Source organism: Salmo salar, chromosome ssa09, assembly GCF_905237065.1.
Source record: "Salmo salar chromosome ssa09, Ssal_v3.1, whole genome shotgun sequence".
NCBI classification, from domain to species: Eukaryota; Metazoa; Chordata; class Actinopteri; order Salmoniformes; family Salmonidae; genus Salmo; species Salmo salar.
The window spans coordinates 115,462,913-115,523,860 of NC_059450.1; the positions used below are offsets into that span (position 1 = coordinate 115,462,913).

Below are 60,948 nucleotides of genomic sequence, written 5' to 3' on the forward strand. Positions count from 1 at the left end.
TCTTCTTCCACTAATTGGTCTTTTGACCAATCAGATCAGCTCTTTTGCCAATAATTACACTTGTTTCTTCAAACTAATTAAACTAATTAATGATTGGCAGCGTGTTAAAATACTGATATTTAGATACTATTATTAAATTAATGGGTTTGGCTTGTTTGATAAGCAGAAATGTACCATGAAAAACATTATACCTTTGGGGCCACAACACAAAGTGAAATACTTGCAATAAAATCAAATAAAATTGTACTTGTCACATGCGCCGAATACAACAGGTGTAGACCTTACAGTGAAATGCTCACTTACAAGTCCTTAACCAACAATGCAGTTAATAAAACATTAAAAAAATAAGAAATAACATATAATTAAGTAGCAACAACAGTAGCGAGGCTATATACAGAGTCAATGTGCGGGGGCAGCAGTTAGTCAAGGTAATTAAGGTAATATGTTCATGTAGGTAGAGGTAAAGTGATTATGCATTGGTAATAAACAGAGAGTAGCAGCAGCGTAAAAAATGGGGGGTGGGGTGGGGACAATGCAAATAGTCCGAGCAGTCATTTAATCAACTGTTCAGGAGTCTTATGGCTTGGGGGTAGAAGCTGTTAAGAAGCCTTTTTGACCTAGAGTTGGCGCTCTGGTACCGCTTGTCGTGCGGTAGCAGAGAGAACTGTCTATGGACTAGGGTGGCTGGAGTCCTTGGCAATTTTTTGGGCCTTCCTCTGACACCGCCTAGTATAGAGGTCCTGTATGGCAGGAAGCTTGGCCCCAGTGATGTGCTGGGCTGTACGCACTACCCTCAGTAGTGCCTTGTGGTCGGAGTCCGAGCAGTTGCCATACCAGGCAGGATCCACACGATGGTGCAGCTGTAGAACCTTTTGAGGATCTGAAGACGCATGCCAAATCTTTTCAGTCTCCTGAGGGGGAATAGGCGTTGTCGTGCCCTCTTCACGACTGACTTGGTGTGTTTGGACCATGATAGTTTGTTGGTGATGTGGACACCAAGGAACTTGAAGCTCTCAACCTGCTCCACTACAGCCCCGATGATGAGAATGGGGGTGTGCTCGGTCCTCCTTTTTCTGTAGTCCACAATCATCTCCTTTGTCTTGATTGCATCATAGAGATTGCATCATCTGTGGATCTGTTGGGGCGGTATGCAAATTGGAGTGGGTCTAGGGTTTCTGGGTGTTAATGTGAGCCATGACCAGCCTTTCAAAGCACTCAAAGTGCTATGGGTCGGTAGCCATTTAGCCAGGTTACCTTGGTGTTCTTGGGCACAGGGACTATAGTGGTCTGCTTGAAACATGTTGGTATTACAGCCTCGTCAGGGATAGGTTGAAAATGTCAGTGAAGACACTTGCCAGTTGGTCAGCACTTGCTCGGAGTACACGTCTTGGTAATCCGTCTGGCCCTGCGGCCTTGTGAATGTTGACCTGTTTAAAAGGTCTTACTCACATCGGCTACGGAGAGCGTGATCACAGTTGTCCGGAACAGCTGATGCTCTGATGGTAGGCCTTTTGCTTGCCTCAAAGTTATTTTCTCGTCTGGTAGGCTCGTGTCACTGGGCAGCTCACGGCTGTGCTTCCCTCTGTAGTCCGTAATAGTTTGCAAGCCTTGCCACATCCGACTAGCGTCGGAGCTGGTGTAGTACGATTCAAACTTAGTCCTGTATTGACACTTTGCCTGTTTGATGGTTCATCGGAGGGCATAGTGGGATTTCTTATAAGCGTCCGGGTTAGAGTCCTGCTCCTTGAAAGCAGCCGTTCTACCCTTTAGCTCAGTGCGGATGTTGCCAGTAATCCATGGCCGTACGTCCATACAGTCACTGTGGGGAAGATGTCATCGATGCACTTATTGATGAAGCCAGTGACTGATGTGGTGTAGTCCTCAATGCCATCGGAAAAATCCCGGAACATATTCCAGTCTGTGCTAGCAAAACAGTCCTGAAGCGTAGCATCCGCATCATCTGACCACTTCCTTATTGAGCGAGTCACTGGTACTTCCTGCTTTCGTTTTTTCTTGTGAGCAGGAATTAGGAGGATAGAGTTATGGTCAGATTTGCCAAATGAAGGGCGAGGGAGAGCATTGTAGGCGTCTCTGTGTGTGGAGTAAAGGTGGTCTAGAGTTTTTTTCTCCTCTGGTTGCACATTTAACATGCTGGTAGAAATGAGGTAAAACGGATTTAAGTTTCCCTGCATTAAAGTCCCAGGCCACTAGTAGCGCCGCCTCTGGGTGAGCATTTTCCTGTTTGGTTATGGCCCTATACAGCTTGATGAGTGCCGTCTTAGTGCCAGCATCGGTTTGTGGTAGAAATAGACAGCTACGAAAGATAACTCTTGGTAAATAGTGTGGTCTACAGCTTATCATGAGATACTCTACCTGAGGCGAGCAAAATCTTGAGACTTCCTTACTATTAGATTTTGTGCACCAGCTGTTATTTACAAATAGATACAGACCGCCACCCCTTGTCTTACCGGAGGCAGCTGTTCTATCTTGCTGATGGACCGAACCCCCGCCAGCTGTAGGTTATCCATGTCGTCGTTCAGACATGACTCGATGAAACATAAGATATTACAGTTTTTAATGACCCGTTGGTAGGATATCCTTGATCGGAGCTCATCCATTTTGTTCTCCAATGATTGCATGTTGGCTAATAGAACTGATGGTAGAGGGGGTTTACTCACTCGCCTAAGAATTCTCAGAAGGCACTCCGACCTCTGCCCCCTTTTTCTCTGTCTTTTCTTCAAGCAAATGACAGGGATTTGGGCCCATTCCGGAGAAAGCAGTATATCCTTCGCGTCGGACTCATTAAATATAATTGTTTTTGTCTAGTTCAAGGTGAGTAATCGCTGTTTTGATGTCCAGAAGTTATTTTCGGTCATAAGAGACAGTAGCAGCAACATTATGTACAAAATAAGTAAAAAATGTGCGAAAAAAGGAACAAAATAGCACAGTTGGTTAGGAGCACATAAAACGTCAGCCATCCCCTCCGGCGCCCCTCTGTGGCTGGTCAACTCACACCAAACACAGTAAAAAACGTCTATCCCTCGATCAGTTTAACACTTCTGCACCGGCTTTTAAATTTGCCTTTGAATTGCATCATCGTCATAATCATCGATTATTGGTTATTTCAACTGGGAACGAGGTCAAAACATATCAGTGATCTTCAGGTCGGCAAGATGGAGCTCTAGGAAGATGCCTGAGTTTCCGACTTGGATGATCGTTTAAAATTATTTTTCCCCAGTCGGAGCTCATCTCGTCGTCGTCGTCCATTCCCAATTCCAAGTTGTTTTGAACGCGGCATATATTCTGGGATCAGATCACACACTGGAGAAGTGTCATTCCCTAGAGCAGGGTTTCCCAACTAATCATCAAGCTTTGATTTGAATCAGCTGTGTAGTGCTAGGGCAAAAACCAAAACGTGCACCTGGGGGGCCCAGGACCGAGTTTGGGAAACCCTGTTCTAGGCGAGAATGGGCAATCATCAAACATTCGCCAGGCCCAGACATGTTGCAAGTGTTATTTTAAACTCACTCCTCTGGCTGCTGACGCTGTTTGGGTTTGGTTGGCCTAAAATTATTTATTTCTAGCTTTTTCTCTACATAAGAGTTAGAAGGGATGCATATTGCAAAAAGGAAGTGTGTGTACACACACACACACACACACCATGTTAAGTTCCAAACTGGTTTGATTTTAGGCACAAATACGTCACTCAAGGCAGTAATGTACAATGGATGAACCAGAAACATGTGTGACCTTCCCACCAATCATTGTGGTTCATTCAGTGATTTACTGTATGTTCCACCACATTATCCAGCTACATACCTCAGGATACGTCATACAATGTTTGTTTCTCAACTGTAACATGTTGAATCAAGTGTTTGTTACTCATGACAACAAACAGTACACTGTCTGTGTTTATACACTCTGAAAAAGATCTGATATGATTGGTCAAAAGACCAATTGGTGAAAAAAATATCAGAATTGGGCTGCCTGTGTAAATACAGTCATAGCCTTTAAAATGTGTTTGCATTGTATTCCAAATATTTAGCACCCTCTGAAGTTGACACTGTCGTCAGAACAAATTATTACTATACAATTGATTATTTTAAGACCTTTCAAAAACATTTTGATACAGCCTTTTAGAAAACAGTTTCTTTGACTTCTCCCTGGTCCACATTACCATTTGTGCGAAACAGAAGCGATGGCGAAATAGTTCCCATTGCTGCCTAGTTATCCTCCCTTAGCCCCTCTCACTCTGCCCAATGCCCCAGACCACAGGCCCTAGGAGGAGTAGCTGCCAGACTCGAACAGTTTGATGACTATGGCCTCCTCTGGCTGGAGCATCAGGGTTTCCAGGGAGGTGGTGCCAAGGCGGTCCATCCCTGGGCTGGTCACAAACACCCCGGCAGTGGGAAGGCTGGGAGCCCAGGCTGGGACCAGGGCTTGGGCCCCAGGTTGAGCAGCACCACAAAGTGGACACAGCCCAAGGACCGCAGGAAAGCTAGCACAGGGGTCGACGGGGGGGACAGGGTGGAGTTGGAGTTGGAGGAGTAGGGGGGAGGGAGGTGGTGTTGAAGGGAAGGTCATTCTGAGAGACTTTCTGTGGTATAAACATAAACCACTTGCCAGAGGTCGTAGAACCACGGAGCTCAGATGTGATAATACTGTAGGTATGTGAAGACCAACAAGCTTGATATAATTGTAGACTAAAATAGCCCGTTTGGACTACAAACCCCAACAGAGTCGTTCAGTCCATTGGTCTTATCTGCCTCATGTTCCCAGCTCATTCCTGCACATTCTTCACCACAGAAAGAAAACAATTCACTGGTGTTGCACTGTACTAAAGCATGAGCACATCAGATGCAGTTAGTCTGTATTGCATCCCTAGGACTCAGGTCTCTTACCAGTGAATGGGTTACTTCTTCTCCGTACTTGACAACAGATGATCCAGGTAGTGTCATCATCTGAATCAGGAGTATTCTGTGCAACACAGGTGATGCTTCACCTCCTACCTGGCATCACCTGGCATCACACACACCCTACTTTCCTTACATGGTTGAACTGCATGTACAGTTTGCAAATGCAAAGCTATTTGGTGCTTTGACAGTGGTTAAAAGGAAGGACTTTAGTTATGATGGTTAGAAGAGTAGAGCAAGGAAGACCCATTTAATTATTATTGTGTTTTGCAACTTTTCCTGAGACTGTCTTGTGTAGGCTTATTGGCCTTTAACCAGCGTTTTCTATGGATTAGGCCTATGGTCATTTGTGATGAATAAGTAATTAGTGGGAGGGGTTATTAATCCTACACTGGGAAAGTGGCATCAACACTTCCATACTTCCGTATCCTGTCCCATTCCGCGAGATTCCTTAAAAACATGAGACTTCGATAAAGCTACAACCGGTGACTTCTGTGACTTTATCGTAGCAGGTTAGGAGAATTTACACAGCAGCATAGCCTCGGGATATATGGGTGCTGCAGCACTCCCTGAATTTTTACAAAAGTAGTACACTGGGCCTTTACAAGTCCTGTATTATCTGACCGATATAGCTGGCTGTAGGGCAGGAAAACAAGTTCAGCACCCCACCCCATAACTACCTCCCAGTGTCTATGTGCAGCAGGTTGGACTATTAATGTACAAGATTAGGATAATTAGGTTAACATTAGTGCTCTGTTTGGGCCACTTAAGGACATTGAGACTTGTCCCGAAGCTTAGGGTCGTTGTCCTGTTGGAAGGTGAACCTTCACCCCCAGTCTGAGGTCCTGAGCACTCTGGAGCAGGTTTTCATCAAGGATCACTCTGTACTTTGCTCCGTTCATCTTTCCCTCGATGCTGACTAGTCTCCCAGTCCCTGTCGCTGAAAAACAACCCCACAGCATGATGCTGCCACCATCATACTTCAACTTAGGGATCATGCCAGGTTTCCTCCAGACGTGAGGCTTGGCATTCCGGCCAATGAGTTCAATCTTGTTTCTCATGGTCTGAGAGTCCTTTTGGTGCCTTTTGGCAAACTCCAAGCGGGCTGTCATGTGCTTTTTACTGAGGAGTGGTTTCCGTCTGGCCACTCTACCATAAAGGCCTGATTGGTTGAGTGCTGCAGAGATGGTTGTCCTTCTGGAAGGTTCTCCCATCTCCACAGAGAAACTCTGGAGCTCTGTCAGGGTGACCATTGGGTTCTTGGTCACCTTCCTGCCCAAGGCCCTTCTCCCCCGATTGCTCAGTTTGGCCGGGCGGCCACCTCTAGGAAGAGTCTTGGTGGTTCCAAACTTCTTCCATTTAAGAATGATGGAGGCCACTGTGTTCTTGGGGACCTTCAATGCTGCAGACATTTTTTGGTACCCTTCCCCAGATCTGTGCCTCGACACAATCCTGTCTCTGAGCTCTACGGACATTTCCTTCCACCTTATGGCTTGTTTTTTTGCTCTGACATGCACTGTCAACTGTGGGACCTTATATAGACAGGTGTGTGCCTTTCCAAATCATGTCCAATCAATTGCATTAACCACAGGTGGACTCCGATCAAGTTGTAGAACCATCTCAAGTATGATCAATGGAAACAGGATGCACCTCAGTTCAATTTCAAGTCTCATGTCAAAGGGTCTGAATACTTATGTAAATAAGATATTTCAGTTTTGTATTGTTAATACATTCTGCAAAAATGGCTAAAACATACGTGTAGATTGATGAGGGGAAAAAAATATTTAATACATGTTTTAATTAGGCTGTAACGTAACAAAATGTGGACAAAGATAACAGTCTGAATACTTTCCAAATACACACACACTACATGACCAAAAGTATGTGGACAACTGCTCGTCGAACATCTCATTCCAAAATCATGAGCATTAATATGGAGTTGGTCCCCATTTGCTGCAATAACAGACTCCACTCTACTGGGAAGGCTTTCAACAAGATGTTGGAACATTGCTGCGGGGACTTGCTTCCATTTAGCCACAAGAGCATTACTGAGGTCGGGCACTGATGTTGGGCGATTAGGCCTGCGAGCAGGCCTAATTGTTCCAATTCATCCCAAAGGTGTTTGATGTGGTTGAGGTCAGGGCTCTGTGCAGGCCAGTCAAGTTCTTCCACAACGATCTCAAACCATTTCTGTATGGACCTCGCTTTGTGCACGGGGGCATTGTCATGCTGAAACAGGAAAGGGCCTTCCCCAAACTGTTGCCACAAAGTTGGAAGCACAGAATCTTCTAGAATGGCATTGTATGCTGTAGCGTTAAGATGTCCCTTCACTGGAACTAAGGGGCCTAGCCTGAACCATGAAAAAACAGCCCCAGACCATTATTCCTCCTCCACCAAACTTTACAGTTGGCACTATGCATTGGGGCAGGTAGCGTTCTCCTGGCATCCGCCAAACCCAGATTCGTCTGTCGGACTGCCAGATGGTGAAGCATGATTAATCACTACAGAGAACGCGTTTCCACTGCTCCAGAGTCCAATGGCGACGAGCTTTACACCACTCCAGCCCATGCTTGGCATTGCGCATGGTGATCTTACACTGTACCCAAATCGGCCACGTGCGTGCACCATCGTGCGCAAATAGATTTTGTCCCCCCACACCAAACGCGTTCACGACACGCAGGTTGAAATATCAAAACAAACTCTGAACCAATTATAGGTCGAAGAAATTATAGGTCGAAAGCATTAAACATTCATGGCAATTTAGCTTGCTAGCTTACAGTTGCTAGCTAATTTGTCCTATTTAGTTAGCTTGCTGTTGCTAGCTAATTTGTCCTGAGATATAAATGTTGAGGTATTTTACCTGAAATGCACAAGGTCCTCTACTCCGACAATTAATCCAATTAATACGGTCAACCATATCGTTTCTAGTCATCTCTCCTCCTTCCAGGGTTTCTCTTCTTTGGACTTTATATGGCGATTCGCATCTAACTTTCATAGTTACCATGACGACCGACCAAACTCAGTTCATCTTTCAATCACCACGCGAGCAGTGTGGGTGCAATAATTGAATAACATGTATGTTTACATTTATTTTGCGACGCGAGCGGTGTGGTCAGCATGCTAGGCTTGTGTGCGGCTGCTCGGCCATGGAAACCCACTTCATAGAGCTGCCGACAAACAGCTCTTGTGCTGATGTTGCTTCGAGGCTGTACTCAGTAGTGATCTTGTCTTGTAGCTGAAAATCCCAAACGGGCTCGGGAGGCGAAGGTCCTCAGAAACATGACCCACCAAACCGTGATTCTTAACACCCGCCCGCTTAACCCAGAAGCCAGCTGCACCAATGTATCGGAGGAAACACTGTTCAACTGACGACCGAGGTCAGCCTGCGAGCGCCCGGCCCGCCACAAGGAGTCGCTAGAGCGCGACGAGCCAACTAAAGCCCCCCGGCCAAACCCTTCACTAACCCGGACGACGCTGGGCCTATTGTGCGCTGCCCTATGGAACTCCCAATCACGGCCGGTTGTGATACAGCCCGGGATCGAACATGGGTCTGTAGTGACGCCTCTAGCACTGCGATGCAGTGCCTTAGACCATTACGTCACTCGGGAGGCCCGGCCAGACAATGTTTACACGCCATGCGCTTCAACACTCAGTGGTCCCGCTCTGTGAGCTTGTGTGGCCTACCACTTCGCGGTTGCGCCGTTGTTTCTCCTAGACGTTTCCACTTCACAATAACAGAACTTACAGTTGACTGAAGCAGCTCTAGCAGGGCAGAAATCTGACGAACTGATTTGTTGGAAAGGTGGCATCCTATGACGGTGCCACGTTTAAGGTCACTGAGCTCTTCAGTAAGGCCATTCTACTGCCAATGTTTGTCTATGGAGATTGCAAGGCTGTGTGCTCGAATGTATAAACCTGTGGGTGTGGCTGAAATAGCCGAATACACTAATTTGAAGGGGTGTCCACATACTTTGTATGTATAGTGTATATCTAAGTAGGCCTTATCATGGATTAATTTACTTAATTTAATTAAGTTTGCTTTGTCATTTTTTGTGCGTTTTGTGCTTAAAGACAATAACAATATATTACTTAAGGTGCCAATTTCCCTGCGCATGCACAATTTACATTGTAAAGACAGTCTATATAGTGCAGCTACTGTATTCTTGACCCCAATTTAACTCACTGTCATACCACCTGGCACCTCGTTCTGGGCGTCCATGAACAGTGAGGGCTGTAGGCTGTAGAACAGCGCCCTCTGCCACCACAGTAGCCACAGTGCGACCGTCCGGGGGCTCTAAACTTTGATGGCGATAGAGGCGCCCAGCAAGGCCAGCTAACCCAACCAGAAGACCAGCACTAGGCGGGAGTGTATTTTCCTCCACCCCAAGCCCGCCGCTTCGAGCTCCATCTGCTCCTTGGACATGGGCTGCCCTTTCGGCGTCTCTGGTTAGGGGTCCGTGATCAGCAGCGGGACCGTCGCAGAGCAACCCAGACTGCCTGACATCCCAGGGCCCACTGCCACGCTGCCGTAGCCCTGGTCACCATCCATTTTCAATGGAATTCTGACTTAGGCTCCTGAAGTTTCAATGATGAAAAGGATGACAAGATTCCATAATTGAATATTATTTACATAAAACGAAAATATCAATTAATAGTTGATAGGCCTACAACTAAACTACAATTCATTACACTTTCAAACATGTAACGACTTCAATGGAGGTGTTACCAACGTGCGCCATCTACAAATTTGGGTGAAATAGGCTACACACTTTTCAATATTTGTGAATACTTTTTTGATAAAATCTTGCTTTCATTTCACTTAACAGCCCCGTGTAGCTATAACACACCCCCAGGGAACTCGCCAACCAGACAGGTGAAAACTGTTACCATTAGGATACCGTCGGGACGGAGGACAGGAATGCCCTGACCGTGACCAGTCGACGAGTGAATGATACTCTTGCCTGTCAAAGTGCAACATTCATACCATGCGATTTAAAATCGTCCAATTAGCCCATTTACCTTTCAGAATTCTGACTCCATCCGTTAGCTAGATAACCCACGTTTAATTTAACCAATATTGATCAGATGAAACAAATGAAGAAGACCTAGGCTGCTGTCAATACTCATTACTGGAAAAGCAATATTCTGGCCTGACACCAGTGGCGATTTTAGTATGTAAATCTTCGTGGGGTAAAAAAAAATAAGTGGGATGCATGCCAGCAAAGCAACAACACAACACTAAACAATACATTAATTGCACTATAACAGTGACAAACGGTGCCCACAAACTGTTAGGGCCTGCAACCGAGGTAAAGCCAGTTTCAAGATGGATATTCAACGGATATTCCCGCTTTCAAACCACTTGAGCCACAGACTCCAAATAAGTGTCATGATGTTGGAAAAATTGTGCACAACATTGCACAGGCCTTATTTATACGATTTGGACATTAATTCGCTTTCCAAAGCTAATAAATGTGGAAATGTGAACAGCATTTTGTATTCCTAGTTGAATTAGTTAGGGAGCGTAAACAAAGTGCAAAGTTTTTTTTACATTCGAATGTCAATCGCTCCTTGGTCATGTGACCTACTTGACTCAAACAAGGTTCAAAATGTCCACTGACTACCCTTCTATATTGCACACCCTTTGGTTTGTTCATTTTCATCTCACACGTTTTACATGAATTTTTCAAACTTTCTCATTTCAATAGCTCCTTGGTCATGTGACCTACTAGACTCAAACAAACTTCAGAAGGTCCACGGACTAGCATTATATATTGCACACTCTTGTTTGTGTACTGTAAAATCACGCAGTGTAACATACATTTTTCATAGTTTTACATTTCAATAGCTCCTTGGTTATGTCAATTACACACCTAAGAAGCGTGCAGTGGATATACACCCATATCGCATAACCTCTAGTCATGTATCTTCTATATTGTTGTTCATTAATATTAGTTTGACAATTATGGGGTTCAGTCCAGTGTTGTGTTAACCCTTTTCTTTAATATTTATCTATAATAATTGGTGGTTTTAAGTAATTATTTTCCCTGGGTTTTTTTCCCCCACAGTATTTAACAGCAGTACACAATAGGAGAGAGAGACAGATAATATCTCCTTTCATCGTTAATATCAACCATAAAGAAAAAGGGCAAAGTACGAGAGTCATGTTATTCATTGTCCAAAGCAGGGATGGAGAGTGAACTAGTGAGGTAGGCTGCAGTGGGTTTGCTGGTCAAAACATATACTGAACATTTAACCACAGTAATAGTGGCCAGAAAATCTATGAATAAAAATGTAATATTGACAAATTAAAGAGAAATTGTAGACCTTTAATCTTTTCCAACATGTCAGACACTTTACTTAAAATAAGTATGAAACATTTCACAGTGTTAACTTTCTCTTTATCCCTGGTTGATGTACATTTCAGAGCCTCTTCAGTGTGGATAGGGTATAGCAGACATTTTCAACAACAAAGACTGCACTTCCAGTTTGTGTTCTTCACTCTGTTGAACTCTTTTATCTTCCTTCCTAGGCACAGCACATGGAACCACCATTGGCATGCAAAACATTCAATCTGAAACAAAAGAAAGCGTAACATGTTATAAATAATATTAAATATCAATGCAGTATGACGAATTAGCCATCCATAAAAATAAAGAATTTACATTCACTTTGAATTAAATACCAGACATTTTTATTATATTCTCAGCCATTTCTTTTCGCAGTTGCTCCATGTGTTTTTGTGAATGTTCTATATCCATTTGGGAGTGGATGTTGGGGAAGTTCTGTGCAACTTCCTTGGCCATCTACACCAAAACATTAAATAGAATTTTTGACCTAATTGTCACATAACAGCTAACCATTCATTATTGAAAATATAACTATCAAACCTGCATTACAAAGACCCCGCACCTGAAGGTGTCCTGCTGCATGGTGTGAGTTAATTCCCCCCCTTTCCACTTTATGTCCACCCAGTCGTCTTTTCCATGGCAGGATCTTCTCATTTTGAAGTATTCTCTTTTTTATGTAAACATAATGGAATTCTGATTAGTTATAGGCAAATTAATACACAGGCCAAAACTATCAGGGCACAAGGTGAGACCCAGATGCAGACACAGGAGGCAGATGGTTGGAGTCTTTGATATTTATTAACAATCCAAAAGTGGTAGGCAAGAGAATGGTCGTGGACAGGCAAAAGGTCAAAACCAGTCCAGAGTCCAGGAGGTACAGAGTGGCAGGCAGGCTCGAGGTCAGGGCAGGCAGAATGGTCAGGCAGGCGGGAATGGAGTCCAGAAAACAGGCAAGGGTTAAAACTGGGAGTACTAGCAAAAAAAGAAATAGAAAGCAGGAGCATGGGAAAACACGCTGGTTGACTTGAAAAACATACAAGACAAACTGGCACAGAGAGACAAGAAAAACAGGGATAAATACACTGGGGAAAATAAGTGACACCTGGCGGGTTGGAGACAAAACACAAGAAACAGGTGAAACAGATCAGGGCGTGACAAAAACTGGATGCTGATTTCCTTATCACTGTAATCTAGTAGAGGTCATTTCCTTTATGCCCCATTCTACACACAGCCTAAATTATAGGCACTGAACCATTTACAGGACAATAATAAAAGTAGCATATAGGATCCAACCCTATCACAGAGTGAATAAATGTAGAGCGTTCGTAGACTTTAAGAAAAAAAGATTAAGTGACAGTTTCATCAGTACGTGCTTAAAGAAAGTCATATCACACAGATCACAGATGACAGATGACAGTGTCCACCAAGTCTATGACAATAGAGAATGAATTGTAAGCACCAAAGTGTGTTAAAGTGTGTTTGTCAAAATAATATCTGAAAATGTCAGTTGTTGAACAATACTTGTATTTGCAATAGCAATTTATGATATATGCAGTTGAGGAATATTCCATGTATCAACACTACATGTAGGACGGACATAAGACATTCCCACATACAGTGTACACATACATAGAGGCATTTTTCAGCTATGATTTTACCACTCAGAATCCAGAATGGATATGACAATGGGGCCAGCACAGGACGTAATATCCCTTACAACAATCTACTTTTTGATCTTCTTGACTTCTTATCTGGTAAACTGCTACTGTGTGTTAAGAAAAGAGCCCCAATTAGGGGTTAGTGTACTCCAGTAAAATAGGGCTGGTTTAGATTAAAAACTATTGCCCTGTGTCCCCGTTCATAGGGGCATGAGAGACGAGTCAGTGGTAGAATTGAGTTGGCACTTTATTGGCCCAAACACCCACAGACCCAGGTTGAGGTTACTCATGGACAGTAATTAGTATTTTTTTTGTTTGTTGCATTGATGCATTGTGTCTTCTAACTGTCCAAGAATAGGAAATATTTCTTCCCATAAATACAAAGGAGGATGGCTCTCCTCATACCTCTGGCACTTTAGTCAGACTGCCAGACTTTGCCAGACTTTGTAAAAACGTTATGATGGGGCCGGTAATGGAGTTCCCATTGACTAAGCACCACGGAGACCAATCAGGAGAGAATACATACAGGTCAAGGGTGCCAATTTAAAGTCAAGGGGTGCGTCTGTACCTTTTGGTTTACTCTCTCTTTAGAGAGAACCCCTGTGGTTCAAGTCAAGAGCTACCCTTCCCCTTTCAGTTTGCTCTGCGCATGTCTGAAAGTGACAGAGTCAGCAGCCAAGAGAGTTTTTCCACAGTATGTCATAAAAAATTATTACACTTATGAATGTATGTAACATGCTAATTTGTATTAGATCCAGTACAATGGAATAACTATAGTCCACTGACTATATAAGGGTAGTCAGTGGACATTCTGAACCTTGTTTGAAGTCAGTAGGTCACATGACCAAGGAGCTACTGAAGTTTTAAATTCTGAAAAATTAATGTAAAAATGTGTGAGATGAAAATGGACAAACTAAAGGGTGTGCAATGTGTAGGCCCACTGAGTGTACATTATGAACCTTGTTTGAAGTCAGTAGGACACATGACCAAGGAGTTACTGCTACTCTCTGTTCATCATATATGCATAGTCACTTTAACCATATCTACATGTACATACTACCTCAATCAGCCCGACTAACCGGTGTCTGTATATAGCCTTGCTACTCTTATTTTCAAATGTCTTTTTACTGTTGTTTTATTTCTTTACTTACCTACACACACGCACATACCTTTTTTTTTCTCGCACTATTACCAGCCTGTGATTAGTAGTTGTTAGAGCCTGTAAGTAAGCATTTCACTGTAAGGTCTACACCTGTTGTATTCGGCGCACGTGACAAATAAACTTTGATTTGAATTTGGAAAATGTAAATAAATCATTTAAAATAGTGTGAGATGTAAATCGACAAAATAAAGTGTGTGCAACGTGTGTCTATCAGGTTAGCTACAACCAGTTTTGAAAGTTTTAGGAGTAATGTTTAAAGAGCTATTGAAATGTTAAAATTTTGATTTGTCACTGTGTTGACAGTCCCTAACTGCTGTTGGTGGACATAAGGAAAACTACAGGCGAATATCTGTCGAATATTCAATCTTGAAACTGTCTTTACCTCGGTGGGCCTACAGCAGTCCCAACACCTTACCACTGCTACAGTTCATTCAGCCTCATTTACTGCCTTTAAAAAAAACATAGCTGATATGGCAGACTTGCTTCAACAAATGTGGTTTCTACTGACAATTGAGATGTACAAACTATGGCATAAGGGGACGACAAGCGGATAAGAGGAAATCCATAATTTCGATTAAGACATTAATGAGCGAGAGACGATAGACTTAGTCAATATAACTATTTGTTCACTTTTGAAATGTACAGCGACAGAATTCAGAACATAGGCCGTTCTTACATATAAGCGGACAATGAAAGCTCTTACAATATTCAATGATTACATTTCTCTAAAACAGGTTATAGGCAAACAAGCACACACCGGTCATGAACGATGTGTTTACAATACTGCATTTGTGAAAATAGACCAAATTATTAGGATGAGGCACATGGGCTACCAACAGCTTTCTTTACAACATACACTTAGTAGTACTTTAGCTACAGTATACATCTCTCTGGCATCCTATATAATTTATGAAGCAGCATAAGACATTGTTGGACTCACTATGTGATGTGCTTGAACAGGAAAGTGGCACGGCGGTCCTTCGTGGGCAAATTTTAGCATCAAAGAGAAAGATGCCGGATTTACTGTTACGTTTTGAACAGTCATTCAACTCGTATTTTTCCAGTCATGGCTCGTTTTTTCCCGAGTTCTCAGTTGTCTTAAACTTACAGTTAGCCACTGATTCCTTCCCAAACCACTCATTGTTGAATTTGCTATTTCCAACTTGTTGTGTAATGTTTATGTCCAATTGCCAAAGAGCACCGAGACGTTTTATATCTAATTTCACTTCATATGACAACGATTGAAAAGGATTTCATTGTCGACTTTATTTTTAAAGTATGATGTTGACATGATCAGTCCAATCAAAGCCACTGTAGCTAGAACTAGATTTGATGTCATTCTATCTGTGACCAATGACCTTGAGCCTTCTTGGATGGGCACCTCTAATATAAATATATGGCAGAACCCAAAGGGGCAACATTTTTCGAGCTCTAACGTTAGAATTGGGGATGACGTTCTGTCCCATGAGTGACAGAAAACTGAGCCAATCATGACAGAAAACTGAGCCAATCATGACAGAAAACTGAGCCAATCAGGCGCAACGCTCTGTATTTTCTGCTGGCTAGCCCCACCACCACAGAAAGCACTGATCTAGGCTGAAACACCTGCATTATGGAGCTGCCTCACTCAAGAAAGCATAAAAGAGACCATGTTTGTATGCGGCTTTATTAACTCAATGACTTTATTTTCTTTCTTTTTTTACACTGTTTGCAAACTGATATGTGACACGTGTTAATACCAAAATGACCTGCCCTGAATGACGGGTTGCCACTGCCTGACACATACAAAACGCAATTTCCCTATATCAGTGAAATATATATATATTTTTTGAATTAATAAGATGAATAGATTTAAAAATATGAATGCCCTACCCTCCCTTGCCGCTCTCACATTTGTCACACCCACACATACATGTGCAAACAATTTACTAAAAGTCATATGTTTTTCTCACGGCATAAAATGCTGAATTTTGATCGTCATAGAAAAGGCTTGACTATTTTTAAGACTAAGCTACATTGCTTCATTTCTTGCTACCAAAAGGAATAAACTACTACAAAACATTGTAACAACCAACACCATACTGTGTGACATCCAACCATGCGTGTGTGTGTTTGATGGCTAATAACTCCATGTTGGAATAAGATGATTAAATAGTCCCAAATTCAACCCAATACCTTGATCTTTCTATTACTGTTGATATACTGGTGCTGAGAAATATACATCAGCTCCCTACTTGTTGGTTTCGATCACGTGTCCAACTCTTTCCATAGAGGCCCGGTGGTCAGTGGGTTTTTGCTCCTCCCTTGTATTTGATCGATGAATTAAGGTCACTGATTAGTAAGGAAATCCCATCACCTGGTTGTCTAGGTCTTAATTGAAAGGAAAAAAAACCAAAAACATCATACATTAGGCTCTCCATGAAATGAGTTTGACACCCCTGGTTTAGATACAAAAGACAGTTGTGGAACGATATCAATGGTTGGTTATGGAACTGTGTTGTCTTCTTCTCCCATGGTCCTTAGTCTAACCCTGTAGTGCCTTATCTATCTGTCTGAAGGCTGTAGTTGGATGGTAATCAAACATTTTAGGAGTAAGAGCTCACTCCGCTACATCAAAATCAACAAGACAAAATTGTTCACAGAATGTAATTTTATTTCATTCATTTATTGCCCCAATTGACATACAATTGTGAAAGATCTCATAGTAATCTGTTGTGCTGTCAAATCGTCTTGGATCCTATTTCCTCCTGATTTCATAGAATTCAAACAGATATGCTGCAGCAGTGTTGGATCTATAGTCTAGCTCTTCTTGACATCTGTCATGGAATACAGTTGTTCATCCGTTTGGTATGATCCAAAGGAGGAATAAATTAACCATACAACTACAGAGAGCTTTGTAAGGCAGCGCAATGACATGTATTGAAACGAAAACATGCAAACAGCAAAACGATTTACCTATAGCTATACTACTTTACGCATCACACTGGTCTAAATCATGTCTAACTGTGAGCATCTGCACTTTAAACTGCAAAACGTTACATTTTATGAGGTACAGTACGTGTGGCAATAATCCCACACCCCATGTTGTTGTTATCCTCTCTCTCTCTCACACACACACACACACACACACACACACACACACACACACACACACACATCTATTCATGTCACCTATGTTCCCTCACAGGAACACATCCATATCGGAGCCTTCGCTGGTCTGCGATGGTTGAAGGGGTGTTTCGTCAACTTGATTTACAGCTGTAGTATGGAGTTTCACACCACTTAAACATATCAATTAGCTTTTAAATGAAATCACATGATCAGCCTTATTCACAAGCTTCTAGTCTTCAAGAAAAGTAACCAGATCTACTCAGGCACTGTAAAGTGTTAAGTTAGAAAATATTATATCTAATTGTCATGTATTTTAAAGAATAGCTTTAGAATATGTAATTCTTCCCTTACTGGAAAATGCTAACTATTTGATATTTTCTAAAGATACAGTAGACTTGTTGATAGACAGTGTGCATGAGGAACAGAGAAGAGATGATTGGCTAAGGGCAGGCCCAGGTCAAACCCCCTCCCACCATATTTCTTTATTTAGCCATTGGCTGATTCCTCAGCTGAAAAGAGTCCCCAGTTGGAATTGGTCACCATGGATACGTGAGGCTAAAGAATACATTTACATGAAAACGACTAGTTGGACTCTTCAGATCCTCCGATGTCCCGGGAATGCGACAAGTCAATGATGTGTCAGTGAAAAACAGTAACTTAGTTACTTTGTAGTCCAGTTTGCACTGATGTGTTTAGCGAGACATGGTGCAAGAGTGTGTGACCTATGTTTGGTCGTCTCCTACCGTTGGTTCCATAGATCTGGAGGGCGTTACAAACTTCTGATACGCAGAGATGACACAGTCTCTTCTGCAAAGGAAAAAGATAACGAGTTATGACAAATTATGAACATTTAATATTTCAAATGACCCCTATTCATTCACACACATCTAGGCCTCTGTGTCGCTTTTTGAACTCTGAATGATGAGTTGTGAGTGAGTGACTTACTTGCTGGTGACTCCTCCCCCTGGTGGCAGGCCAGGTATGTCCTCAGAGACCAGAAACTTCATCACATACAGCAGGTCAGGGTCCTTGTCCTGCGACCTTAGCAAATTTACAATCTCTACACACACAGACAGAGAGACAGGAAGTGAGTTATGTAATGATCAGTCACTGTCCTCAGAGGAGAGAATTAAGCTGCCATTGTCTCAGAGTTCTTGTTATTGTTATCAAGTTTCATTTTGATGTGATGTCATAATAATATGAAAGCCTATTGTGAGTGAGATCAAGCCAAGATGGTTTACAGCTGCATAGTAAGCTAAATCGCAAATCAAAAGCCCATTGAAAGACCTACCTTCCACTTTGGCCTCGAGGAGTGTCTCTAGCTCAGCCTCTTGTTGTAGGGCCTCTTGTGAAACCTGGGGTGCGCCAGGGAAGGTCACGATGATGATGCTCATGTTGTCCAAACTACCCTGTAGGAGGCGACAAAGAGGGAGTGCAGGAATGATGCCTTTGCTTGACAGAGGCACAACTCTATGAGCTCTTGTAACAGAAGCATCAGTCAATATTTTATATGAATAGGAAACATTGTTTGTTGGCGTATGATTCATTTCAATGATGTCCTTTGTTACCCCAAACACTGAGAAGCTAAATGAAATGCCATGAAAGAAAGCTAACATAAAGCTGCCATTATTGATATTGAAGTTTACTTGAGGAATAATATGATGATGAGGAATATTCTTTTGCTTGCTTAATGATAATGTAAACAGTGAAGAAAATAAGTGTCATTATGACATCACAATGGAGAGCAGGACTATGAAGTCTCAGAATGCACTGTGTCATGTAAAGATCTTCCCAGCTGGGAAGATTTTTACATGACACTACAGGTGGAAGGATATTGTGATCTCATAATTGTGTACTGGCAGAAAGCAGAAATGTGAATTTTGGAAACAGCTCACAATGGAACAATGGGATGTAGAATTAGGAATTAGTATACCAGAATGGACATGAATCTTCATATGAAGCTTCTCCTGTAAGCCCCTATGCATACTAAATGGCTAAAATATAATGATGGTCTGAAAATTCAGCCATGGTTTGCCAGTGCTGTGATAAGGTATTGTGTAAAACAATGAATGTGAATAATTTATCTGCACTGTATTTGTGTTAGCTAGCTAGCAAGCCAGTTAGGAGTGATTCCATGAATTAATATTCCAAAATTCCATCCAAACAAGGCAGTCAATCCATAGCCAGACACTGGTTCAAATCAGTTGATGAGTAAATGCAAGAAGTACTGATAATGTATCATATAATAGCACTCATAGATTTCCCCAAAAACTAAATCTGGGACATTTGTCTTTTTACATATATTTTGGAGGCTATTAATAAACCTGTATTTATAAAACTGTAAAACTGTATTCATTATTATATGACAATATTTTCGCTTAACTATAATTCTATGACACAATTTCTGATACATCACATGCCTTACTTTTATATTCCTGCATAAGTAAAAGCAGGAAATGCATCACCTTTGCCTCTACTGCCATTCATTCCAATTTGGTTCTGGATTTCTGACCAAGATGGCTGCCATTTTCACCCCATTCTGAAACTTTGAGGGATTATGACATAGGCCTTCTAGTAATTTAATAGGATCTCTACAGGGACTAATTGGTTATTGTAATCTCATGTCACATAGCTGAGAAGTTAGGTTCACTCTGTGCTACAACATATCCCATCTAGCTTAAGTACAGATTCAAATGAGGTAAGCCTGTTCTGTTGCCATTGGTAAAGTGACGCTCTTCTTGGCCAGGTTAATAGGCCTAGCTATGAGCTGGTGTGACCCTGAGACCCTGACAGTCTAACACACACACTCACCCATAATCCTTCACTGTGTTGCCCTCACCTCTGTCCTTCTCTCCCTCTCTCTATAGCTCCCTTTCATAATCCTGCTATTTAGAGGACAGGTACAGGTCGTGCCAGTGTTAAGACGTACCATTGTAAGTCCTAACCAGCATAAGCGGACCTGAATAAGATAGCTAATATACCAAGCATCATGTAAGCAGTTATGTAATTATGTAGGCCCTTCAACACACACCCTGTCCAGTGCTGAGTGCCATCATGTACTCCCCCTTGACAAAGGTGGTGACCCTTGTGGCCTAAATAATTCTGGCCCTATTTCTAAACTTTCTTGCCTAGCTAACACATTAGAATCCTTGATTCATTCTCAGCTATGCTCTTTCTTATCTTTGAAATGTATTCTAATATGTCCATCAGTTGGGTTTTAGACCAGGTCATAGCATTATCTCCACTGCATCTCTAGTTATAAATTATGTGGTTAACTGTGTGGATTAAAGGCAACATTGTGCTGCCCTCTTCATTGACCTGTCAAAGGCTTTTGATACTGTTGATCACTCACTGCTAACTCTGAGGTTTTCCTCAATTGGCCTAGACCAGGCTGCATGTAACTGTTTTAAAAATTACTTGACAGTTAGAACACCTCACACCTCCGTCTCCCCCTCTTCAGCTAGTAAAGCTTACTCCTCCACCTCCTGTCACATTTGTCTCTGCTCCCCCTCCACCTGCGGCCCTACCCACACCTCCCTCTCCACCTAAGGAACCGATAGTCCGAGCTCCAGCTGTTGAACCTATTGTTCCACCTCTAGATACCAAAGTGCTTCCTCAAGGGGCAGAACCCATACTTCCTCTGGTGCCTTTAGAACCTATAGTGCCATCTTTGGCCCCATCTCCACCAATAGAAAAACCAGTACCACTGATAGTGGTACCAGTACCACTGATGGTGTTAAATCAGGTTTTCTGGATATTACGAAAGGTGTCCCGATGGGGTAGATTCTGGGTCCTGTACTTTTTACTGTGTACGTTAACAATATCGACTTGTCTGTAACAAAAGTTTAACCTGCACTGTATGCCGATGATACTGTTGTGTATGCTATTGTCCCCACGGTTGACCAGGCTCTATCTGAACTATTGAACTGTTGACCAGGCTCTATCTCATTGTATTACAGAAAAACTTTATTGACCTAAAAATGTGTATTGATTGCAGGTAAAACGAAGTCCATATTGTTCTCTACACTCTTAGATAAAAAGGTGCTATCTGTGTATAAGGTTCTTCGTCTGTCCCCATAGGAGAACCTTTTGAAAAACCTTTTTTGGTTCCAGGCAAAACACTTTTGAGTTCCATGTAGAACCTTTCACACAGAGGGTTCTACATGAAACCCAAAAGAGTTCTACCTAGGGCTGTGGCGGTTACAAAATTTTGTCAAGCGGTGATTGCCAAGCAAATAACTGTCGGTGTCACGGTAATTGACCGTTAATGAACATAAACACATTTAGCATCTCCTGGCTTCCACAAGTCACTAATGCAGGCCTTTGGAACATCTACATTTTAAAAAGTCTAATAAATCCCAATAACACAGCCTACGCCTTCACAATAAATCCATTATTTATTTTAGACAGGTCTAAAGACACATGCTATGAAGAAAATGTAGTCTATTTCAGAATAACAGAATAGCATACTCTGAATTGTCCTTATGTTAGGTCCTGATCTGGCTATGCCAAACGGCTGTGGGCTACACTAGTTCATTCAGCAGACAAGATTTTCTTAGAATTCCGTGGCATTATTTTATATTATTTTATAGTATGAAGAATACAATTGAACAAAGCTGAATTAAATAGAAAGTGTATTTTCTCTAAACAATTTGAGGGAGTGCGCATATGCAGCTATTCTGCGGTTAACCTAATAAATAGGTACTCCTACACTACCGGTCAAAAGTTTTAAAACACCTACTCATTCAAGGGTTTTTCTTTATTTTTATTATTTTTTACATTGTAGAATAATAGTGAAGACATCAAGACTATGAAATAAAACATATGGAATCATGTAATAACCAAAAACGTGTTAAACAAATCAAAATATATTTTATATTTGAGATTCTTCAAATAGCCACCATTTGCCTTGATGATAGCTTTGCACACTCTAACTAAACAATGAACCATAATCCCAACTCATTATGTAAATAACCAACCAGGTTCAATGTTAGCTAACTAACATTAGGCTATAACTGGACAAGCAACTGTCTCTGAGATACAAATGATAAGGTCATACATGTAACATTAGCTAGCGAGCCAGCTAGCTAACGTTAGCTAGCTAACAGTACACTTTAACTTGAAATTAAATCACTTTCTGTCAAAATTAGAAATGTGTAATATCTGAAAATGTAGCTAGCTAGACTAGCTTACCCGTATACATCATGGATGGATGCGTCTCATATCACCATTGCCATGGTTTCCCTTCGTTTGAAGATGTAATCCGGAGACAGATGTTTTCTCCATCTCCTTAGCTATCACACTTAAATTCCACTAATTTCAAAACTCCTCCAGAGTCTGTCCTCCAGAAAGTTGAGAGCAACACTTATGCAGTTTTACTACGCAAAACATTTTTTTTTTAAAGCCGCGTTTGACAGGATTACCTACACATACTGACCAGCTCAAATAGACAGAAGAGTGCTATATGGCAGACCAATCCAAACTCATCTCTCGGCATGTCCAGCCCACTCATTATCTCAGCCAATCATGGTTATCGGGAAGGTTGCTAGGTTTTTCTGTGGCTAAAACAACTAGGCTCATAATTGAATAATTTTGTTCCTATTTACAGATGGCATACAAGTCTGTTATTAAGGCACATGAATGTTCACATGTTCCAGAAGGCATTTCTGCCAAAAACCGCATTTTGATTTAAAAAATGTTTATGTTCAAGGGCTCTCCTGTGAAGTAGTGACCTGCGACATATGCCTAGTTTCTTGTAAAGGATCACAAATGAATACAACCACTAGCATCCCAAAATATTTTTTACGCAATGTGGCTAACGCAACAGATCAGAACGTTTAGCTTAAAATGTTTATTAACTATTAGGCTATTTTTTCACATTATAAGCTCAACAATGCACACATGGCAGTAGGCTATAAGCACAAATGTTCCATTAGTGGGAAAACACCATTATCAAAAGTGACCGCAAATGCGATTATGCATGCAATGCTTTTATTATAATGGTGCAGATCTTCCCCAAACTTGAAACTCACACTCTGCTTATATCTGCCAGTTAGGCTCTTTACCCCTTGTAAAGCGTATTAATGTGCTTAATTTTAAGAAGCTATTTGGCCACTAGTTGTGATACAAACCTTATCAAGGCATATAGGCATATGGGCTAGGCTACATGAGGTGTGTGACTATGATTTGAAAAAGTAAAAAAAAAAGGAATTGTTTCTTGCCTTACCCTGGGTGAAAATATATAATTCAGAAGCAATAGGCTAATATTGTCACCCTTCAGACTATTCTTGATTTAATTTTCTTTACATATACTAAATAATATGTGTGACATTTTTTATTTAGAATAGACCATTATCATGCACCTGTCTCGAAACAGGGGCAGGGGAAAAAATACATGTCATCTATGCACTTAAATAGCAAATGGCGGATGCTTTCCCCTTGGTTCATTTTCATGCCAGCCATGATGTAAAGATAAGCAATGTGCTCAATATTAGGGAAGTTGAGAAGTAAACATAGTAGCCCTAGCCTATAGAAATCTGATGGAATCCTCCTCTTTTTAATAGAGGCAATCACTCTGTTTTCTCGTGCAACTGCATAGCCTATAGAAATGTTGCTCAACATGAGCTCATGGGCCCTCATGAAGTGTTTCATTAGATTTTCGATTTTCAATTTGCATTGATGTCAGAGTGATTAGAGGGACAATAGTGTGCCGAGTACCAGGCAGTTAGCAAGTTTGGTAGGCTACTAATGACCATCAGCAGCATCAGAGCTTGGAGAAGCCTAGTTACCGTGACTAAACGCTCACGTTGAATTTGACTGCCTTCATGACACGTGACCTCCGGTGTGGTGGTAATACGGTCACCACAGCAGCCTTAGTTCTTCCAGGAACCAAAAAAGGTTCTACCTGGAACCAAAAAGGGTTATCCTATGGGGACAGCCGAAGAACCCTTTTGCAATCCTTTTTTTCTAAGAGTATAGAGCACATACAATAAGTCTGATGATTTTAGAATATGTACTTCTAATGGTGTCCATCTTGGTCATGACCCTGCTTATAAATATCTGGGCATCTGGATAGATGAAAGGCTGTCATTTAAAAATAATATTGATGAGTTAGTAGGGATCAAATCCCTTAAACGGGATTTGACAACATCCGGTGAAATTGCAGAGCGCCAAATTCAAACTACAGAAATAAAAATAGTTAACATTCATATAAATACAAGTGTAATACATCAAAATAAAGCTTAACTTCTTGTTAATCCTTTCAAAAAGGCTTTACGGCGAAAGCTCACCATGCGATAATCTGAGGACAGCGCCCCGCATACAAAAACATGAAACCCATATTTGAACCAGGCAGTTGCGACACGAAAGTCAGAAATAGCGATGTAATATATGCCTTACCTTTGAAGATCTTTTTCTGTTGGCACTCCAAAAGGTCCCAGTTACATTACAAATGGTCCTTTTGTTCGATAAAGTCCTTCTTTATATCCATAAAAACTCAGTTTAGCTGGTGCACTTCAGTCAATAATCCACCGGTTTCCCTCCATCAAAATGCATACAAAATGAATCCCAAACGTTATTAATGAACTTTTCCAAACAAGTCAAACAACGTTTATAATCAAACCTTAGGTACCCTAATACGTAAATAAACGATAAAATTTAAGACGGAGAATCGTTATTGTCATTACCGGAGATAAACAAAAAGAACCCGCTCACGTCCATGCGCATTGAAAACACTACAGCCAAAATGGAAGCCACCTAGAAAAACTACAATGTCTTGCTCATTTAAAAAAATAAAAGCATGAAACCCTTTCTAAAGACTGTCGACATCTAGTGGAAGCCCTAGGAACTGCAATTTGGGAGGATTTCACCTTGTTATAAAAGTGACAGCCATTGAAATCAGTGGTAGGCTGAATCTTTTTTTTTTTTATGCTTTGTCCTCGTGGTTTCGCCTGCCATATCAGTTCTGTTATACTCACAGACATTATGTTAACAGTTTTAGAAACTTTAGAGTGTTTTCTATCCAAATCTACCAATTATATGCATATCCTAGCTTCTGGGCCTGAGTGACAGGCAGTTTACTTTGGGCACGCTTTTCATCTGGACGTCAAAATACTGCCCCTTAGCCCAAAGAGGTTAAATTAGATTTTTGGGTGCCTCCAGGGAAATTCATAAAGCTGATTTAGGACCTTATTACCGATGAATGTGTTTGTTTTTTATTACCGTGTTTCTCTTTCTTCATGCATTTTGCATTTATATTTTGATGCGTGTATTTTCTGTAATGTATGTAATTCAGGGCTCCTCTGTAAAATAGACCTTGGTCTCAGTATGACACCCTGATAAAAAAACTAAAAAACATTTAGCCTGTATTTAGAAAATGGCCATTGGCTATGGAGCAGACTCCTTGCAGTGCAGTGTAAGTCACCTGGCTGTACCGACCTGGCTGTGTCCTGCTGTTAGGACAGCCAAGACCTTGGGATGATATCATTGCCCGAAGATACAGCCAAAGTCCTCTAAACCCTCTCAGCCCCGGCACCTTCTGACTTTCCATACAATGTCCAGTTATCATTACAATTTACTCACTTTGGCAATTAGTGAGTGTGATTGTACCCCTTTTCAGGTTTATACTCTGGTCCTGCATATGTACCCGTATAGAGGAGGCAGAGGTTTAGGATCATTGTGATTCTGCATGTAGTGTGATCTGATCATTTACACACTGACCTTATAGAGGCAGAGGTCAATGACCTGGTTGCAGATCTCCCTCAGGTCATTGCACACCTGCAGGCGGCTGCGGACGAATGCACACAGATCTTCGTTGCCGATGGCGTCCCACACGCCGTCACAAGCCACTATGAGGAACTCGTCTTGCGGGGACCTCTCCAGCTCATACACCTCTGGCTCTGGGGAAACCAGCTGCTCAGTCTGGGACCTCCACCCCACCTCCTTAAAGTCAAAGTCTCCCAGGGACCTGGACATGGCCAGGGAGCCGTTGACCCTATGCTGGGTCACCGAGCCACCTGCGTTCTGTATTCGCTCCTTCTCCCTAGGGTTGACGGGCTTGTGGTCCTCCGTATAGAAGATGACTTGGCCGTCACGGCAGAGGAGCGTCCGCGAGTCGCCACAGTTGACAAAGTAGACGTACTGCGGCGAGAGCATGACGACGGCCGCCGTAGAGCCACTGCGCTCCCAGCATTCCTGGCGCGTCAGTGTGTGCATGTGGCTGTCAATGGCCAGGAAGCCCTCGATGATCCCCTCCTTCACGTCATCAGGGTCCTCCTCTGCCTTTACGCGCCCTGGAGGCAGGAGAGATCAATACGGGTTAACGACCTGGTCTATAGGTGACAAATACACATCATTTGGTTCTAATTCATATCAGGTCGCTCTGCATAAAATCGACACACAGAAGTTAACTACAGTGGGGCCAACTACAGGATAACTACACATAGTTACAATACAATTCTTTGACCCCCAGCCTTGCTAGCTTGGTTCCAAGGGACAAATGCCCACTGTCGGTGCCCTGCCAGAGCCCAAATCTCAGAGCTCAGGTCACGTTGTTGTAGTCCTCTGAGGTCACTGTCTGTCTGTCTTGCTTGTGGTATTAATTGATTAATTCAAGCATTGTAGGTTAGGATTAAAGTTTGTCTTGAGTTAAATAGCAGACACTGTAGGCACAAGTGTTAGATTTAGTATCTCATACTTCGGGCCAAGAACAAGGATCAAGAGGTTTTCAACAACAACAGCTGTCAGCCATGTTGTGCTACCATGTTAATGTTTAGGAATGATACATAAAACCAAGAGTGATATTGTCTTTGGTGTTCAAGTTACAACTTTAGATCAAGAACACCATACACAAAGCCTACTGCACACCTTGTCATTGCTCCAATGGAAGACACCCATGCCTAAGACAAAGAAGTTGTTCATTGATCTATCAAACAATATCTGTCTGTAGCTATGTCTGTGGAACATACACCGGAAACAGGTGTTGTAAAATGCTTCCCTACTTGCCCACATATTCCTTCCAAGTGAAAATAAACTAGACTGCCTACAATGATTATAAATCAGTTAGTGAAAATGCGCGGCCCAATTTGGTACCTGTAGCGAGGATGTGTTGCAGCAGGTTGCGGGAGCAGTACTGTGCCACCGTGTTGCCAGCGTGTCCATCAAACACTGCATAGTAGCCCCACTCCGCCAGCTCCCCTCCCATCTCCGGCATGCAGGCGTGGGCGTCCTCCATCTGCGCCCTCCAGCCCTGCATGCTGGCCGTTGCATAGTTCAACCCCCACTGAGACCCCCCCTCGGTTGCGTGTTTCTCCAGGATGGGCCGGTCCAAGTAGACACTTGGCCCGTTATCCTCATCACTCGAGTCCTCTTCGCTCCCCTCCTGGCCATCTCTCTGTCCTCCCTTAAAGAAGAAGGTGACCATCTTCTCTGTCTCCTTTGCTAGCTGGCGGAGGAAGGAGGGCACCTCCACGGTGCTGGCCCGCCTGGCCGTCCTCATGGCTCCTCAGAAGCGCCGCTCAAGTCTCTTTCCTGACCTGCCGCTGGTCTTCCTCTTCCCCTCTCTCCTCCTTCTTCCAGTCTGTCTCCCACGCAGCAGGTCTAGGGGAGTGGGTTTAGCTGGACACGCTGAGCAGGTGGAAAATGTGTCGACTCTGGTCTGTAGAGTAGTGTTTAGGTGGGCTTCAGAGGTTAGGTGGGCTTCACTAGATACTGGCAGAAATCACTGTGGCCGTCCTTGTCTTTGTAAACCTGGCTTGTTGGTGTGGTTTCTGGATTCCTAGCATTTGTCTCAGTGTCTTTATGTGCAGTGTATGTGGCTGTATGGTGCCAACTCTATCTCCTTCTCTGTCTTTCTCCCCTTCTTTCTCTCCTGTCCCTGGGCAGTGTTTGCATTGTGATGCTATTTGCCTATATCTATTTCTGTTGACTTATCCCTCAGCATGATCACTCCTCCCTTCTCTCTCTCTCTCTCTCTCTCTCTCTCTCTCTCTCTCTCTCTCTCTCTCAATGCTACTAGTTAATCTCCAACCTGAGAGGGATCTTAGATTAGCACTGTATGAGCGAATGTACAATATGGATTATGAGCCTGTCAGCGTTTCATAGCAGCACAGTGGACAGATAGAATGAGCTCTCCAACTCTCTGCAACTGGACCTCCGTAGTTTATTTTCAGAGCACTTTAGGACCTGTTAGCAATGATTCACTGAATATAGTCCACCTTTGACTTTGCGCGCCCACTCTCTTTCTCCTTTTTCTCTCGTTCTCTTTTTCTCTTTAACACAGTGCCACACACATTCTCACACACAACACACCCACACACATTAGTACGTATTAGCCGATCAGTGTCACATCTAACTGATATGGAGGACCCAGATTATTATACATGCGTGTCATGATTGAACCAGTTATACAGTTCAACCAGATTAACACGTGTGAGTCGGTTTACCTCATTACTGATATAACGGAAGCATAAGAGGGAAATCTTCACCCAACAACAAGTGGGATCCTCATCATCAGAGGTCCCCTAGCTACAGTATAGGCCTAGGTGATCCTTTTCCGTCTCAACTGTTTCTCTTAAGCAAATTACCTGGTGTGTATTTGCAGCCCTTGGCCTATTTTAGATTCAGTCATTCTGGGGTGGTCTAGTAGATTACTGGACTTAAAATGGTGTATACATGAGGTTGGGAGCTGATCCAGCTATGGGTTTAGGTTGGGGATGGGACCTGCTATATGGTGGTCAGATAAGGAAGTGAATGAGTAAGTAACCTACACATACACTCCCCTCTGTATTTATTTGGACAGTGAAGCTAAAAAGTGTACATTTGGATATGAGATCAAATGTTTCAGATGAGGTGACAGTACAGAATGTCACCTTTAATTTGAGGGTATTTTCATAAATATATGAAATTAGAAATTAAAGCACTTTATGTATGTCTACTCTTGCTCTGGCACTAGATGTTGCAGGTTGACTAACCACTGGTCCTGGCAACCCATCATTACGTGCACCTGGCAACCCTCATTACTGTCACACCCTGATCTGTTTCCCTTGTCCTTGTGATTGTGTCTCCCATCTTCCCCAGTGTATTTATACCTGTGTTCTCTGTCTGTCTGTTGCCAGTTCATCTTGTTTGTTCAAGTCAACCAGCTTTTTGTTTCTCAGCTCCTGCTTTTTCTAGTCTCTCTTTTCTTGCCCTCCCGGTTTTGACCCTTGCCTGTCCTGACTCTCTGCCTGTCCTTGAGCCTGCCTGCCGATCTGTAACTCTGCCCCCTTCTGGATTACCGACCTCTGCCTGCCTTGACCTGTCTACTACTTGCCTCTGTTGGAACATTAAAGCATTATTTATTCAACGTTGTCTGGGTCATACCTGATAATTACACACACCTGCGCACCATCATGAGGCACACCTGGACTTCATCACTATCCTGATTACTCCCCCTTTATCTAGCACTTCCTAGCATCACTCTTCAGGCATTATTAGTTCTGTGTTCATGCCCAGATGTTGCTCTTGTTTTGTATCGCACTGTTTTTATTATTAAACTCACCACCCCCTTCTTGACTCCCAGTGTCATCTTTACAGAATACTGCCTCAATATTGAAGCAGCAGACGAGAAAGACATCTTCCAGACGATCGACGAACTGAGACACCTACTCAGCCAACACCACGATCAGCTGGCGCAATTGGATGCGACTATGGATGAGGTCCTCCGTGTCCTCCACCGCCTCGACACTACATGAGAGGATTCACCTTCAAATAGCGGAGGGCCTTCTACCACGAGTTGTCCCAGCGAGCCAGTCCCCCATCCTACCCAGCAGTCCGCGATGCCCAACTGTCCCTCCCGGACAAGTATGACGGGACTCCTTCCAAATGCCGTGGCTTCCTACTCCAGTGCTCCCTTTATTTCGCCCCCACCACCGAGAGGTCCAAGGTTGCCACGGTTATTTCCCTGCTGACCGGGCAGGTGTTGGAGTGGATCACAGCTGTCTGGAAAAGAGGAGAGGAAGAGCTGGGTTCCAACGAGGGGTTCATGGCTCTGTTCAGGGCGGTCTTCAACCATTCAACACAGGGCAGTGCGGGAGGTGAGCAACTACTCCAACTTTGGCAGGGTGCCCAGACTGCTTTTTGAGTACAACCTCGCCTTCCAGACTGTGGCAGCCTCCAGTGGATGGAATGAGCCGGTGCGCCGCACCCTATTCCGGATAGGACTGCGCGAGGAGGTCCAGATGGAGTAGGCGTGCCTGGACAACAACCTTTCCCTGGACTCGCTCATCACGATGGCCATCTGCCTGGACAACCTTCTTCGGAGTGCTGATGCCCTCATCTCGCCGCACCCTCCTCCTTTGGCCGTCCTGAGGCAGAGCCTGAACCTTTGGAGATAAGGGTCACACCTGTCCATGGCAGAGCAACGTTGCCGGAGGCAGCTGGGACTGTGTCCCTATTGCGGCCAGGAGGGGCAACGTCTCCAGTCCTGTGAGTGCCTTCCAACCCACCACTCCGTCCTCCCATATCGTTGGTCCCGTATTTTGGGATGTAGATGTGGATATCTGCCAGGCTCTGGAGAGGGAACCCGCACCTGCTACCTACCCTGTTCAGTTCCTCTACAGCCCCACGGAGGTGAGGGATCGACTGTTGACGCACACATCCCTCGTCACTGGACACCCAGGTTTTACCCGCCCTATTTCATACATCTCCGCAAAGTACTGGTGGCCTACCTTGGCACATGACATCATTCGCTATGTCAATTCATGCTCTGTATTTTCCCAAACAATCTCTCCTGCACGCTCCAGTAGGGAAACTCCTTCCCGTGCCTCAGCGGCCTTGGTCGCATCTCTGTCCATAGATTTTGTGACAGATCTCCCTCCGTCTGATGGTTTCACCACTATTATGGTTGTAGTGGACAGATTCTCAAAATCCTGACGTTTTATCCCTCTCTCTGGTCTCCCTACCGCTCTCCAGGATGCTGAGGCACTGTTCCAGCAGGTCTTCCGGCACTATGGCCTTCCGGAGGACATCGTCTCCAACCGTGGCCCCCAATTCATGTCACAGGTATGAAAAGCTTTCATGGAGAAGCTGGGGATCACGGTCAGCTTCACTTCCGGATACCGGCCTCAGTCTAACGGGCAGGTGGAGAGGATGAGCTGGGGAGGTTTCTAAGGAGTCACTTCCATGGGCGGAGTACACCCAGAATTTATTTTGTCACTCTTCCACCGGGCTGACTCCCTTCCAATGTGTTCTAAGTTATCAATCAGCCCTGGCTCTGTGGACCCCGAGCCAGACCGACGCTCCTGTGGTGGATGATTGGTTCAGGTGTGCAGAAGAGGTTTGGAACTATGCCCACGTGAGGATCCAGTGTGCCATCCGCCGCCAGAAGGAGCAGGCGGATCGCCACTGGTCTTGGAAACCGAACATTACACACACCTGGTAACCCTCATTACGCACACTTGCATACCATCATGAGGCACACCTGGACTTCATCACTATCCTGATTACTCCCCCTTTATCTAGCACTCCCTAGCCTCACTCTTCATGCAGTATTAGTTCTGTGTTCATGTCCAGATGTTTCTCTTGTTTAGTATAGCGCTATGTTCTTTATTATTAAACTCACCACCTGCTTCCTGACTCCCAGCGGCATCTTTACAACGTATCTAGTCCCATCATTTGAATACATTTTGGTTTTTATAAAGTATTTGGACAAATTCACTTATGTATTAAAGTAGTCAAAGCTTTAGTATTTGGTCCCATATTCATAGCACACAATGACCACGTCAAGCTTGTGACTCTACAAACTCTTGTTGGATGCATTTGCAGTTTTTTTTGGTTTTCAAGATCAGTGTGTATGTGTTAGTATCGCACCAGCAGTGCTTTAGTAATCCTGCTCCACCTGATGATTGATCCCCCAGCTTTCACCAGGATACACAGGTAAGGTGAGTGGCGAAAGCTACAGTAGCCTCTTATTGTCATCCCAATGTGTCCATTGCAACTTCCCTTTATGAGCAGTTCTTGGAAATCAGTTGAATATTTAGCAATTGAACTGAGAAAATTGTGAGAATTGTTTTGGCCAAATGTGTGAGTAAATTTATCCATTAAACATGAGGAATCCAATGCATTCTGTTTTTAATATCCCATTACATGAGCATGCCATAATTGCAATAGTTGGCCAGATGTCATTTTACATTGCTGAATGTATTTCCGAAAACCTCTTTCCGAAAACCTCTCTTCAATATTTAATATAATTCCCCCTTATATATTGTCGAAGTCTGAACTCTGAGTCAGTGCAGTCAGTGATGTACGTGAGCAGGATGATTTAGCCTGTCAAGGACTCCAGTCACCCAAGTCATAGACTGTTCTCTCTGCTACTGCACAGTAAGCGGTACCGGAACGCAAAGTCTAGGTCCAAAAGGCTCCTTAACAGCTTCTACCCCGAAGCCATAAGACAGTCTATAAACCCCCCCCCTGTTGTTTTTACACTGCTGCTACTCGCTGTTTATTATTCATGCATAGTCACTTTACCCCTACCTACATGTACAAATTACCTCAACTAACCTGTACCCCCGCACATTGACTCAGTAGTACCCCAGTACCCCTGTATATAGCCTCGTTATTTGATTTTAATATATATATTTACTTTCGTTTATTTATGCATCGTTAAATAAAGGTTAAATAAAATACATTTAGTAAATATTTTCTTAACTATGCATTGTTGGGCTTGTAAGTAAGCATTTCACGGTAAGGTCTACTCCTGTTATATTTGGCGCATGTGACAAATAAAATGGGATTTGATTTGATTGGCAGAAGTAGCTTCAGGCAGCACACCAGAGCTACAACGGGCTGGACTACAGTCTGTGCTGCTGCTGCTACTGCTGCTTTCTGCCACCAGACAATCTACAAATGCACCCTTCTGCTGTGTCTAGCAGTCTCACACGTGGGTTATTCAAAACACCTTGTATGTCTGTCTGTGTGTGGGAGGGTGCAAAGGACATGTATTTTTAATGAGCTCGATGTTTCCCTTTGTTATGTGCGTGCAACAAGGCAAAGCCCGTAAAATGCTTATGTGAAATTACAAAAGCAGAGATATACCCCGCTCGGCTGGATGCACACACTAATGATTAGACATGAATGGAAAGAGGGAAACACACACACACACACACACACACACACACACACACACACTCTTTCTCTGGCTCTGCCCTGCCTGTGCTGCTTCCCTGCTGTCATGGTGACGTGAGAGCAAGAGAGGGAGGGAGGGGAAAAGAGAGAGCAGGAGAGGGAGGTAGGGAGGGGCCCGTGAGCGAGAGAAGGAAGGGGACGGTGCATAGAGGGAGAGCCAGAGACAACAGCAGTGCTGCATCGGTGGAACAAGAAAGAGAGGAGAGGGAGGTGGAAGAGGGATAAAGCACGAGGGAGCAGCGAGAGAGAGAGAGAGAGAGAGAGAGAGAGAGAGAGAGAGAGAGAGAGAGAGAGATCCAGAGGAAGAGAGGGGGGCTTCCAGACTGGATGGGCCCAGCGGTGCCTTGATGGAGCATGGGCCAGGTTCTAGGATTCTCCCGCTGCAGTGAGTGTCGGCTTTTGTCTGTCTGTCTGTCGTACGCATCCCAATCTATCTGTATAGCATCTGTACTAGCCATATGCATGGCCATCGCTCTCCCCTCTCACTCTCTTTCTCTCCCTCCCTTTCTCTCGCTCCCTCCCTTTTAAACAAATGGTTGAACGGACGGATGGATGCAGTGCAGTAGCAGACGCACCTGTTTCTTTTCTTTTGTAGAGACCATTGCAGTTGTGTATGTGTGTTCTCAGGAAGTGTAGGCTATGTGTGTGTGTTCTCATTGGCTGAGCACTGGTTATGTGTGTGTGTTTGTGTCTGGTATTATGTGTGTGTGTCTGTGTGTGTGTGTGTTTGAGATAGATGAGGATGAAAAAAGCTGTGTGTTGTTTTGCTGTCGCTGTGTTTGTTGCTGTGTTTTCTCACTTCCCTTCTGACACCGCAACCCTCCTGGTAGACTCCATCCACATCGGCAGTCTTAGTTTATTGTGTGTGTGTGTGTGTGTGTGTGTGTGTGTGTGTGTGTGTGTGTGTGTGTGTGTGTGTGTGTGTGTGTGTGTGTGTGTGTGTGTGTGTGTGTGTGTGTGTGTGTGTGTGTGTGTGTGTGTGTGTGTGTGTGTGCGGGTGTCTTCATTTTAGCCAGGGCTGCCTGATCTATTGGGTGATCTGAGGCAGGAGGCTAGCTAATGTAGTGAAGGCCTGCCTCTCCCCTGCCTGCTCTGCCAGAGCTGATCTGTGCTGTAGGAGGGGGTACATACTGTAGTTAGCTGTTAGCATTATATATGCAAACACTAATGACATTTCTTTTAAATACTGGGTCTTAGAAAAAGGCTATTCAAATGCCTGGATTCGAGCCATGGATTCTCCTAAAAAAATACAAATACAAACCTTTCATTTGCTCTCTCAGTCTCATCTCAATGTATTGAGACGCTATAGAAATACAGCAGGTCATCTGAGAATAGGCTATGTGTGGTGTAATGCTTTTCTGCGCTATGTACTGCTTTTGAATGTGATACAACGCTTTAGTAGGTGATATTGAGAGGAAAACTGTTATCTTGATTGTGTCTTCTCTCTAGGCTTATATGCAAATAGGCCTTGGCTAAAAGTTGCAGACATAGAAATAGAAGGAAGAGAGGAGTTGTAGACATAGACGGTATAGAACAGTCTCCAGTTTCACATAGAATGGCCAAGTGGCCATCCTTAATCAGTTGTTAATCAGTAGTTATTTTAGATACAAATTGTCTGTTTGATACTGTACATTTCACGACTGTGGTTCTGATAGTTCCCCAGCCAATGGTAACAAACATGTGTCTGATGAATCTTGTTCTTTTTCTTCCAGAGGAATATGGTTCTGTCTCCTCCACACCTGATTCAACATCTCCCTGCACCGAAGGTAACATCACACAAGGCATACATACCGTACACGTTTCGAAACGGACTGTGTGAATGATTGAACTTCATGCGTGAGAATCATAATATGGGAGAAAGAAATCATACTGTGACATATCCACAAAGTCTATAGGTGTAACCTGAGATTGATTGTGTCCATTTTTGTTTGTTTGAATCTGGAAACAATACTCCCAATCAAAGGTGTTTTGCATCTTTGGATGTTGCCCTTTCATTCAGACAAAGCATGTTGCGCTTCAGCGGGCTGTCCCGACTCAGCGCTCAAAAACATCAGAGGACATGTAGATGAGTAAGCAACATCAAACGGCTCCTCCGTAGACATTATAGTCACAGAACATGTGATATGGTTTTGGAATAATATTGTGTGCTTTGTGTAGCTTTACCTCCCAGGATGAAAGTTTTCAATGTAATGGTTGAAGTTTATAGCTAAGTTTATAGCTTTTTTGTAATAAAAGCGTATACAATTTCAATGTATAACATTGATACAGGACAGAATAACAAATATCAAAATACTTTAAGCAATATAGGTTTCGCTTTAAGGCTTTTCCTTTGCCTGTTCTCTCCAGGTGGGAATGAGGAGTCTGAGCTGTACGACCTGCAGACGGCCAGGGAGTGGTCTGACGAAGAAGATGGGGGTCCAGAGGATGATGATGGTGGAGCTTCATCCCCCTCCATTTGGGGGACCCCGAGACAGAACTCCTTCGAGCCCACCTTCTCCTACATCGCCATCGCCGAGGCGGAGGCAGGCGGAGTCTCACGACATCATCGTGACTCATCGTCAGGGAGCCGGCGGAGGAGCGGGGCCAGGGGAGGCCGCACCTCCCTGAGCCGCACGGACACCGTGGAAATGCTCCTCCCCCTGGACTCCCCCGACGTGGAGTGGGACCCCCACGCCTTCCTCGCCCGAGAGGAGGAGGAGGAGGAGAGGGAGCAGGAGGAAAGGGAGAGGGAAGTCCACAGACAGACTGAGACAGTCCATGCATCTCTCCAAGATACTGAGATTGAACCTCAGGAGAGGGACACAGAGCCCCAGAGAGGGGAGACAGAACCCCTGGAGCCCCGGCACTACAGTCCCTCAGACAGCCACCAGGGTGAGCCCACTATGGGGCAGTGGGGATGGGATGGGGCTATCTAGATGGAGGTTAGATGGGATCAGGGTAGATATACCTGCATGGAGCTACATGGAGCTACAGATAAAAGCAGAAGCTACTGCATCTTTTCAGGCTTTCTAGCCATTGAAATCACACAGTGGGCGAGGATACTGCTCGAGGGTAAATGGGTGTAAACTCCATGTTTGAAAATGGGAGGCGTGGCTCATTAGATGGAACATAACATGGCTTACACACAACACAACCGAGTTGAGCTAATACTGTGTGTGTGTGTGTGTGTGTGTGTGTGTGTGTGTGTGTGTGTGTGTGTGTGTGTGTGTGTGTGTGTGTGTGTGTGTGTGTGTGTGTGTGTGTGTGTGTGTGCATGCGTGTGTCCGTGCGTGCATGCGTGTGTGTGTGTGAGTGAGTGACACACCATAACCACAGACGAAGTCAGACACCACTGTGCTTTAGACTCCTTGGACAGCATGCTCTCTCCTGTTCTGTAGGGTCAGAATGAGCGCGTTTGGTTATAAGATTTCTAAATCACTGTTCATTGTAAAGTAGGTGAGGCTAAACAATGACATTGTTAGATAAATTACACTTCTAGTTAATCTAATGCAACCTGGTTGCAGAATAACTTGATGCTGGGTGATGACATCATCACAATGACCTTGTGTTCTGTTTCTCAGCAGCATCACCGCCCCCTGAGCCTGAGTCCCTCGTAACCATGGAAACCACCGTCACACTGCTCACGGCTGTGCGACCAAGAGGCGGCCTCACCGATGACGTGCCATCCACTTCCTCCACCTCCATTGGTCGAAACACTCAGGAAGAGCTGGTCAGCGAACAGTGGTTTTCAACGTTCAACCTATCAGGCCCCGCGATATGCATCCACGTAGCAGGTAACGTTTGTAGCACGTCTATTTTTATGTGACTTTCCTATCTTGGATCTACCTTTTACATTTTGAACATCTACCATCCCCTGCCTTTGCCCAAATCAATCTATTTGACTTCTACTACATTATCTTACGTCACATAGCAAGTCTGCACTGTAAGTCGCTCTGGATAAGAGCGTCTGCTAAATGACGTAAATGTAAATGTAGTTCAAGGCAATGCGGTTGTGTTAGAATGACGCCATCTGTGGGAAGACAATGACCCCTACCCTGATACCTCACTCCCAACCCCTTCCTTGATATGTTGCTGAGCGCACAAAGCCTTCCTCAATCAATCCTTTTCAAACCATACTGAAAATAAAGAAAAACCTCTCACTGCTTGAGTAACATGGACCCTGGAATGTATTCCACTGTGAGCCCTGAGTGTTCCATTGTGTCTCCATGGCAACATTCCCTTGGGATTCCGAGGGCTAATGGGCTAATTGCGCCCAAAGAATCTGTCTGTTTTCCTGGTCTGTCTGTACGTATGTCTGCTCGGACATACACGCTGACACGCCAAGCTTTCCGCATCCCTTGGATCACTGTACACATGATAAAGAGAATGTGGGACATTTCAGTGAAGGAGAGAGAGAGGAAATGTCTTTATTCTTTTGGAACTTTCATGAGTAATGTTTACTGTTCATTTCTTATTGTTTATTTCAATTTTGTTTATTATCTATTTCACGTGCTTTGGCAATGTAAACATATGTTTCCCATGTCAATAAAGCCCCTTAAATTGAAATTGAGTGAGAGAGAGAGAGAGAGAGAGAGAGAGGGAGAGGGAAAGAGAAAAAGAAAGAGAGAGCAAGGGTGAGACAGATGAAATCTATCTTCTCTGGACTCCATGGTCGATATGGATCACTCTTCAAGGGGGGCGCCACTCAATATGGACCTCTGGCATATTTTCCAATCTTATTATAGTGGGTGGACTGGGGGGTGGCTGGCCCAGGGGCTGGGTGGACTGGGGGCTGGGTGTACTGTACTGTCCACTCCCCCTCACACTGACCCTGGGTGATTAATGGCTGGTCAAGCTGTTGAGAGGCTTTAAGGGTTTCTAGATATCATGTAAAGCAAACCATCTGGTTTCTGTATCAGAATGGGGCTGAATGTGTCAGAACATGTTTTACTCCCCATGTTTATTGTGAGGTTGGAGTAGCCGGTTACAGATAGGGGACAGCATTCGGAATTTTGGATGAAAAGCGTGCCCAAAGTAAACTGCCTGCTACTCAGGTCCAGAAGCTAGGATATGCATATAATTGGTAGATATGGATAGAAAACAATCTAAAGTTTCCAAAACTGTTAATTATAACAGAACTGTGAGTATAACAGAACTGATATGGCAGGCGAAAACCTGAGGAAAATCCATCCAGGAAGTGCTATTATTTTGAAATTACTGTTTTTCCATTGAAAGCCTATCCACCATACAAAGACTTATGACCTAGTTCACAATCCCTATGGCTTCCACTACATGTGGCCAGTCTTTAGGCATTGTTTCAGGCTTTTACTCTGAAAAATGAGTGAGAAACACCACTTTCAATGAGAGGACAATTGACATTTCCAGACATGAGTCCTGCGCTTGACCGGGAGCGTGCCTTTCTTGTTTTTCCTTTTCTATTGACGAAGCTATTGTCCGGTTGAAATATGATCGATTATTTATGACAAAAACAACCTGAGGCTTGATTATAAACATCGTTTGACTTGTTTCTACGAACCTTTATGGTACTTTTTGGATTTTTGTCTGTCTGTTGTAACCGTGCTTTGTTCCAATGGATAACTGAACAAAACGCACCAACAAAACAGAGGTTTTTGAATATAAAGAGGGACTTTATCAAACAAAACAAACATTTATTGTGTAACATGGAGTCTTGGGAGTGCAACCAAAGGTAAGTGATACATTTTATCGCTATTTCTGACTTTTGTTACTTCTCTTCTTGGCTGCTAACTGTTTGTAATGATTTGTCTGCTGGGCGCTGTTCTCAGATAATTGCATGGTTTGCTTTCGCCGTAAAGCCTTTTTGAAATCTGACACAGCGGTTGGATTAACAAGAAGTTTATCTTTAAGCTGGTGTATGACATTTGTTTCTTTTATGTATGTTTATTATGATAATTTTTGTTTTGTTGAGTTTCATGCTCCGTAATTTCACCGGATGTTGTTTGAGACAGTGGATTACTGAACAAAACGCACTAACAAAACGGAGGTTTTTGGATATAAAGAGGGACTTTATCGAACAAAACGAACATTTATTGGGTAACTGGGAGTCTTGCGAGTGTAACCACATGAAGATCATCCAAGGTAAGTGATGAATTTTATCGCTATTCGCTATTTATCACCTGTATGTTTCATACATTTTTATAGTGAGTATTTCTGTTTTTGAATTTGGCACTCTGCAATTTGACTGGATGTTGGCCAGGTGGGACGCTAGCGTCCCACACCCCCTAGAGATTAGACTACCGTTATGTGCATCTGAAATATATGAGGCTATTTGAGCTATCGTCTGCACTCTTACAAAAAAAGGTGCTATCTAGAACCTAAAAGGGTTCTTCGGCTGTCCCCATAGGAGAACCCTTTGAACAACCCTTTTTTGTTCCAGGTAGAACCCTTTCCACAGAGGGTTCTACTTGGAACCAAAAAGGGTTGTCCTATGAGGACAGTCGAAGAACCCTTTCTAAGAGTGTGTACTTACCGGTATCACGGTACCCTATGGATGTCACAATCATGTGCATTTACTTCTATACCTGCTCCTTTGTTAGCTGTTGTCTGTTCTGTCTCTGCTTACATAAGTGTTTTGTGTAAATCTCTGTGTCCATGTCCGTTTCCGTGTGAGTGTTTCTCTCTGAATGGGTTTGTGTCTGTCATCTTTGTCTGTGGTTATGTCTCTTTGGGTCTCTAGTAGTTTTGTATGTTCTCTATGTTATCCAGCTATGGCTATCTATGTTGGTATACACATGTTTCTCTGTCTCAAGGTTTGTCTCTGTACGTGCATGTACTAAATGTGTGAATAAGTGAATCTATTGGGTATCTATCTTACAGGATCTCTATATCTATCTGTCTATCTACATTGGAGTCTCCATGAGTCTTGAGGGGGCAGGCCCTATTGGGCAGATTATTTTTGGCTGAAAGGTCTGTACTGCTGACGGGGCAGGGGAGGCCAAAAACAGCTCCGAGTGGCAGAGAGAGAGCAGGAGGACTGAGAGAGAGTCAGAGAGAGAGAAGGGGGATCGCCTGAGCAGCAACAAAATGGCCAACATTAATGGTAAGACCCTGGGCTCAGAGAGACAAGATGGAGACAATATGAGACGGTGGGAGTCGGCACACTGAGATCTATCAGTGAATTGACTAGGCGGGGAGGCAAGGGACCTATTGAATGGGCAAAGCAGTGTCTCGTTTCAGACACCGGCAAGATCAGGGCACAGTTAGAGTTCCAGTACCTATCGTCCTCAGCCGTAGGGGCGCTTCCACATATAGGGACTGACTGTCTGTCCACTGCAGAGCCATGCATTTAGTGACCGTGTGTTTGGAGAGGAGTCTGAACGTCAGGAGACCAGCTACAGCCAGGGGTCTTTGGGGGGGTTTTGACCACTCACTGACCAGGAGACCGTACCAACTGTGCAGAGTTGTGTGTGTCTGCCTGCTTAGTGATGGGACCAGTATCGCAATGTTTTTTTCCACAGCAAAAATGAAACTTTTTGGTCCTTTAAAACTCTGCTCGTCCCGTCCCTAGAGGTGACCATCCAGAGTTGTGTTATAGCTTGTTACAGCATGTAGGGGCCATCTGTGTGGTTGTTTCTGTATGTAAGAGGCTAGTAGCATGATCAGCTGATATGTGCCCCCATCTGACAGGGTTACCTCTTGGGCAGCAGGGTTGGCAGCAGGGTTGGCAGAGCCAAGGTGTTTCACAGGGGTACTCTGGGACTTCCCGCATGCACCGTTGTGTAAAAATGGCAGGGTGGTGGTTTTAGTTGTGGTGGTAAGTAATGCCAGGCCAGGCTGTGAATTGGATTGACTGGTAATGTATCATGTTGAAGTAACGATTGAGTCATTCACGGTCAGGCAGTCAGTGCTCAGCTCTGTGGAATGCTGCATTGGCACAGATAGAGAGGTTTCACTAAGATTATGGCAAATGCAGCTTTCAATTTGATCTGTGGTCACGTGTGTGTGTGTGTGTGTGTGTGTGTGTGTGTGTGTGTGTGTGTGTGTGTGTGTGTGTGTGTGTGTGTGTGTGTGTGTGTGTGTGTGTGTGTGTGTGTGTGTGTGTATTCCCCCTTCCCCACTTCATGTTGTCTGTACTCTTCTCAGAGAGTTCATTATATCACTATATTAACATCAACCAATGCATTCATGGCTTAGCATAGAGTCAACCTATTGGACCGTCACATGAGGGGTTTGTTTTGCCCCAGCGTTAGTGTAACTTGCTGTGGTATGTCTTCCTTTTCTTAGTGCACTTAGTCTGTGCATTGAACGGTCTTACCATGTGCTGGTCAATGTCGCAAAGTGCCAACACATCAAAGAGGGCTGTATGCTACCGCTCCACCTGTTGGGACAATGGACAGGTGTGTGTGTGCTGGAGGCTTTGTGGGTATTAATAATGTGTGGTAATGTTTATAAATAGTCCTCCTGCTGGTCAGATATATCAGTGCACTCTATTCTAATTCCCAGGCTCTCTCATACACTAATAGCCATGGAGTAATGACCACATGCCTTTGTCACCACAGTTTACCACGTCCGAGGGTTAGCGAGCTGCTGGTGTTTAGCTTCATTAAACTGTGCTATCAGTGTTTTGGCTGTAATGTTTATTTTGTTTGGAGCTACTTTTACCTATTCCATGGAGAGATTAGGCCAGGGGAGCCTCCATTTTGGCACTGAGAGGGCCCAGTCGCAGCGGCTCCAGTTGCTGGGTGACTGATCGAGGGAGACGGACAGGGTGCAGAGAAGGGGTGGTAGCGGGCTTGAAGACTGTCAACAGGTGCTCTCTGAGGCAACATTTAAATTCAAGGTTCCTGCTCCCTCCCTCCTCTCCTCTTTTCTTTCCTCTTCTCTCTCCCTTCCTCTACACCAGGGGTGGGCAATTCCAGTCCTCCGAGGGCCTGATTGGTGTCACAGTTTTGCCCCAGCTAACACACCTGACTCCAATAATCACCTAATCATGATCTTCAGTTTAGAATGCAATTTGATTAATCAGCTGTGTTTGCTAGGGATGGAGAAAAAGTGTGACACTAATCAAGCCCTCCAGGACTGGAGTTGCCCACCCCTGCTCTATACAGAGGGAAGGCTATATTAAGCCCAGGTTAGGCTTGACGTCTCCCCCTGCTCCTGTGTGTGTTTTCACTCTGCCTGGTGATCACTGTCCCTCTGCTCCGCCTCTGCACAGCTGAAAGGCCTTCTGGCCCACTGAACACTGGAGCGTCAGAGCCAAACAGGGACTGACTGGCTGGTGATGCTGTGGGGGTTTTGTAAAAAGCACATAGGCAGGAACAGTGAGGAGGAGAGACTTGCAGCTGTGACTGTCCTTGCTGTCTTTAGCAACCAACTAAAATAGAGGAAGTGTCAAATGCATGGGCTTGTCCCCTCCCCCACCCTGCTTCAATGAAGACTCCTGAGTCCATGTTAGCTTCCACTCTGTTCCTCATTGGTTTATATGTGAAGAGAACATGTAGACTATGAAACGTTCTTATTTCTCCACCTTTTCTCCCTCTCTTGTCAATTCCCCTCCCCATCCCTCTGTTACCATCTATTCTTCTCTGCCTCCTCTGCTCTCCCCTCCTCTCCTCCTCCTCTCCTCAGTGATGGATCTGATCTACTGGAAGGACACAGAGCGTACAGGCGTGGTATTCACAGGGCTGGTGGTTGGCCTGCTGTCCTTGTTCCAGCTCAGCATCATCACAGTCGTCTCCACCATCTCCCTGGGCGTCATGTGCTTCACCGTCTCAGTCCGCCTCTACTATAAAATCCTGCAAGTGCTCAACATGGGAGACGGAGTGCACCCTTTCAAGTGAGTGACTCGCCAATCCTCTCCTCTTCTCTCATCCTCCACTCCCTTCCACTCTTGTTTATTTCCTCTCTTCTCTAATAATGCAGTGGGAGTGGAATTCAGGAATAGTTTCTTAATTGGCTGGATTCCCTCACCTCCCAAAATAAATCCTGCCTGGGCTCACAGTCCAAGGGGCTTGCCTTTAAAAAAGGACAGTGTGTTTTATGATTTGTTTAGGCTAAGCACTGCTGTTTGATTAAAATAGTTGATAGACTTCATTCATCAGGATCTGAAAGGAACATTTTATTTGAATATCTGCGCCGATGGAAATAATTGAGGCATGAGACAACAAACTGTGCATGCATCAGGGTGTGTTTGTGGCGACTATCACTTGTTTTCTAATCAACACCCTCTTTCCTGCTTCCTTGACCCTGGACTCTATCACCCCCCCTCTATCACTGTCTTTTCTGCGCCCTCCTTTTCTACCCCCCTCTCTTTCTGTCCTCAGGGCGTATCTGGATCTGGACATTAGTTTCAGTGGGGAGCTGGCTGACCAATACACGCAGAAGACCATCGTTACAATCGTCTCTGCTGCTAACTCACTCAAGAATCTCTTCCTGGTTGGAAACCTCTTTGACTCTCTCAAGGTGAGACTGCCTGGGTGTTGGATCTCATCGATCTTCATCTAGAATTGGTCAGAATATGACCGTGTAACTTTTTATATGCTCCCCTTCGACAGCTCCTCTCGATCTCGTTCAATCACTTTTTACACAAGGAAGTCCTTCAGAATGGCATAGACCTTTAGTCCCTAAAAATTCTCTCTCTCTCTCTCTCTCTCTCTCTCTCTCGAACCCTGTCCGCTATTGTGTTTACTGGAGGCCATCTTGTCGTTGCGGATTTACTTCAACATTACTACATTAAGCTGTCTGGGCTCTGCTCTCTTTCATTAGAGCAGGCATCCCTCCCTCCCCTTTCTCAATCCATATTTTCTCTTTCTCTGTTCTGTTCTGTACTGGCATCAGCCTGCCCCCCTGTTCACTGGAGATGACGACGTTGTTATGCCTTCCGTCACCAAATGACGACTGTGTTTCCTAACAACACCACTATCAAAGACAGCTTCTGTCATACCCACAACTCACTGTGGTTCATATGATTGTGATAATCATGTACATACAGTCCTGCAGCTTTAAATGTGTCCTTGTTTTCGGTCGCACCGGAGTGTGACGCAAGCAAACTGGCAGCAAGCACAATTGTGAGTTTGTAGAACTTCGGGTTTGTATTGAATTTGCATTGCGAACGATACACAAAAAACATGTCGTATTGTAAGGGTAAAAATAAGAAAGCAGTGCAACTGTATCTACCCTTTAAAAGTGTCCGTGAGTGCTCTCTAAGCATTGCAATGGTGTCATTTTTCTATTGAGGCTAAAACAACATAGTACTCATGCAAAGGTTACTTTTAACAGTTTGCCGAGGCTATACAAAGGCTCTTGTCCTTTCCTTCTCCCCATCCTATGTATGTGTTTCATACAGAACATGTAAAGAAAGGTGCTATCTAGGACCTTAAAGGGTTCTTCGGCTGTCCCCATAGGATAACCCTTTGAAGAACCCTTTTTGGTTGCAGGTAGAACCCTTCTGGGTTCCATGTAGAACCTTTTCTACAGAGGGTCAGTCCTGACATATCGGTGAAGCATGTTCCCTTGTCATAGTAAGGCAATATATACAGCAGATGTTGTATGCTTGCAAACTTCGGCTAATAACAAAATCTAAAGCTAAATTCGTTATCATGATAAAGCGTTTCTGCTAGAAACCTTCCTTTTAGACTTCATTCGTTTTGTGTCCAGTTTACCAGGAAAGTAGAACTAAAACATTGGCACATTGAATCAACAACAGTCACATTGGTTGCACCATAATGCTTCAGGGTTAAATGTAAATTTACAGCAGGAGTACTTAGTGTGACTTATCTCGGTTAGTGAGAGCCAGTGTGACTGTGCCACGTAGCCTTGAGCCTGAGCCCCAGAGTCCCGCAGTCTCAACCCTGACCTGGCCGGTATGTGACATGGGACACAGGTGGCTGTTCACCCAGTTACAGGGGCGAGAGGAGTTTCGTCTTCTCTGAGAGGGAGGGTGTCCTGTTTCAGGATGGGGGTATGGGCCCTAAGTGACAACCCACTGAGCTATATTACACCAACTCCAGAAGGGTTATGGCGGATGATCTGGGAAATATGTACTCATTCATTTGTCAGGGACCATGTGCAATTTTAACATATGATGCATGCATTAATTTACATATTACATTTTAGTCATTTAGCAGACGCGCTTATCCAGAGTGACTTACAGTTAGTGCTTTCATCTTAAGATAGCTAGGTGGGACAACCACCCATACTTAAAATGTATACATGCATGACTAAGTTGCAACGGCTAAAATCGTCTGCTAAATATATTTATATTTCGATGGAATTTGCAATGCTTAATGCAAAGAGTACATTCAATTGTGTATGTGGAGCTCACTGTGTGTTTCCTTCCGTTCTTCTCAGCTCCTGGCTCTGATGTACCTGGTGACCTTCCTGGGAGACCTGTGTAACGGCCTTACAGTGCTCATCATTGGTGAGAATCACAGACACCGTTAGAATCAGCATTTGAATAACTTTATTGTATTGCCATTCAATAATTATGATGGCCATTTGTCCGGTAGAGACGGATACCATTGGTTGACGAATGCTGACATTGTCGCAGATTTTACTTGTAGTGTTTCAGTTGAAGACAGTGCTTACTGAATATTGTTTCAATTTTAATAAAAGGGTGTGCCATGTTAGTCTGAAGAAGCTATATGCTCAACACATGCTCACTCCTCCCTTTCTGTCTTCTTCTCCAGCTGTGATCACTCTCTTCTCTCTACCACTGTTCTACAAACAGCACCAGGTAAAATCTCACTCGCGCTGTTGACAACTGCTCTCCTGATTAATTCAGCAAAAGAAGGTACTTCTGTCAAATTGTTCAAATGAAGTGTGTTTCTCACCAATACCTATTTTGATGTTCCAGGCAAAAGTGGACAGCTTCTTTGCAGGAATTCAGGCGAAGATTGACAACGTCATGGACATGTGAGTATGGCGCCATCTTACGGCACAACAGTGGAATTAAATATTCCTCTTTCCTTCCTGTAGTTTTCCATTGCAGCTCTGCAGACCCTGAACTGAATTCTGAATCACTGTGACATTTACTCAATTTGTAATAGCTGGCAGTATTGGAGAAATGGTATGGAAAAAGCATATAACCTTTGTCAATGACCAATGTAAATGAGATCATGTGATATTGACCCCTCCCTTTAATACAGTCTCCACAGAATTGCCCAAGGTGGTGGCCCCAACCCTGACCCAACCCCTGGCGGTGCCAAGCCCAAAACACAATGAAGAGTCATGGCAGACAGGAGAGGAGGATGAGGAGGAGTTACAGGCTGTCATTCAGATGTCTTATTCAGCAGTCTGCTCAGAGCTCCAGAAGGTGGAGCTTATGAGATTGGGCAGGTTGTGTGGGGAGTCGAAGCATGGGGTTGGGACATGATGATACTGTATGGTGGGATAGGGTAAGTTGCTACTGGGTGAGGATGAGGGAACGGGAGTGATATCTGGACGAGAGTTGTTGCTGTTTGGAAGGAAGATTTAAGACACAGCTCATGATTGTTGGTACAGCATTAAATGACCTACATGGGGGATTGTGGCTTGAATGGTACAGACAGCTGCAGTCCAGTAAAATAAGACAGATTGGAACCTCCGATTCTATGAGACCTGTGGGTTCCTTATTGACAGCTGTATATCTGAACAGAGGGAAGTAAAAACTTCAGTATAGAGTCCAGCAGGACTGGAGTTCACCAAACCGGAGTTCATCATTATTCATAGCAGCCTAACACTTGGAATCAGGATGTGTGTGTGGTAGAGTGTGTGTGAGGGAATGATGGCACTTTTGTGCTCATGACGAGTGTGTGTGTGTACACAGTATGTGTGAGTTGCAGCTCGCTGATCTGAACCTGTTACCTGAGATCTATTAAAACCACAACTGTTCTTTTCATTTCAAATGTTCTGTTTCTTTTTGCCCACATGATCATCCACACAACATTTTGTATTCATCAACGTTGAACGTCTTCCGCTCTCATTTCAACAGTCTGTACAACCAGTGAGGTTCCCAAAATGGCCTTCAACTGTAGGATGCAACAGCACAGTCAGAACCAGGCCTCGAAATGCATTTTCTGAATTGACATTCAAGAAGACGATGATCAAAAATGTACACAGTATGACTTTTAAAGATCCAAATATCCGTGAGAATGGAATAGGGGAAAATGCAGTTAATTAGGATTTCATCTGAGATTGAGGTAAAAGGAATTTGGGTAATACAGTACTGAGTATTGAAGGTTAAACCAGACTTCTGATGTTGGAGTATTGAAACAATTATATTAATCTCCTTCATTGCCAGCCAGAATATGGTTTGATATGACAGGCCAATTGTTATGGATACAGAGGAACGTACATGTCCTTCTGGTAATGCATCGTAAGTATTTATGCAAAGGAGTTGAAAAAATAAAAGGCTTGATGGACAATTTGAAGATCTATGGAGGGGGTACTATTACCCAAACGTTGAACCCCAATCACCCACACAGAGGGTACCTCTAGCCTAATCTCTCGTGGACAGATGCACGCAAACGTAGGATGGTATGGTTGAGTCTGCCAACAGACTTTGGAATGCGACGACAAACGAAGAACTTTGTTTCAGTGTGACGATTTTTTTAATCACCTGACAAATTACGATATCACAGGTGTTTGTATCTTTCAAATTTCAGAAGGGGAGGGAACATTTGGCCCATGTTTGGGCTGTGAGTTTCGGTTTGGGGGGGTGGAGACTAGTCTTGTTAATATCTTTTTCTAATACGTCTCCCCCCAAGAACCTAAATGAGCATCTGACGCAATTACGTGAGATTTTAGTTTTGGGTTTCCGAGATTACGTCTAGCCTGAAAGGGTGTTTTGAGAGCGATAACTCAATGGGTGCCTTTCTATCAACAGTCCCATTAGTGCATGAACTGAATGACTTTGCCTGGCTACCCAAACGTCCCAACAAATGACTTAAACGATGGCAGTCTCAGACCGAAGTATGTAGCGAACATAGAGCAGTGGAACAATTCCGTTTGAGTCGTCATTCATGAATGAATGACTAGCTAGATAACTGCTCCTAGACGTCTTCTGTAACAAGCCATTCACGTTGGACTGAAACCAAGGTTTTTTTAGTCATTTCACAATAATTTATAATCATCATCATTACCATTTCAGTACAAAAGAAACATTTGAGAATATGCTGCCACAGAAATGCCCACCTCCTTACATCTATTGCCTTCAGGTCCTCACCACAGCCTGGCAGTGTGCTTTAGTAGTAGCCCTAGACCTGTTTTTTAAGGGTACATTTTCCCTTGCCTTATTATTATTATTATTATTATTGTATGTTTTGACTGTGTGCCACAACTCTTAATTCTGAGAGTTAGAATGAACTTTATCCCAGGACATGATTAGATGATGTGGCCTGTTCGCCAACACTTGATGTCTCCCTCCCTCCTATAGTATGTTGCACTGATCTCACTACACAGTACTAGGGATGCCGGAAGCCCACGACAGACCTGAACCCTTGGTAGATGGTGAATTGGAAGATGAGTGGTGAGATGGGTTATGGTTCGCAGCAAGACTTTATTACACGATCCCTTAGAAGAGGCAAGGACACGAGAGCAAGTCTTAACAAACCTAAAATTAAATGTCATTACTTGTATTATGCATAGACCAACATGAATAATTTTGTATGATCAAAAAACAAATGGGTATCCAAACGTTGAATCTTGCAATAATATATATATTAGACAAAATCTTGAAAAATAAATCAACATTTTGACGTGAGTCTAGTGTTTGATTCCTTTCTGCGTTTCACACCACCTTGTTTGTGTGTGTGTGTGTGTGTGTGTGTGTGTGTGTGTGTGTGTGTGTGTGTGTGTGTGTGTGTGTGTGTGTGTGTGTGTGTGTGTGTGTGTGTGTGTGTGTGTGTGTGTGAGAGAGAGAGAGAAGACTGAGTTTTTAATGTAACCGTTTTAAAGCTAAACTAAAATAAAGAAAAAGAGGGAGAGCATTTTGATGACTCGCTTTTTACCACAGGGAGGCGACAAAAGCCAATGCATGTACTGCAACAGTCATACCGTGTCACAGATAAATAGTGAAGGTGTCACTCCATTTTGATTGATGTTTTGAATACGACATTTACACTTGATGGACAGCCAGTTGGATACTGCGAAGTCGCCTTGATTGGCGCCTTGACAGTGACTCTGCAAAATTTAATATGCAGATATCCACGAGGCTGAGATATCTTTAGAATTGGTAAAGGGAAACCCTGACGGTAAAATTAACCAGAAATGACGGAATCGACTGGAAATGCAGTACTGCCTCCTCAAGGCTCAAATATAGTGCTGTAGGCGACATAATTTATGGGCCTAGTCCAAACTCGATCACTGCTTGTACTTTATTAAAAGGTCGGCATGGATATTGGGCCTTTTAAACTGGGCTTACCTTGACAAGTCTCAACATGCCCTGACCTCAAACGAGGTGTTATTACTGTGTATTGAGCCTAGTTTGTAGGCACATTGTTTAATCTGATCTCAATGTAGGCCATTGAAATAATATTGTATCAGCGTAAATCTGTCAAAGGTGTGCCACACTCACTTTCAAACATGTTGAGTAGGTAGGGTGTCAAAGAAATGTCTCCTTTCACAACCAGCAGCTTGACAAAGCCAATTAGTCATGTACAGTTGAAGGGTAGGGCCAACATTTTTTTGTAGAATTATGTTTTGAGTTACTGGCCCTCATTTGAAATAGTTAGAAGGTAAATTCACAAAGGGGCAATGAATGTCAAAGTTCTCCAAAGGTTGCCTTTCAAGTTTTTCTCTTCGTGTTAATCTAAAATGAATGGGAACAGGGAATGGTGGGCTACACAAATGCATGTCTATTAATTATTTGAGGTGTTCAATATACTACATTGAATACAGAACACCAGGGTTCTCAAATTCTGAGCAGAAAAACACACACATATATATATATATTTGATCATTTTCGCTGTTGGACATTAAAGACTGTAACAGCACAAAGTTATTTTAATTTAGTAAATCTGTTCCCAATTTATTTATAACTATGTTCAGGCCCCCGACCATCCGCTCAAGGAAAAATCTGCCCACGGCTGAATGTAATTGGGGACCCCTGCAGTACATAAACCTACAGGAACATGAATACGTTCATTTTGCCACTGACAGAAGGCGTGCCCATCAACTCGCTTCCTTTCAAAGCGCAGTGGTGGAGGAGGGGAGGGAATAGTCAAATCGTGCTTGAAGTTATAAAGCAGACCCTCCTCCTCCAATGTGTAACAGATTGGAGTATTCAAAACCGAGAGAAGTGCCTGTTTTCAACTTTTTGCACACACTGATTATTAGTTCTTTGGCGAGCACAAGACTACTGCTTTGAATTCTAACAAATTTTAAAAAATGCTGTAGACCAACCTGTCTAATTGACAAATATATTATAGGCTACAGAACACATTTTCATGGTGCTCTCTTTATTTGCTCCTACTGGAGTAAGGAAAAGGTGTTCGTAACCAGTGCTGAATGTCACCTCCAGTTCCAATGGATTATAACCAGACCATGGCTCCTCCAGTGCCGCCGCACAAACCCAAAACTTCCCGGCCATTCGAGGCTCAGGAGCGGGTGTTGAAGTGCGTACTACTCGGCGATGGAGCGGTTGGGAAGACCAGCCTAGTTGTCAGCTACACAACGAATGGCTATCCAACGAAGTACGTCCCCACTGCGTTTGATGACTTTTCAGGTGAGCCAGTTAAAATCATTTATTGTGGTACTATTCTTGGACAAAAAAAAGAATGATACATTTGTCTCCTACAGACATCAAATCTGCATCTTCCCAGCCAGATAAAATAAACATAAAACATGTTTTCTGTTGCACATTGCTACGTTTTGATTTTGACTATGGGCCAACACCCATATATTGCACATTGCTACATTGTAACAAAGCCTTAATTGACCATAGTGAACATCTGTTACATTGTAACGGGGAAATGCGCTGGCTCTCTCTTGCAGCCACCCATTCTGCGGAACGAATCACCTAACTTTTCTTGTGTCATTTTGTTGCCCTCGAGGCTAACAGCAGCGATTGTCTGTCTGCAGATATTTGTATTATTGCACACAAATTATGCGCCCTGGTCATTTTATACGCCCGGGCCTGTTGTAATTTCCAGTTGGCAGAATTCCATTTTCCAAAACGTAGCCACCAGCAAATGTTTGTCTAACGTACCGAATGGTTGAAAACTTAAACGGCATACTTGTTGAAACTAACCTCGGTTGGCAAGTGATGACAACGCCCGCACACACTGACGTTAGCGCGTCATTATCTCAGTAGAGGCCTATTCTTCCTTTTGAAGTTTTCGCTATAAACTTTGATCTCAGGAAACCTCCACCAAAACACAATGTCTGAATTAATCTAAACTTGCATGACATGTTAACTATAGGAGTCTAGGGAAGGCTTGATTAGGAAAATGACACCATCTTTATGGCCATTCAAAATGATAGACACAGCTGCTCTTACGTTCATCAGGAATATACATCTATTATAACCATTCTATCATTCTAAACACCTAACTATACTTATGCTAACCGCTATGGAAAGTTTTGAATGAGACTATTGCATATTTTTAATAGGCGTATACACACACTAATACCCTTAGTATTCATCCCTCTCTCACTGCCCTCAGAAATCCAAGTTATCCTAAAATGAACAGCACATTCTTGTTGAACATGCTTCTCGCAGGCAGGCATGGTTTTGGATTGCACAACTCTGGCCATTGTTGTCAGCCTTGACCTGAAACCCGTCTCTCTGCTCTAATGGAATGGACACATCTGTTGCAATGGCTCTGAGCAGAGATTGTCTTTCTCCCTCATGACAGAGAGGGATTGTGCAGTTGGGGCCCCATTTGATGATGTCATGAGTCAGTCCCTGGAATCAGAGCCCTCTTTTGAAAGCTGATTTCTGGGCAGTTATGCAATTCCACAGGTGACACTTGGGGTAGAGGAAAGAGAGGGAGGAAGGGATGGAGAGAGAGGGAGGGCAGAGAGTTTTGGGCCCAAGTAGAATACAAGGCAGATCATATGTCAGGGATTTGGGAATGATTGCACAATAGGCGCTGGGTTTAATGAGGAGTAGTCCGATGCTGTGGCGGACTAGTCCCCACAGCTCTTTGATCAGGTGATGTGACCATATACCCCGGGCGCTTTGTAAACACTTCCATAAGCTTCACCACATTGGGCTCTTTTGAAACATGGCCTATAATGAAACTGCTAGTGACATGACTCATAGTACTCTTCCAATCTGGAGAGAGCTATTGGGAGAGTCACTAAACAAACAAATCTGCTTTGTTTTCCTCTGTAGACAGCTTGGCAGGGCTTTCAAAGCTTGAAAGAACAGAATATGGTATGAAAGAGAGTAGTTATTGCCTTTACTTTAACTGGGCGAGTGGGTGGGCGAGACAAGACCGCCACTCTGAGTTAGGGGGATGGGTGAGTTTTCTGTTCACTGTGTCCAGGGGGTATGAAGTACGTCAAACTGGCTTGCCTTTGTTTTTCCCAGAGGATATTTTGGTGGGCTGGCCTCTCATCTGTCAGGGGTCTCTTCCTTTCTGTGTGTGTGTATGTTTGTTTGAAGTGTCAGGTGGAGCAATGTGGAGGCAGATGAGACTATAGCCCTGCTGATTTTTTTTTCTCCCTCTCTCCCTCTCTCCCTCTCTCTCCCTCTCTCCCCCTCTCTCCCTCTCTCCCTCTCTCTCCCTCTCCCAACAGCGGTGGTGCAGGTGGACGGACACCCTGTGAGGCTACAGCTCTGTGACACTGCTGGACAGGTGAGAACCCTAGCCTCATATCGACGTGCAGCAGAGCAACACTCCACACACTACATACAGTGCTTCCACACAGTATGCTTCGACCTATTGGTGCTGCGTTCACCGCTCTCTGTCACAGGCATGTATGCCCAGAGGAAAATTTATGCTGGGCACCACTGAATTTCCCCAACGGCCATTCTCCTTCTTCTGCTTGGTTCTCATACGTTACATGATTTTAGAGTCAGAGACGGTATTGGCTTTTGTCTTGCATGTCGACTTTGCTGGTGGGTATTGCTCAAGGCAGCATTCTGGGGCACCATCTTATTTCCCAGGCTCTACCACTACTCTGTGGCAGCTGTGGGGCCCGCTGGTTCTCCTGAGAATATCTCTCTAACACCCCCCCTAGAGAGAAATGAATTCCTGGGCTTTGCTGCCACTCTACATCTGAAGTGGGAACCAGGCAAATCCATTGGCATAGCTTTTGGTGATGGGGGGTTGGGAGGGGGGATTTGCGAATGGTTAGAGGCGTTAGAAAGGCGGGACCTCATTAGAACAGAACAGATCTGGGTTGAAGCCACGTTGTGTGGCAACCGCTAGGAGGGAGACGACGCAATCGCAGAAAGTAGCTGTTAATGCATGTTATTTTTTATCTCGTTCTGCTCTCTTCCTCTTTTCCCCCCACCCCCTTTCTCTGTAGTTGTGCAGGCATAGGCAGGCACGGTTGGTGTAACTGAGAGTTGTGCGCCTGAGCTCTGAGCGTCATGCTAAGCCTTTTTAACATGGTTAGATTGTTCTAGAAAGAGAAGAGGTTGTGAAAGCCCTGGTGTTTTCTCTCTGGGCATGGGTGGTGTCTTAATTTCATTCTATAGCTACAACCCAGAGAGCATAGTTTAGTTTATTAGGATTCCCGTTAGCTACTGCACATGCAGCAGCTACTCTTCCTGGGGTCCACATAAAACATATGAATACATGACAAAGTACAGAACAGTAAAAGACAAGAACAACGTAAGATATTACATTAAATTCAAAATATATATTTTTTATAGGAGAGACACCAAGAGACAACAAATATACTATTTACACTTAATATATGCATATTCTTACATACAGTACAGTTAAATGTGATCTTTATAACGAGGAGAGGCACTGTGAGAAATAGTTTTTTTATCCGTTTTTTTAAAGCTAAATTTGCTTTTTGCCTGAGTAACCTCTTGTGGCAGAGCATTCCACGATGACATGAGTGACGCATTAAATCTGTTTTTGGTTTGGGTACCGTGAAGAATCACATAGTGGCGTGTCTGGTGGGGTATGTATGTCTGTTTGAAGTGTATGCAAATAGATTATACAAGTGATTAGGCATTTTCAACACACAAATGTTTCTTAAAAAGACTAGCAGAGAATTAGTACATTTATCCTCAACCCTCAACCATGAGACTATCATGCATGTTGTTCATGTACAGTTGAAGTCAGAAGTTTACATAGACCTTAGCCAGATACATTTAAATTCAGTTTTTCAAAATTCCTGACGTTTAATCCTAGTAAAAATTCCCTGTCTTTGAGGTTTAGGTCTAAGTGAATGCTTTGAACCAAATGTGTTACTTTTGGTTTTAGATGTATTTAAGACCAGTTTATTGTTAATCACCCAGTCTGACACTGACGGTAAGTCCTTATTAATAGTCTCAGTGAGCTCACTGGCTGTAGGTGCTGATGTGTAGTGTGTGCAATCATCAGCATACATAGTCATTTTAACTTGTTGTAAGACAAGTGGCAAATAATTTGTAGAAATAGAGAAGAGCAGTGGCCCAAGTCAACTGCCCTGAGGGATACCGCACTGTACATATCTGATGTTAGAGAATCTTCCATTGAAGAATACTCGCTGAGTTCTATTGGATAAGTAACTCTCCAACCATGTGATAGCAGGTGATGTAAAGCCATAACAAGTTAGTTTTTTTCAATAACAAATTATGATCAGTAACACCAAAGGCGGCACTGAAATCTAACAATACAGCTCCAACTATCTGTCACGCCCTGACCGTAGAGATCCTTATTATTCTCTATGTTTGGTTAGGTCAGGGTGTGACTCGGGTGGGGAAGTCTATGTTTTCTGTTTCTTTGTTTTTGGGCCGAGTGTGGTTCCCAATCAGAGGCACCTGTCTATCGTTGTCTCTGATTGGGAATCATACTTAGGCAGCCTGTTTTCCACCCGTGTTTGTGGGAGCTTGTTTTCTGTTTAGCACCTGAGCCTGACAGAACTGTGCGCTTTCGTTTTTTGTGCGCCTGTGCGCTCCCACCATTTGTTATTTTGTTTGAGTGTGTTGTGAAATAAATGATCATGAACACTTACCACACTGCGCCTTGGACCACTTCTCTTTCTAACGAGAGCCGTTACACTATCATCTTATTAGCCGTTTATTTTAGCCAATCATCAGTCATCTGAGTCAGTGCAGTACAAGTTGTGCCCTTCCCTATATATATATATATATATATATATATAAATAAATAAAGTGACGTTCACTAGCACCGCAGGGCACTGCCAGTACTGTAAACACAATCACAACATCCAAGTTGTTTTTCCTAAGAAGACTTGACTGTGTTTGGTTGAGTGTAGAGTTCACAACCATTGGAATGAACACAAGGCCCAAACACTTCCCAGCGTACATGCACTGTAGTGAACTCCTCACAGTCGTCTTAAGGCTGAATGGATCTGTTTACTTTGTACACAACTTCTAAATCCTCCACTCTCACAGCCACAGAGAGATGGGGCAAACACATGCAAAGTCAACAAACACTTACTGTACATATATGCACTTTCATAGCAGGAGAGCAGATACCGCACCCTGAGAACGCCTGAGATAAACTATAACAACTGCTGCCATGGCTGTTAGGTCATTGTCACAAAACTGTAAAAAATTATAAACATTTTTCACGAAATGCCTGCTTGAATCACTGAGATTAGGATCTGTACTTATCTATTTCATAATTATGTTTTTTGATCAGATATGCATTGTACCAACAAATTCACAAAATTCTCATTACCGTAACAGTTTTCAAAGTTCCAAAAAGTAATAAAGAAATCTATATTTCTAATATATTTTTTTACATTGCTCCCCCTAATGAAAATGAAGGTTAGTTAAACATAACACTGAAAAAAATATGTCTAATGAAATTATACAATTATTATAAAATGAAATCTGCCTTTTTCCCAATTTGAGCTCTTTAACCGTTTCGATAATGAGAAAGCCAAGTGGGGTAAAGGGGGTGTTTGAGAATAATAAACCTTTTATGAAAGCATATAAGCGAATACATTAACTTGTGCTCAGCTAAGGACCACTCCTCTAGATGATCCACCATGGGTGAATAAAACTTTATTTAAAAACTGATTGTAGTTTTTACAGGAACTTGAAAAAGTGGTACGGTAATGAGACACTGTTTGTATGTAATAAATATTATACTTTAATGTAAACTTCAACTAGTATACCATTTTTATGATTTATTGACAAACTACAGCAACATATTTTGTTTTATTCAAATAAGTTAGGTTTTTCTAAATAATGTTTTAAATAACATTACCCAAAAATTTCATCTGGACGCATTTCGGTAATGTGGAATTGGGGTGAAAATGTTAAAAAAATCAGGCTGAAATTAAAATTGTATTTAAAGTAAGACATGTTTCCAAAAACGAAACATCTTAGTCCTCAGAATTATAGATGATTTTTGCAGAATGATAGTTGATTTTTGCAGATGCATCATGGTTATGTAACTAAATTTGCTACATACATTTTATAACTGGTTTCTTGAGAATTACCTTGTTAATTAAACAAAGTCACTCCCCGCTCAGCAAGATTGATGCATTTTGTATGTTAGCCAATATCTCTGCGCCATCACCTCAGTTTGCAAACACTAAAGGTGAAAGTATGATTTGGAAAGGAAAAGTGTGGGAAAAGACTATTCCAGTCAGAGGCTACTGAATATAAAAAAAGTACCTTTCCCTGTTAGGCTTCTGAAAAGGGTTAAAGAGAGAGGGATTTGTGTCAAGTTTCTGCCAGCCTTAATCTGTGTAATCAAGGATGTGGGAGGCCCTTGTTACCCAAGGCTCTGTGGCTCCACGGTGTTCATTTGGGAGATCAGTGTGATATAAAAGAGGAGGTTATTGCTCAACATAAACAGACTTCTCTCACATGGTTTGTTATGGAAAGATTATCACCACCATTTATTTCCACTGACATTCTGCCTGCTTGTTTTGCATTGACCTATAAAGCGATTACTGAAATGTGTTGGTGTGAAACTGGTTTGTTTGTGTGTGAACCTTGAAGTGAAATACATCACACACTAGAGTTGGTAAAACTCAACTACCTAGGGATTAGGTGCTTTGGAAAATGTTTGTAAGACCTTGATGGATTTTATAAAACATCATACGTGCTTGGAGCCGCAAAACGTCAAGACAATTAAGTATAGTATCCAGCAGAATTATAATTTTTAAATAATATTTTAGAAGTGAACTTATCCTCACTGCTGATCTCCCTCTTCACCTGTCTTCTATAAACATAAATTATTTTGGAAATATAGTTTCCTAAACATCTTCTCCCTTATGCTTTTTTCCCCTTCTATACGTGTTACAATGCTTATGCCAAGTCAACCTTTTTCAAGATACTCAGTTCACCATTTCTTTGGGTTCATATATAATGGGACTGGCCCTGTGTTGTTACTGCTGAATGCCAACCTCTCACTAACGCCCCCATGTCCCTTATCTCTCTCTCTCTCTCTCCTTAGGATGAATTCGATAAGCTCCGTCACTTCTGCTACTCGCACACCGACACCCTCCTCCTCTGCTTCAGCGTGGTCAGCCCTGCCTCCTTCCAGAACGTCTGGGAGAAGTGGGTCCCAGAGATCCGCCGGCGCTGCCCGCTCACGCCCATGCTGCTGGTGGGAACCCAGTGTGACCTGCGCGAGGACGTCAAGGTGCTGATCGAGCTGGCCCGGCGGAGGGAGAGGCCGGTGGCCGAGGTGGACGCCCGCGCCCTGGCGGACAAAGTGGGCGCCGTGGCGTACGTGGAGTGCTCGGCGCTCACCCAGAAGAACCTGAAGGAGGTGTTTGACGCGGCCATCGCCGTGGGGATGAAGCACGCCGATAGGAGGGCGCGGCGGGAGAGGAAGGTGCGCAGCACTGCTGATAAGATGAAGACACTGTCCAAGTCGTGGTGGAAGAAGTACGTCTGTATCCAGTAGAGAGAGAAGAGGAGAGGGATATTGACTAGGTCTATGAAACTGGGACTGGAAACGTGTTCAGATGAGCCTATGTTGTTCATATGGATTGAAGGACTTCTGTCTTAGCTCCTCTCAGATGACCCCACATTTTTAGGGTTGCAAAATACTGGGAACTTTCAATAAATTCCCTGGTTTTCATGAAATCCCAGTTGGAGGATTCCCGAAATCAGAAGGGAATAAGCAGGGAATCCAGAATCTGCCAACTAGGATTTCAGGAAAACCTGGGAATTTATTGAAAGTTCAGGGAATTTTGCAACCCTAGTCAAAATGAATGACCAAGGACCTACGGCTTAGTGGAGCGAGGGGATGGACTGGGGAGTGAGAGTGTCTCAAGTTGGAGGAGATCCACTGATTGGTTGATTGCAGAGACTGACAGGACTGTGCTCCAACCACTCCCGGTCTGCTTGAGCTGGTCTGAACTCTAACCTTTGAGCAGAGTGCTATCACAGAAGATCAAGGAGTAAAACCATCAATATGATTGACAATACAATGGAGCAAAGAGCGAGTTGAACTCGGAGCAATAATGAGTTTTATTTGAACTGATGGGTGGGGAGGGGAAAAGACTGGGATGTACTCTTATATGCCACCCTTTAAAAAAAGATTTAAATACTATATCATGATGTGCTGCATAGAGTATGTATTCCCCCCATCATCATACCTTATATATGTTCACATCTTTTATGCGATCCACATGACTCTGTAATCAAACAGCCGATAGATCTCATTGGTAGAGCTAGACGGAAACAAACCGAGGGATTAACGTGGAATTCAACTCAAACCAAACGGCGCTACTATACGAATACAGCTACAATACGTTCATATCTTACAATCGTATCAATTGCATTTACAGACAAGACTTTAGAGGTATTGATAAGGGACTTTTCCACCTGGCCCTAGTCATCACTGTCAGCAGCATGACCTGGCCCCATGGTCCTCTGGTGGTGGTCACTCTGTCATTGCCATTAAGCCAGGGGGTGGAGGGTTAAGCCTGGTGTGTGTGCGTGTGTTTATGTGTGCGTATTTATGTGTGTGTGTTTAACCACATGACCAACTGCAGCGTTACATTGTAAGTGTCTGTTGATACAGCTGCTGCCACTGTTAGCAGACCACACAGTGAGGGACTGGGCTCCCCAGACAGAAAAGTGCTCCTCATCAATACACATTAATGGTCAGACCTTTAAGAGCTCTCTCAACAATACACACCCTCATTGATCTCCACTCATCCTGCTTCAACCGGAGAACTCGGCGGTTTCCATCCAATAGCCACTCCTCAACTGATGGGAGCGTTGTCTCACTCTGTCGGAGTGAGGAGATTAGATTGAGGAACACAAGGTCATGTGGTGGTGCCACTGTAAATTGCACGTATCACGCTTAGCCCAAATACTTTGTTGGTGTTGTGCCAATGATGCCATGCGAATGGCCTTTAGACTGCACAGTGTCTGATGTCTCTCTTTGTCATTTGAAACGTTCGATTTTCACCCTTCCGTGAGAGTCGCAAGGTTTTCACTCCACTGTTGATCACTACATTTTTGTAATTACAGTACTATAAGCCCAAATTTTGAGTTCACTGGCTCTCGTTCTCCTCTCCAACAACCTTATGATAACGGGGCGAATCGCTAACGAAGCCAATTGTAATTGCTTCTTATTTTTCAGAAGCCTGTCTGTATGCTCTCTGTGTGTATCCCTTTATTTGGGGCATCAACTATAAAATGCACAGCCACTGATCAACCCTACAAACAAATGTATGAGAAATGAAATGTATATTTTGTATAACAATGTTGTTGTTTTTTCTGGGTAATTGTGTGTACATTTTTGGTCTGTATTCATCACAAACTATCCCTAAACCCCCCTAAATGGTACAGAATGAGACAGAAGTGTTTCACTTGCTGTCTGATACTGTCAAGGACTGTTTATAAAAGCAACAGAGATCTAAATAAATGTGAAATCTTAACAAAAACATGCCGTGTATCTGTGTTTCTATGCGTTTGCAGAGAGATATGCTAACTTTTACCCTGTGTGGAGTGTGTGAGGGATTGAATGAATCCTATCTCCCATTGAGTCTAAAATGAATACTGGTGACACTCCGTGTGAGGTCGAAGGTAAAAACACTATGTAAATGTGTTTTGAGGAACACTGTGTTCGTCACCCCCATCACACCCTAGTTTTGGTATCAGGCCTCGAGCTGTCCCACTGTGTGGGTGAAAGGTGTCCCTAAGCACTGACCCAAGGTCTGTTCTGTGTGCAACCTTCTAATTATTTAGTTCAGGTTTGGACTTGGGGAAGCTGATCCGAGGTCTATTCAAAGAACCTCCCTAAAGTCTAGAACCACAGACAGATAGGACAACCGCCAACACAAAACACTGCAAGTTCTTTTTAAAGAGCTTTACTGTCATTTTATTTTTTGTCATTTGAAATAGATTTCTAAGTCTTTTTGGAAATGATTTTAAAGCCCAATATGGATTTTTTACTGCTATGACGTGTGGTCATCCACACCCCCTCCCAAAATGGCTGCTGTGCCATTTCTTCACCTTGCATTACTTGACATAGATCCAGAAAATCGTTAAATGAAATCATTAAATCATCCATTTAAATCATTCAAATCCAGACGGA

At 43.5% G+C, this 60,948-nt stretch overlaps 3 protein-coding genes across 6 annotated transcripts; 2 read left to right on the forward strand and 1 right to left on the reverse strand.

Moving 5' to 3' along the window:
• Positions 1-16,726: 16,726 nt before the first annotated feature.
• LOC106612376 (protein phosphatase, Mg2+/Mn2+ dependent, 1Na (putative)) lies at positions 16,727-28,300 on the reverse strand. 2 transcript variants are annotated; one of them, XM_045724376.1, is made up of 6 exons: positions 27,284-28,300; positions 25,913-26,484; positions 18,486-18,603; positions 18,140-18,254; positions 17,938-18,001; positions 16,727-17,341 (listed from the first exon to the last, which is right to left on the reverse strand). In XM_045724376.1, the coding sequence occupies exons 1-6, from the start codon at positions 27,687-27,689 to the stop codon at positions 17,336-17,338; spliced, it is 1,281 nt and encodes a 426-aa protein (XP_045580332.1). In that variant the 5' UTR covers positions 27,690-28,300; the 3' UTR covers positions 16,727-17,335. The 2 variants fall into 2 exon arrangements, with proteins under 2 accessions (XP_045580332.1, XP_014068931.1); XM_014213456.2 differs by having other exon boundaries at positions 16,727-18,001; positions 27,284-28,293.
• Positions 28,301-33,505: 5,205 nt separating this feature from the next.
• rtn2a (reticulon 2a) lies at positions 33,506-47,189 on the forward strand. 3 transcript variants are annotated; one of them, XM_014213445.2, is made up of 10 exons: positions 33,506-33,740; positions 35,068-35,121; positions 35,702-36,226; positions 36,916-37,128; positions 42,941-43,148; positions 43,636-43,774; positions 45,662-45,731; positions 46,000-46,046; positions 46,167-46,225; positions 46,459-47,189. In XM_014213445.2, exons 1-10 carry the CDS (start codon positions 33,710-33,712, stop codon positions 46,532-46,534), a joined length of 1,422 nt encoding a protein of 473 aa, XP_014068920.1. In that variant the 5' UTR covers positions 33,506-33,709; the 3' UTR covers positions 46,535-47,189. The 3 variants fall into 3 exon arrangements, with proteins under 3 accessions (XP_014068920.1, XP_014068921.1, NP_001133071.2); XM_014213446.2 differs by having other exon boundaries at positions 33,511-33,740; positions 36,919-37,128; NM_001139599.1 differs by lacking the exons at positions 33,506-33,740; positions 35,068-35,121; positions 35,702-36,226; positions 36,916-37,128 and adding an exon at positions 40,349-40,412.
• Positions 47,190-50,533: 3,344 nt separating this feature from the next.
• Positions 50,534-60,295, forward strand: LOC106612375 (rho-related GTP-binding protein RhoU-like). Its single transcript, XM_014213455.2, has 3 exons — positions 50,534-51,014; positions 53,036-53,094; positions 57,844-60,295. Exons 1-3 carry the CDS (start codon positions 50,798-50,800, stop codon positions 58,297-58,299), a joined length of 732 nt encoding a protein of 243 aa, XP_014068930.1. The 5' UTR covers positions 50,534-50,797; the 3' UTR covers positions 58,300-60,295.
• The last annotated feature ends 653 nt before the right edge of the window (positions 60,296-60,948 follow it).

Excerpts from the sequence above, each read along its gene's own strand:
- LOC106612376 (XM_014213456.2), bottom strand. The coding sequence starts at position 27,689 with ATGAGGACGGCCAGGCGGGCCAGCACCGTGGAGGTGCCCTCCTTCCTC. Across the intron at positions 26,485-27,283 it reads GCAACACATCCTCGCTACAG|GGCGCGTAAAGGCAGAGGAG; the intron begins GTACCAAATTGG and ends TCCTGCCTCCAG. Across the intron at positions 18,002-18,139 it reads GGGGGAGGAGTCACCAGCAA|AAGAGACTGTGTCATCTCTG; the intron begins GTAAGTCACTCA and ends TTTCCTTTGCAG.
- LOC106612375 (XM_014213455.2), top strand. The coding sequence starts at position 50,798 with ATGTCACCTCCAGTTCCAATGGATTATAACCAGACCATGGCTCCTCCA. Across the intron at positions 51,015-53,035 it reads TGCGTTTGATGACTTTTCAG|CGGTGGTGCAGGTGGACGGA; the intron begins GTGAGCCAGTTA and ends CTCTCCCAACAG. Across the intron at positions 53,095-57,843 it reads TCTGTGACACTGCTGGACAG|GATGAATTCGATAAGCTCCG; the intron begins GTGAGAACCCTA and ends CTCTCTCCTTAG.
- rtn2a (XM_014213445.2), top strand. The coding sequence starts at position 33,710 with ATGGGCCAGGTTCTAGGATTCTCCCGCTGCA. Across the intron at positions 35,122-35,701 it reads AACATCTCCCTGCACCGAAG|GTGGGAATGAGGAGTCTGAG; the intron begins GTAACATCACAC and ends TGTTCTCTCCAG. Across the intron at positions 45,732-45,999 it reads CCTTACAGTGCTCATCATTG|CTGTGATCACTCTCTTCTCT; the intron begins GTGAGAATCACA and ends CTTCTTCTCCAG.